This window comes from Dysidea avara, chromosome 3, assembly GCF_963678975.1.
Source record: "Dysidea avara chromosome 3, odDysAvar1.4, whole genome shotgun sequence".
Taxonomy (NCBI): Eukaryota; Metazoa; Porifera; class Demospongiae; order Dictyoceratida; family Dysideidae; genus Dysidea; species Dysidea avara.
In genome coordinates, this window is record NC_089274.1 from 19,753,422 (window position 1) to 19,820,681 (window position 67,260).

The 67,260-nt window shown below is 36.9% G+C and overlaps 2 protein-coding genes and 2 long non-coding RNA genes across 5 annotated transcripts; all 4 read left to right on the forward strand.

The window, feature by feature from the left end:
- The first annotated feature begins 13,610 nt into the window (after positions 1–13,610).
- On the forward strand, positions 13,611–14,507 carry LOC136248386 (protein phosphatase 1 regulatory inhibitor subunit 16B-like). The gene has a single exon (XM_066040170.1). The coding sequence runs from the start codon at positions 13,611–13,613 to the stop codon at positions 14,505–14,507; it is 897 nt and encodes a 298-aa protein (XP_065896242.1).
- A 10,505-nt stretch (positions 14,508–25,012) lies between these two features.
- Positions 25,013–28,625, forward strand: LOC136250001 (uncharacterized). 2 transcript variants are annotated; one of them, XR_010698410.1, is made up of 3 exons: positions 25,013–25,231; positions 27,103–27,234; positions 27,297–28,625. It is a non-coding gene; the product is annotated as an uncharacterized lncRNA (long non-coding RNA). The 2 variants fall into 2 exon arrangements; XR_010698409.1 differs by having other exon boundaries at positions 27,103–28,625.
- Positions 28,626–36,366: 7,741 nt separating this feature from the next.
- On the forward strand, positions 36,367–49,091 carry LOC136250002 (uncharacterized). The gene is made up of 5 exons (XR_010698411.1): positions 36,367–36,515; positions 37,369–37,465; positions 46,036–46,157; positions 48,482–48,529; positions 48,577–49,091. It is a non-coding gene; the product is annotated as an uncharacterized lncRNA (long non-coding RNA).
- A 1,901-nt stretch (positions 49,092–50,992) lies between these two features.
- LOC136249998 (protein phosphatase 1 regulatory inhibitor subunit 16B-like) lies at positions 50,993–53,617 on the forward strand. The gene is made up of 2 exons (XM_066042153.1): positions 50,993–51,074; positions 51,735–53,617. The coding sequence occupies exon 2, from the start codon at positions 52,562–52,564 to the stop codon at positions 53,456–53,458; it is 897 nt and encodes a 298-aa protein (XP_065898225.1). The 5' UTR covers positions 50,993–51,074; positions 51,735–52,561; the 3' UTR covers positions 53,459–53,617.
- The last annotated feature ends 13,643 nt before the right edge of the window (positions 53,618–67,260 follow it).

Here is a 67,260-nt window from a genome sequence, read left to right on the forward strand (position 1 = left end):
GGCTAGTCTACATGTTAAGTATATCAGTTGGTGGGTTGGTTAATCACCACTAGAGCACCACTCTATAGAAGTGGTCCAGCAGTTTTACCCTGTACACTGAATAACTTTTATCATTTTACAGTAGTTCATAACTAGACTGTCATCATAAACAGCAACTACACAGGCATGTGCAACTGTACATTTCACATGATAGTGTCGTGTCACAGATTCCTCACATCGGGGACACTTCATTGAGCTCATTGACTTAAGTGAGGCATCTCCTCTAATAGTAAATATGACATTAACCAAGTATGCATAACTTGAATTGTCAGCAGACTTTGTGTTTCTAGTGCTTATTTGCTATAAAAATCTTATCAGTTCCAATGCTGTGGGCCAGGTATGTGATGTACAGATCTCTATTTGGTACAAGTTATATTGTAAAAACATCTTCGACTAATTGTTAAAATATTTAGTGGTTTAGATCATGACAGGAAGTGTCATGTGTTGAAAGTGTCATCCATCTTGTGGTTATATAATATTAACAGGACCCGTGGGATTGGCCTTACAATAACCATTAGTGACTGTAGTTTGTATAGTCAGTAACCAGGAGCTTATGAACACTTCCCAAGTCTCAGTAGATTTGTTCTTTGAGTGTTGTGATTCTGGGAAGTGATGGACTAATGTCTACCAGCAAAGAAAGCTAATGAAATTTCTGTTCTTTCTCCTGTATTACGTAGATATGTATGAAATGCCAATGGTGCTATGTATAAGATGGTGTAAACTAAAGCACAAGTTGGTATGTACAAGTTTCCGTCATATACTTATTTGCACTTACATGCTAATTAGATTGATATTATAGGTTTTAAAAATAATATTTTGTTTTCAATGAAATTATGTGCATAAAGCTTTCCAATTTGTTATCATTGTCAGTGTTTTCAGTTGTGCAGGAGTACTATTCCTGTTGTGTCCCATAGCTAGATCAGCATACATCATGGGTCTCTCAAGGCATGTAATGAGACATGACTAGTAGAGTGTAGAGACCATCACCTTATTGAGCTAGCCAGACCCTTGTGGAGCAAGGTTCTGGTCTGTATCAATACTAGCCACTTGTGTGAACTGCAAGAATAGATGCAGTACCAATCAGATTGCAGCATTTTCAGAATTAATAAGATTTCTCCACAGCTTCTTACCATTCTTGGCAACAGCTTCTAGTTTTAATCATATTCATGAGTGAGGTCATGACCTGTAGTAGTCACAAATCTATTATATTCATACAAGCACAAGCAGGGGCGGTGGAGCAGGCCAAAGAGTGAGGGGGCCAGGCAGCTACAAGTTGAAGACCAAAAAAAAAAAAAAAAGAAGGTCACAGCCTGCTGACAATAGCTGCTCTCCACAATTATATCTCCTTATTTATAACTACACATACGTAGCTAAGTAACTTGCTACACTGCTTCTCTGAATACTATGACTGCTTTATTAGAGTATCCAGATCCTGACTGTTCTATTAGAGTATCTCGATTTTTTGCAAACAGACTGTTCCCATAAAAGTGGGGGGGGGGGCATGGCCCCCCTGGCCCCCCCGTCTCCACCGCCTATGAGCACAAGGGCTGTGCACAGCTACACATTCCAGCTGCACAAGTGCTAGTATGATACAGACTAGACCCTCAATCTGCAAGGATCTGGCTATGCCAGACTATTACTGAGCTATGAGAGTTATAAGCATGCAAGATTGACTGTAGATGTAATTGTCTAATCATTTCTATGAAGTATATTATTGATGTCATTAGGCAGTTCCAATACCTCCCGATAACTGATAATCTGTAATGATAATGGATGACTAATTGGTGTCTACATAAGTACTTATTTTATCTTCTCAAACCAGGAGTGTGTACTGTGCCTGTGTAAAGGAGTGTGTACTGTGCCTGTTTCCAGTCCACATGTGTATACACTGTCTACCCCAATGTGAGCAGCTACTTGTACTTCAGCTGCTAGTTATTTATTCAGGAGGCTAATGTTATGATCTGTAGGCTGTGTGCCCACTCAGTGAGTCATAAAGTAGACTGTTGGCATTTCCACTTATGATTAGACATACCGTATAGTGGGTTATTTTCGAGTGTAAAAATTTTTGTGGATCAACGTGCCAAATTTTGGTCCTGCCACTTTTGTTGTTGTAGTTACTGTATTTATGCTCTATTTTGTTTCAATGTATGGTAGTGTGTAGAATATATTCTCAATACTGTTATCATTCCATATGTTTGTCGCAATCAAATTATATATAGGTAGGATCAGAGTATGTACATTAGTTATGGTGAGTGCATACCATATACCTTACACTTTGTTAACACTACACTAATGTACTTCATGAAATCTCTTATTCACCACTCCTCCCTTTATTTATTCCTATTTCTTTGTGTCCATGATTTTTTTTACTTATTGCTATATGACATGATTTATTTTAAAGAGCCAAAGAGCATCATAGGATAATAATAGTACAAAGGAAATAACACATCATCACTGGTTGTGCCACAGGAAGGAACTTGGGTCACCACACAACAGGAAGTTAAGAAATATTATTTTTACTCATGACCTACTGTATCATAGTATAATAAGATCACATCCACTGGACTTTAACATGGAACACTGTACGTATGACCCCCAAATATAGAGGTTGTCATACAGCTAGTGTTGTGTACTGGAAAACTATATGTATTGCTTTAGTGTGTGACCACAACCGCTAAGCGCAAAATTTTGTCGCATCTTTACTTTTTCAAACACCCAACAAGTGTCAAACCACTCATTGCATGTGAGGAAAGGATGATTGTAGTTCTGACTTATGTAAGTGTGGAGATTACTGTATTGCCTCGAATTACAGTTGGTCCTGTATAAATTCCTGTTCCCGCTTAGTCTCCAGGTTTATAGAACATTATAACAGAAATAAATGCTGGGTCTCCAATGAATGTCTAGTGCTGTCATATTCAGTTCAATGTAATAAACGATCAATTTTATGAGTTGCTATTGAATATGTGAGGTATGAATCATGAATGTTGGTCACATATATAAACGCTGGTCTCTTGTAGTCACTGCTCTTGTTAGTAGCTGAGATAAAGAGATGCTTGAATGAAATAAATGCCATAATTCAAGACAATATGGTAAATGGATACAATTTAACCCACTAACTGTCATAGCTCCTTGGCACAATGAAATACCACATGTTAATTTATATGTGTGAAGACTTGAGTTTTGCTGAAACTTGAGTCTTAAAAGAAGATATCACCACAGGGAAATATTGTAGAATAGTTATAGACTGTTTAAACCTGTGTACATTGTAGTACTTCTATTTGTATTTATTCTTGTCATCAACCATACAATTGCAGCATTATCGTACTGTAGAGCATGCCATATAAATTTAAAAAATTCCAGAAGACATGTGAGACTGTCCTCTTCTGTGCACTAAGCTATATGCCTGTGGCTAAACATTACATAAAAGGTGCATGGTGCATAGTTAAATGTACCTTTTATGTAATGACATCACTTTGTAATAATACACTATGCTCATGCCCTCTCCATGATGCTGATCACGTTCACAACACATTCATCATACTGTTAGCACATTTCCTGCCAAATATACTTCATCCAATAGGCATTATCCCAAATGACTTTACAAATTGCGAATGGAACCTCTATTTGTGGGACTTTAACATATCCGAACTTGAGTTCTAATGGGACTTAATAAGAATTTAGGAAAAATACATTGGATACTGTAAACGACGAAAGTTTGGAGTAACTAAAGTTTGGCGAATCGAGGAAATTCACCAAACTTTATTCGCCAATAAGCTATTCAGTATATAGTTCCATATTAGCTACATGGTAAATTTGCCAAACTTTTGTCCACCAACCTGCTTCACATGCTGATTCGCTAGACTTAAGTCTCACCAAACTTTCATCATTTACGGTATCAAAAAATCAGTAAATTTATCTGCAAAGACCTAACACCATCGTTCAGATTACTGTGAAATGAAATCAAAGTTGTTAACAAATGTTAATGGGTGTTAATGAGGTTCAATGTAATAGCAGTAGCATGGCCACACACAAGACCATTTTTCACCTAATGTGTTTATATGATTATGTAAGGTAGAACTACAGACTGTATCTTATATAAAAATGTATCCATTGCAACTTCACTTGGCATCAACCTTGTTAATAAGATCACCTCATTATTGTGACAATGTAGCTGAAGGCTCCAAACGTAGCTAAGGTGTATTTCATGGCCTCATCAATGTTAAAAGTGACCCAATTATTGTGTGCAGTCCTCTAATTGTTGGGAACTAGTTAATGTGTGTAACATGTTGGTACTATGTGACAACAAGAGCAAATGAAGTGTATAGGTTAATATTGTTGTTATTATTATTATTTGGCTAACTCCATAGCACACGCCTCATGCATGTTGCCTGTATCATGAGTGTTTGAGTAACATAATATTCTAGTATGCCACATGGTGAATATTTACTTGATACTTACAACCTGTCTCTCTCATGATTTTTATGTTTTGCAACAATTTGTTTGTGAACTAACTGTGTTGACAATTTTACTAGAACACTTCATTGGGTGAAAAGTAATTAAAGTAGATATTTTAGGCCATGCCATCTAATGTGCTTAGATTGTAGCCATCTTGGTACTCCAAATACCTCAATGGTGTGACCCAGATTGGATCACATGTGAAAATGAATATTAGTTTGACGATGTGAATTAGCGTGTCATAAGTCTAGTCCCAGTTTTTTTCATGAGCCACACCCACTTGTCAGGATTGTATGTTACTTTCCATAGACATATGTGGAGCTCAACATGGAGCCATGCCCATTTATCAGTAGATGTGTTGCAGTCTGTAGGTATGTATGAATTCATGTCCATTGCTGTCTGCCAACTTACATGGAGCTATACCCACTGATCAATTGTAGTCATAGTCTTACCTTGCAGCAGGCAGACCAGCTTCTTTCATGACCCATGCCCATTTATCAGGAATGTGTGATACTGTATGTGAAGCCATGCTAATTTATCAGTGAGGTGCACTGAATTTTGAAGGCACACATGAAACTACACTTACTTGTAGGAAATGTGTTTTGCTGTCTGTAGACGTACATGGAACCACGCACACAAACTGATCGTGTTTCGTTATCATGTATATAGCTACCCGTTTATGTCCAAAATGTAACTATTGGCACACACCTATGTGTTAATCACATCAAGGTTTGACCTGGATTGCTGCGTCAACCAGGTAAGCAGTAGTGATCCATACTGTTTGGCTTACAAGTTGAAATGATCCGGCATTGGATGTGCTTACAGACTCTTTGATAGATGTGAAAGCTGAGCAAACAGTTAGCTAAATAGTACTGTTGAGTACTAGTAATGGACTACTGGTACTGTTTAGTATAGTGATGTTATTGATTATGGTAGTGGTGTGGACTGTGTTTGATCAGTGAAGTGGACTGTGTTTGATCAGTGAAGTGTCAGATGTTGAGCTTGTAGTGAGGTTAGTAGTGTAGAGTGCCTTAATACTCTTCTGAGAAACTGAGCCGGGAATGTTGTAACAACATCTTCTCTACTTTTGTTTTTTGTGGCCAGTATTATATAGTATTGTATTACAAGGTATCTCCTAGATTTAATGCAGCCAAAAGTATAGTAAGTAGACTGACAACTCTAAGGTTTTTTAATGGAGGAAATCATTGCTTACTTGTAAGGTTGTGTATGTGCCAACATCTATAATCTCAGTTTGTAGGACTTGTGATTGGGTCACTGGTGATGTGTATTCAATTAATAGGTGTGCATTAAGTAGCAGTAGATCAGGTATCATCAGTTGTCTATATCAACATTATCTCACCGTAGACTCCATAGTGACTAAGTGTTTTTCTCAAAATAACATTCCAATGGTAAACTCAATCAGTGATCAATGACCTTAAACTATCAGAATACTGGCTGATCAACACTCCTGTAAGTGATGGCATTTTGATAGCGACCCTCAGGTACAGTATGTGCTCCACTGCTTCATAGTATATATTGGTAATGTCTGCCATCATGGGCTGGTTGTTTAGCTAACTGACTGAACAGTAGTCTGTTGCAGTGTGGAAGTATATTATAATTCCAGTTTAACATTCAAGCATCAGTAGTCACACATGTTAGAAGTCAATGTTGTATATAACAGCATACATGAGATAGCTATGAGTTATACACTATGTATTAAAGTATATGTTGTACATATGTTACGATATGCAACACAAGGAGCTTGACCTGCCCGATACTCTGCAGATACTAGCTAGTACTGTATATAAGAGATGCCAGTTATAAATTATGTAGCACCTGTGTTGGTAATGTGTTTAGTGAAATGTGATCACTATCTCATCAATATTATAATACAGTACTCTAGTACATATTACCATGCAGTACCATGAATTATGTACTGTGAAATATTAGTTGCAGTGTTGATATATATTGTACCGAATGTAACCCACCAACTGTAACACATGTAGTTGGTCATGTGTAATCATCTAATGTTGAACCACATGTTGAACTAATTCAACATTGATACCTCCTAATATCCTAAAGGATGGATTATATATCCATACTTGTGCATCACAAGTCTTCTTAATATAACACACTGCTTTCCTAGCTGTTAAAAACCCTAACACTTGGAACAGTGCTTGTTTGCATGATCGAGTTATGATGCATGACAAACCTCTGTTGATAGAAGGCTGATAGATGTATCCAAACTTCTACTGGAAGAGGATACATCACCAAATACCAAGTCCAAGTCTCTTTGCATAACTATGTACTGTAGGATTTACTACTGAAGTGTTTGATATATACACAGGTGACCAATAGGGATTGATTATACCATGGGTATATAGGTGTGATAACTGACGAATGATGCTGTATGTGTTATAAATCTTCATGGATTTGATAGTATCACAATAATCATTACTGACTAATTGCATCATTATTGGTCTTACCCATCTGTAATATTCTCATGCATGTGTGTAATATTTTGTTGTGTACAGAATACACAAAGAATTTGTGTGTTAATATTTTTCTTCATGTTCATGTGTATTGTTCACAGGTCACCAACAGTGTTTATCACAAAGTGTGTACTGGTGTATATTGAACCAAAATTATCATCACAACTGATTGAGTGGGCAGGGAAACATTTCTTAACATCAATGGTCTTAAACTATGAGCCTGTAAGTCATGTTGTGATCGCATGCTACTCTTGGTCTTGCAAGAACCTCGTAGTTGTAGATAATATTGTTAAGTAGGAATTCGCAATGGTGACATCACCGCAGACAATCCTCATTGCAGGTATGACCTGTCTTGATTACAAGTCCAGTAGTTGATTTCAGCCTAAATTCACCAAATGTAGCCATCTTACAAATCTTCAATTATTGTGGACTTAGTTAGTGTCAAAAACAAATCTCATACATTGTCATGATCTTTAGTAACAGCGCCACAAAAATTATTGGTGCCACATCTGAGCAACCATATAGTGATGAAGTTCAAGACAAACTGGCTGTGATTTGATAAAATTCACCCAATGTAATAGTGAATAGGAACTGTCAAGGTAAATTCATGAAGAAACAATAGAGATACGGCCACTCAAAGTCTGGACCTGTAACATCGATTCCCTATACATAAAACTATTAGGAATGACATCATCATTGCAAATCCCTCCTATGTCATAATAACAGTACAAGTTTGACATTTGTAGCCTTCAATCATCATTTTTGTGTGTAACAGAATTTTTGATAGGACACTATTAAGCAGGTGACAGATGAAATAGACCGGGTGTAGTTGTGAATAAATGTACATACATGAGCTTAGGACAGATCATTTTAGATACTGTATAACAAATGTTCAAGGCGAAAGTGTGATCTGTGATTAAACTGCAGAAATTTGCTTTAATCTATTTGGGCAAAATCGTCCTTTGAAAGCTTGTACGTTCCTCACCAGATGGCTGGCATGTACTTTTCTCTATGTTTCGTGATACAGAAGGCCTTGGTAAGCCATAATTTGGCTTGGTGATACTAAGGCTTGTTTTTTTTGTTAGTGTACTACCATTTGCCTATTCATTCTACCACCCCTATATATGTGACTGAATTTGACAAAACCTGGCTTCGACGCACAAAGCTTCGTTAGGAGATATGGCGATTTTAAGTAATCATTGTGTAATAACTTCCCAGTGCCTACAGCTGTGCAAACACAATTTGCACCAAGTATGCATCTATTTACTAGCTATCACTGAGTGCATGGGTGTATACATTTCTGATACCCAAAATTAGCCCTGTTTTGGGCAGCTTTTCTCGAGCGGGTAATAATACCACAGGTGGTAGTAATAGGGTGGGAGGGTGGGGGGTGTTGGGTGGGCTTAATATAGGGGTATAAAATGAAGCAAAAAGACGATTGGAATCCAGAGGCCAAGTTTGGGCTCTTCATGGCCCTCCATGGCCCTCAAATCACTCCAAATTGACTGAGAACACTATTGGCGAGCTCTCTGTGAAGTCCCAGCTCACTACACACCATTATCACAAAGCCATGGCCATTCAATGGCACCAATCTCCCACTCGTGGCTTTGACAGGGTCGGAAGAAAGCTGTCACAGAAACCAGACTTGCCAGTCCTGAAGGAAGTACAGTGTGGAATATGATAGCGTATTAGGCCAGCAATCCATTTCTGGTAAAAACGTAAGTTTGATTTTGTGTGTGTGGAAGCCTTGTTATGTGAAATCCGGTCACATATGTGCTTGAGCATGTCTGATTGTGTGATTCTTTCAACCTTATGAAAAGAACTATCTACTTCTCATTAACAATTTGTCATGGTTTATAACATATCTTAATCTTATTCTATGAAACTATCACGTTTGCTCTAGTGTTTCTCATTCTAACACACAATAACAGTGTTCAGGTGACATTGTTTAGTTCAGTTACTATGACAACATTATGTCACTGATAGTGTGTCCAGGTGTGGTTGTATTTTGATGTGCCCATATTCTAAAGCCATACCAATTAACAGTTTACTAAACCTTATGTACTTATAAACCATATCCGCACTTTTACATTTATAGGTTGTGTTTATTTGTTCTATAAGATATTTTATATATGTAACAAGGAGTAGCACAACTTGAACCCTAACCTGTGCACTAAGCAAAGGATAGCGTTGTTGCTTAGGGTGTTACTTAATGAATTATACTGATCTAGATATCTTGTGGAAAATAGAACCTTATAGAAGCATCAGTAAATTGCTTGTAGTAACTTATGCAATGTCAGCAATATTCTTTGTTTGCCGTACCAACCATGTAATGAAACTTACTGATGTGTGAGTACCACTAAGAGGACCAATAACACATATGAACACCTTATACTCCTATAAACATCAGCGTCCATACCATTGCAGTGTCACACTGTCCTCACTATCTCAGTGACTTTGTCACATGGATAATGTTGGCTGCCAGGGGGTGGATTTCTCCAATATAGTGCCCATCTCCTGTTAATCTCCTGTTATCTGTTTTACAGTTCAATGCTAATGACACTTTTGGTCAAGTGGTGAAGAAGAATATCAAAGTAAACATATAACATGTCACCGTTTCTGTTTGCCATGTACCTGTTAGGCTAGAGGATGTTCACTGTTGGGGATTGGTGCTTGTCCAGATCTGGAGTCACAGGTATGATGGTAGTGATCACACTACACTGACTCCTACTAATCATCCCATCATCATCCACATTTGATCATACGTGTGGGCCATAGTGTGTGTGAGCACCACTGGAATTTGTTGATTTATGTTGTATTTCAAGAATTCCACTCCAGTTGTGTAAATACCATATATCCCATAGCTAACTTTAAATATCAATCTTCCTTTTTAGTGGACCCATTTAATATGCACACAACAGTAGACCAGTATCACCATGTTTGTCACTGTGATTACTCCACACCTGATGTTCTAGAACTGGGGGATATTGTAATGTTTTGTTTATATGTAACAACGGGAGATCATTAGAAACCTGTATAGTTAATGAGGTACTACCGGTTGTACCAGTGAGATAGTAGTGGCCCCAGGATGCATCGTCTTTCTCTCACCCACACATTGTAAAGATAATCTGCTCTAATAATCCACAATGTGTGGTTGTGGAGTAGAATGAATGATTGATCAGGGGAGGACTTGGGCAACTTTTGAAAGCATTATTTTAAAGAAATGCATTGCTTGTGCAGTTCTTAGTGATATATCAAGTATAGATGACTATTTAATAATTGCTGTGAATGTTCATGAGAGATTCGTGATCAACATTCAAGTCTTGTTTCTGCTTAGTTTGATTCACACCATTGTAAAGATTGAATTATGTAGAACTCAATTATTTCCTCATCCCTGGTGATCCCCTTTATCATTTCTACAATAATATCAACTCAAGTCAATATTTTGTGCTGAACTTATGTCAAATATTCTTTGATAGCTATACATGTATGTGTCCTACCCCTGCTGATACTGACAACAATGAGGGGCTCCCAGTATGTTATGTCATACTCAATACATTGCTGTGTGGCCTGTAGTGAGGAACATGTACACTGATGATAAGTTGTACACTATTAGGAATTGTGTGTATGCCCACAAGGTAGTGAATGCCTTAGATTCCAAAGTGAACAGCCTAAATGTAAAGAGAACAGTATATTTGGTGTGTACAAGTAGACGTTAATGTGTGGTGTGGGCCATCTGACCTTGTATGGCCTCTGACATATTTACTGGTTTACTGCCATAATGGACAGCTCCACCATATGAGTGTATATACAGTGGTCCCTCGATTATCCGAACTCGTTGGGCCCTGAGTGTGTTCGGATAATCGAAAAGTTCGGATAATCAAAGCCCATTCATTTATATGCAGAGCCTTGCTCAATTACTCTAATAGAACGCACACCATATATATAAAATACTCTAATAGAGCAGTCATCGCTACAGTTCGGATAACCGAAAATTCGGTTAATCAATGGCCGGATAATCGAGGGACCACTGTAGTGAGCCTTATTAACTTGTCTAGTTTCCTGGGAAACATTTCTACTGCACACATCTCTTATGCGATTGCATTATACTAACCACTGATTTGTAACTACAATTTTACTATATATAGCTATTATTTAACATTTAATTCAGGGCTGATTAAATACTCGCTGTTAGAAAGTTTGCTTTGTACATTAATGTTGATTATCCAAAATGTAACTCAGAGTATAAATCAATATGAGGCCATACAATTATATTAGTATCCTGGACTTGTGTGTTGAATGATATACCATCTTATCTGAGACAGTCTATATGTGATGGTGTACATACTTCCTGTGCAGTTGATAGCCAACAAATTCCTTAATCCAGTCTTATGATCACAGTAAAGTGTTGTATATGATATGATAACAATAATATGAGCTAGTATATTGTTATCCTCCACATCACAGTATACTTTTATAATTTTTTTATACATACACCCAAAGAGTGTGATTTTGTGCTATTTTTAGGTAATACCTTTACTGAATCAAAACTTAATAATGACAGACAAGAAACTGTTATAAAGTAATGGAAACACACAATGCCTTGCAAACACTCTCCATCCATTCACCACTAGTAATAGCATACTAACTATTGTGTTATGTACCAATGGTATACATCTCTAGTATATAGATTAAACTATACAGTATATACCTAACACCACTACAATACTTAATTTTGCTACAAGAAACTAGAGACATCTACAATATACATGCATGATCCTCTATAAGTTTACACGCAAAAATCCTACCCGATAATCTTGTCTTACCAGCTAATCTCATCTGCCGGTAACAGTTGTTGGTACACTGTGTCCATATCAACTGCCCAAGAGGCTGACCAACCATTGTTTTGTTGCTAAACCACAGTATATGAGCTGAAATGCAATACTGTTGTAATTGTTATTGATAACAAAACATCCACACTTACTAACTAGACCTTTAATTAATATTACATGTCAAGTTTTTGTGATACCTTTTGTGATATAGAGTTGAAAGGTTGGAGTTTCTCAATGAGGGAGACCTGTTAACTCAACTGTTAAGACACTATTGTATCAGTGTTGGTTATAATGACAAGAATGATGTAGGTCAGTAATGTGTGGTGTACATTGTGACTACCCATTACCATATGATGGGACTATTAATAACACTAAATGGTTTATGATATTTCTCCCTGTGTGTCTCCAATGTGTTTCTTGCATGGGAGGTACTTCATAGCCACACACACATGCAGCTGCAAATGCATGCACACATCACACATCTTTGCTGTTACACTGCCAATTGTCATGATACAGAGTCAGAATTCAAATGTTCTGGTAATACACAGTCTACCAAGCTGTTACCATCCTTTGTACAAACTAGCAATTGATTTATGAGAGGCTTGCAAAACCTCAGCATGAAGAGGCATAAGGTTAGTGTGTACCAAGTGATACCAACAGGATGCATCCTGCACTTGGTACACCCTATGCATGGTCAGTGTTAGCAGCTTACAGTACCATTAGGAGTTGCTGAGTGCCAGCAAGAACCAACCTTCCAGACATGCACACAAACATCATTCTATTTTTAACAATGATGTAATACACTTATTGTAGTCAGAACTTCAGGATCATGTGTGGGATATGAGAATATTACTTGTTTTCATTTAGTGCAGATCATATCATTTTGATGCCAAGCTTATATAATCTTTGTACCTATACAGACTACACACTTTGTCCTTCTATAGTGTTATATTTCTACTGACAGGTTTGGCTGGTGTCAACTTACATGGGATGGCTCACAGATAAAATATAATTTTGTGGTTTCTGCAGATGATGTCATTTCCAGAAATTCAGTACTTTTTGAGTGAACGTGTATCATCACATCAATGTGTATAGTGATGCTAATTTAATTTCACAAATGCTTTTTTAAAAATACTTATACAGTAAGTTATAGATATGGCAACTGGAATATTTCTCCAATTGGGAATCTTTTTTTTCTGATTTGACTGTGCTCATCACCTACAAAGCAGTCTAGCTACTAGTCAAGCAGTGTCAGTGGACTAAATTGCCACTAATGCATAGTCAACTTCATGTCCTACCACTTATTTAGAGTTTGACGTGTACTTTGATGTTGATTAGAGTGTTCGGAAACCACACATGTGAAAGCCATATAGAGAAATTGATGTACACTGTGTGTAGTAGTTGTAATCAAATAAACGTCCTCCGCATGATTGTAAATCTTAACAAGTAGCTAATGGACTGGGAAGAGTGCATACATGGTTTAAAATGCCTCTTACTCATTGACAGTGTTACCTTTTCGTATAGCTAGTTCAGTAGTTGTTGTTTTTTTTTGTTTTGTTGTTTGCTCGTTTGTCTTGTTTTTGTTTGACCAGACCCTGATCTCCCAGTATCATAATCATGAAGTCCGATATTTTGACCATAAACGCGTTCGTTATGTCATATTGAAGTCTTAGAACGTAAACAACTCGCTTGACGCCATTGAATGGCTTCCGCTATACTTGCTGTATAAAAAAATCGAGTGCTTGTCACCATCGATCATATTAAACTCTTAACGTGAAAAACTAGCTAAAAGATGGAAACTGTACTTAAACGCAAGAATTACTCCAGCGGACTGCTGAGTGGGAAACTTAAAGTTTTAACCTCCATGAAGAGCGCCAAGGCTAAACGAAGGGTTACCTTTCCAGTCAACGTCATGTTGCAACAAGCCATCACTGATGGAGACAAAGAAGAGATCAAGAAAATAATCACAAAACACGGCAAGAGTGTCTTGGATCTTAAAGACCCGACTGGAATGCCGCTGTTGCACCGTGCCATCTTTGAAGATCAAATTGAGTGTTTTGAGCTGATGGTAAACGAGGGTGCAAATTTACTTGCAACCGACGAGGAAGGATGGAACGCGTTGCACGTGGCCGTCTCGTTTGAAGACATGGACGCAGTTGAGCTGCTACTCCAACACAAGCCAGAACTGATCAACACTCGCACCATGGACAGTTTGAGACCGATCAATGTTTGCGAGTCAAACTGTGAACTTTGTGCTTACCTTCTCCAAGCAGAGGTGACATATCTGAAAACCAGATCAGTCACACACTGGGATAGTGCCAACTGCAAACGAGAAGAACTAGAACTATTGAACATTGTAATGATAGTGAATGAAGAGGACGAGAGGAGCACTAGACAAGTACGACAAAGTGCCCTACACCTGTCAGCAGCTAAGAACTACCTTGGACTAGCTTACTACATGTTGGAGAACCAGTTAGTAACTGTAGACTGTGAGGATTATGAACATTGGACGGCACTTCACTTAGCTGCTCTACATTCCAGCATGGACGTGTTAGTACTACTCATCCAATATGGTGCTAATGTGGAGAAGTTGACCAGTTGTTACAAGAGTCCAGTTGATCTGGCTGATGATGAACTGACCTTAGAGTTCTTGAGACGAGGCTCTGAATATATTGAACAAGCTATCTAATTTATGTAATAACTAATATATAATATCTAGCTATACGGGTTTGTTTACTGTAAGATTTTTAATCATTTTTTCGCTTTCGTTTTTAACTCTATTTTGTATTAAATTTGTGTTTGTTTTCTGCACTGAAAATGTTCATCAAACAAATAACAATTATATCAAGTCAACAACAAATTAACTTCTCCCTTATTTAGAAGTGGGTTACAGGTATGATGCAGTACTTACAATCCTTAATCAATAAGCATACTAGATTAAACCCATGATGTACATGTGATGCTTTCATTATGCACGTATGTGTACATACCTCACCTATTGTAGATATAGGCTGTGCACGATGTTACTGTAATGTACAACACCTTGCCCACTGCATCTATACGGTACAACAAATACTGTACTGATCTGTTGTTAACTTTTCCCTATTTGCTCTACATCCTATGTACGTTGTGGTTGGAATTGTTTGAAGAATAAATGAAAAATGTATAAAGGGGCAAGAAAGGTTACATGCAGTTTAGAATGCATTCACACAATATATATATATATATATATATATATATATATACTATATACATATATTGTTAATTCAGTAAATACACTAGCTATATATGCTTTTAATGTAGATTTAGTGGCTGTTTTCCAGTTGTCATCATAATACACTTCCAATACAGCACGTAGTGACACAACACTGTGACATGAATGTTCTGTTGGAGTATTTGTAATTAACAGGAGCAACAATAACTAGCTGATGCATTTGTGCATGGTACTGGATAATTTTACAGCTATAGTTTCACCTTCGGTTTAGTATACTTTGCATTTATCATAGATTTTTTTTTTCTCTTTTTGCATACTTACAAAATCCATAAACATGATATCTGGTTGCCTTGAAATATGGCACACTTAAAATGATGACAAAAGTTGAAATCTTGGTGTCAAGTTTGTTAAAAAGTTAGAAATGATTATTCACATAATTTGAATTGATGGACATTAACATCATTGCAGCTATTTCTTGGCGGGCATCTGGATTCAGTGGAATGGAATGGTGGAATGGAACGGTACATTGGTAATTTCAATTGGTGGTCACCTCTTTATAAAGACCACCTTCTAACAAATTCCACCTCTTTATAAAGACCGTTTTACTTTAATGTTTAAATTGTTGCTATCTTGTTGTTTTAGAGTGTGTCCCCATAAATGGTCTTATTGATTAGTTGTGCGCCACATGCCTAGAAAAGTCAGAGTGATATCTGATTTGTAATACAGCAATATACCCCATGCAAAAATAGTTTGGCTGTACAAAAGTGACATCCCCATCAAACTAAAAATAACTGACAACTATAAAGGAGCTAATATTTGGGTGAGGTCAAGAAATACTGGCAAATAATTATAACTCGCTATAATTTATAAAATTTTGGTCCTTTATCATTGACTCGCACAGTCTTGCTACATTCCTAATTAATTCCCTGTAACTCTAATTGGCTAGTAATTTAGCCGCCTTTTTTCTCCTCTACAACACCAGACTATTGAGAAAGGTACCAATTTACTAGCCTATTAGATTTACAGGGAATTAATTAGGAATACAGTCAGACTGCACAAGTCAATGATAAGGGACCAAGATTTGTTTAGTTGCCAGTATGTATTAACATTCATTTCTTGGCCTCATCAAATAATAGCTCCATTAGTTGCCAGTTGCTTTTAGTTTCGTGGGTACATCTTTTTTTGTATAGCCAAGCTGTTTTTGTATGGGGTATATAGCTATTACTGTATTGTATCATAAATCAGATATCACTGGCTTTTCTAGTCATAACATGTGACACACAATTCATCATTATTTTAATTTTATTATTAGCGCTTTACAGTGACCAGCACTGAAGGTCTGACAGCAACATGTGCAGCAGCCTTAGGATTACCTAACCTAATTTCAAGGACTTAGACCTAGTGACTTGACTTACTGACTCATAAAGGTGTAACAGAAAAGGGGCCAAAGTAAGGAAAAAATCCCAGGATTCGAACTGCAAGTCACCCAATGTCTAGTCGGGGACACACTCAGTCTTCCTCCAGGAGAGATGGATTTTCTTCCTTAAACCTAAAGTATTTATTATTAGCACTTTACAGTGACCAGCACTGTTAAGACTGTCTTATAGGGCTCTAAAACAACAATTCAGATATTAAAGTAAAACGGTATTTGTAAAGAGGTGGTCTTTGTTAGAAGGTGGTCTTTTTAAAGAGGTGACCACTAATTGAAATTACCTAAGAACTGTTCCATTCCACCATTTGATTCCACTATTCCATTCCACCATTCCAGTCCACCATTCCATTCCACCATTCCATTCCACTGAATCCAGACGCCCTTTCTTGGCTGCTATCTTTACTTTCACAACATGTTTTTACCTTATTTGGCTTGTTAAAGACCACAATCTTTTTCTGGCACTGCCCATGCACAGCTATTATTGTATCATAAATAATACTATTAGTATTATCAGCTTCACAGCAAGAAAACTGTGAACTTGCCAATACACTATGACTGTTTAATTTGATTCAATTTACAATGCCACTATGTGGTTTGTGTGATACACTAGCTGTATAATACTACAATCAATACACTTTTACAAAGTTATGTGACTGCTTAGCTACCGGTATAATGCCGATCAGTTTGCACGGCATGCACAGTTTATAATTTAATGAACTAGTAGTAGAATTTCAACTCACTACTTATCATGCAAATAAGTATTCCAGTATAAACATATAACATTAGTTCATATATGAATTATGGTGGTAGAGACAACATCACCAGTCATGTGTTGTACACAGAAATCTTGTAGGATATTATGTTATCCACAATTACCTGAAATAAGTGGTTTCATGAAAAACATCATTCCAAGAATAGATAGAAAATGTATCAAATTTTGTTGGCTATTTTTTATGGTCAACAACAAAAATAATGAGAGGGACTCCATACTTTCTACATGGATAAATTGTTGATATACAGAGTTACCTTAGCAATTGGGTCACCTTTAAAAAATGGCCTTAATAATAATAATTATTGATGATGTTATGAAAAACACCTTAGCTAAAGGTTCTGAGCTTTCTTAATGTCAGAATACTAGTGGTCTTGTTAACAAGGTTGATGCTACATAAAATTTTACTATGTTAAATGCTTTACAAGGGATACTTTTAATTGGAATTTGCATTGAAACTTAGTGAATAAGCTCTGATAATAGAGTATTGATTCTGTGTCGGGATATGTGCAGTACAAATACCAATCAAAACATGAAACTACGCAGCATAGATCAGCACTGTGGAGAGAACCTGAGTGTGATAAAGAATCAACTATGGAAAAGTGCTTTTGGTACTTCACAGGTAAACATAACTAACCTCTGCTAGTCATGTATCATTACATGACTGGAACACTGTAGAGACCATGATGTATATTGATATAACTGACATTTGGAACATTTAAGTGATAAATCTTTATGCACATACGTACCATATATAACCTAAATATTTTGATGGGGAAATTTTTTGCCAATTTCGGGGTTTTAAGGGTTACCAGTGAAAATTTTATCCTTAGACCTCCATATAATCTAATACATTTTGGGAGTGTTTGTAAATCTGCAAAAAAATTATTTTTAGCAACATTGCTCAACCTCGAAAAAGAAATATTTAGGCTATATGGTAATTGAAACCAATAACCTATTTTAGTATTCACTGATTTGTATTGTAAGCAAACATACTTGTAGTGTTAGGATATATACATACATATATGACTTATGTTTTAGTTTCAGTCATTTCATACACATCTCATGGTGATCAAAAAGACTGAGAAAGTACAGACTACAGAAATTTCATCAGCTCTTGCCTCTTTGACCACACAGAGACATCCATTCAAAAGTCAGGAAGTATGATAAGCTGTTGGATACTGACAGTACAAAACTATATATCACTACTATACCATTCCTTTATACCAAATTGTCTCCAAGAAAATCTGGTTTATATGACCACAAGAGACCGCACTTCTTGCAACCATTAAATAATTACTTGAAAATGTTTACAATACAATGCCTGTACCAATATAACATCATCACTCTATATATGGCAATGCACAATGACAGATTAGCACTCTAGTTGACTTAGTGGTAAACTTTCATGTGTAGGACAAATATTTCAGTCTTTCAAGAAGTCTGACTTGACATGTTTTCACTTCTCAAGCACAAAAAAAATAAAATAAAATAACGGGACAGACATACAAAACATAGACTGCATTGTTATATTCTAACTATGGTGACATTTCAAGGCAGGGGTGCACTATTACAATGCACCATTAAGGACAACAAGACATCATATGTGAGCTCATGCAACTGGATCAATACAACTAAATGACTGAGACAATGACTACATAGTATACATTAATCCTGCTAGCCAGATGTTTTGAGAGTATGTGGGTGTATGATTTGGGGACAGTGCAGACACAGAATATATTTTTAAAGACTGTGGGGGTGCAGTCAATGCAGTACACAACAAACAGAATTGATAACAGTGGTAGCTAAAAAGATGAGGATATTATTACATGAGAACACTATAATATTACAACATACAATTAGAGAAGCTATACCTCACACCATACAGGTAATTACCATAACAATCTCCTCTGCTGTAGGCATAATCTGACCATTCTCAATGTTTATGAAATTACCCATGAACAGGTGTCCATGTTTGAGAGGTGGTCTGACTCTTTCAGAATACAGTATATGTGTACAATTGAGCAACACAGTAGACGCTGGTATTATGGGTCAAGGGGTGTTAAGGGTTTTAAAATGTGTTCAGAGGGGTAAATCCTGCATATTTAAGAAGAAATGGATGATACTATTTCAGATCAACATTATAAGCTAACCATAAATCCAATTTAGAGATAACATACCTCATTAAACTGTAGGAATACTGTCCCAGATTAGCTACCTGTACCCATTACCATAATAGTAAGAAGTATAAAGATATAGAGTGGTGTTTTGAATGTCATTAGGAGTGCCTGCAAATATTTCCATAATATTTATCATACTTGGATGAAAAATAATAACCTTATGAACATAGTGACTCATGATACCCACATGTGGTTCATAATAGCAACACTTGCAGTGCTTTAGGGAAAAGATTGTACAACCCACCACATGCATGGCAGAGTTATTTTTTGATAGTGTAGTTTATGGTTACACTTTTGCCTACAAGTATAGTACAAAAAATTGGGGTTGCATTATTAGGTGATAGGAATGCTTTTAAATTGTGACTCTTGATATTCCCATGGACAAGGGAATATCAAACTTATCACACATAATACAGTATACTATAGCATACCTTATGTTCTGTAGCAAAATCCACCTCAAAATAACTTGTTGGATGCACATAGACCATAGGTGGTGTCAAACCCTGCCCCCAGTGGTATCACCTGACTCTTAATGATAAGTCACAAGATTGTGTATAGTGCTGTCACTTGACACAATAGCCTGCAAATTATAACAGTAATGATGACATTAATTTAGTATGTGAATATGTTAGCAATCACACAAGGCTTATTAGTTAGCCTAGATTGTAAGTTCTGCTGCTTTTGCTGGTAGTACAGAATTACCAATGTACCAATAAATAGTTGGAGTCTACTAAAGTTACCTTTCAGAATATTCTAGAGCATTGTGAACAACAGCCATGCACCCAACAAAATATTTAATAAGTTATTCTTGTTAACTCGAAATGAAATGACAGCTCCTGAAAGGCATCCTAGCATTGGTCAACTCAAAGCACCTGTTGTTACAGTGCCAGGCTGGGCCCACCTGAACAGTTCAAACTATCACAACACAAGACTATGTCAAAGCGGATGTTACTAGGAGCCCTTTGGACACTGATGAACTCCTGATGTCACCTTGTGAGGAGTTTATTTGGACAGATCACAAACTGTATTGTCATGTGGCTGTAGACAGTCATGCAGACTACATGCACACACATGATGTTCTGAAAAATAACTTTAGAAAACTACTATATACACAATATGGAAAGAAAACAGTACAAGGGAAGTATTGAAAAATGATCTAGTCTGTAAGTTTATTATTTTATGAATATACACTGTGTAGCTACAACTACCATGTAGCTATGGCCACAATTAACAGGTAAATGATGTCACATATAAAGAGTACCACACAGGACAGTTTGTAAACACACACATATGAAAGGACTAAAACAGATGCAACAATTGAATAGCAGTCAGTCAGTAGCCATATTAATTAAGTTGGTACACCAACTGCTTCAGCTATCTGGTTGGGTCACCATTAGTAGGTCAACTGTGGGCAAGCCAACGAATGCAGATGAAAATTGGCTGTTGCTCATCTTATTGGCTGTAATTATATTAGTGTGATGGTTGGTGGTGCATTGTGTGGTATGGTGTAATGGTCACCCATCATCATACCTGCTACATTGATTACTGAATTCATGTCAGAATTTATTTTTGTGTCTACAAGAGTGTAACATAATATCGTGGATAGACCACTCTATATCTAGGGATGTTAATTTAGTACGTACATGGTATGGAGTAGCTAGTAAGACTATTTGTAATCATGATAATAAGCACGTAGGAGAGCCTTTCCTCTTCAACGCAGTCTGGCTAGTGAGACTTCACTCTGTGAGGAGGAAAAGATTTCATCTACCATTAGTGGTTTCTGTTACTTCCTATAATTCTACACTTTTGGACTTAAGACATGAAATGTGGCATGAGTATACTCACTGAGCTAACACATCAATAGTATCACACGACATAAATGTCTGATGTGTCTCTTATATGTAACTGGGAAGGTGCATTAGTGAGTTTTCCCTAATGTGGTCAAATGTTGTATTTTCCCATACACACGATATTATCTATCATGTGTGTGTGCTGGGAATGGAGTCTGATTCTAACGGGATTCACAATAGTCTGAGAATCCAGGAATTCACTGGAAATTCTTTGTGAAGCCGGTTATATGAAAATAATCCTATTACATGATGTGCTCAAAGCTTAAATTGTGTCTTTATTAAGGTTGCATTAGATATTCTATTCCTTCCTTGTGAATTGTCTGAATGGTTTTTGTCTACTTCAAAATCACTAACAAATTCATTCATTTAATCCTGTATACTCAAGTAGCACTGTCACAGTAACACTTCCTGTCTACTTACATATAACGTGTAACTATAGACTTTTCACTTGATAAAGCTTAGTTGAATGCATGGTTTAAAACCTTTAAACTGAGTGATACTCTTCAAACTCTAGCTCTCTGGTTTGCACTGACTGTGGATAATTTACTCAGCAAATGAATCATGCCACTTATATTTGTCATATTTTACACCTTTTAATGCAACCCACACATAGAAGTCAACTTATCCCTGGTCTAAAAGCTTTCAGTTGTCAATGAGCATCTCCTGCTGTACTGGGGAGTGGCAATGATTGAGGTAGTGGCTTTCATCACTTCTGAATTTCAACCTGGAATATAAACACTGCCTTATCTACACTTTCTAAACTAACTATTTCTCTAACTTAAAGGAATGTATGAACAAAACATTAACAGGAATAGCTAGAGATATGGTAGTATACTGCTGACTAATGATGGACTACTGGTACTGCTATTGTACTGATGTTATTGATGATGTGTAGTGGTGTGTATGGGTCTAATATGTTTGGTCAGTGAAGTGGGAGATCTTGAGCTTGTAGTGTGGTTAGTAGTGTATATAGAGTACCTTAATACTCTTCTGAGAAACTGAGAAACGTTGTAACAACATCTTTTCTACTTGTTTGTTTGTGGCCAGTGTTGTATTACAAGGTAACCTATCCTCTATATGCAGCCAAAGATAGTACCCCACTCAATGATGTTTATTAGCTAAACACATTAGTTTTATTGCATTAGTACAATAGAAAGTTACTTGAAAGATTATTAGTACATATGTACCAGCTTCCACTAAAGGTGTAATGTCTTGTACAACTGGTGAATGAATCACTGGTGATGTGTGTTGAATAAATACATAGGTGTGCATTAATAGGTGGTATATAGATCAGGTATCATTGACTATATCAACACAACTAGACTTCATAGTGACTAAGTCTTTACACCTTAGGAATTTTAAATTCAAAATAATTCAATGATGATTTAGAAAACATTGAAAGCAAGAGGTCACCTACACAGCTATATAACAGTGGACATGTATAATCCCTACTTCAATCATAGCTACACTATTAACAAGCTATAGGAATTAAAAAGTGCACTACTAGCATAGCTGCAGGTGCAGGCAACTTCTTTTGTTTTACTTCTGTGCGGATCCCTACTTGTTTTTCCTTGTACATTATAATAATAATAACCTCTCTCGATCTGCAACATAAGAGCCTTGACCTATGGGCAGGTAGTGGCTATTGTAGAGGAGGTACCAGCTATGAAGTGTGTAGAGAGGACAACTTTGTTATATGATGTTTAATCATGCTCAGTATTACGTATATATATATGTACCACTCTGTGTGGGCAGTTCAAAGGCACCGCCAGTGCCATAATTTGTATATTGCACTGCTGCAGACCGCAGCGAGTGCATTATATTTATAACGCACTGGTTGTGGTTTTGTAGACCACAACGAGTGTATTATAAGTTATAATGCACCGACTGCAGTGCAATATACAGATATTGCACTGGCTGCGGTTTTGTGCAGCATAGCACAAGTGCTGGTGGCCAAGACCACTACGACACCTCATGCACCTAATAGGTGGAAAGACACTTCACAGATCACTTGAATTCTTTTATAGCCTGACATGTAAAGGTCGATTGTGGGCCATAACGTCACCAATACGTATAATGTTTACAAGCAGCCAATGGCGATCGAAAAAGCCAACGCGGGTGGCCACAACTCTAGTCTACATTATATAGTTAGTTATACAATGGCCATGAGTGCTCTGCCTGATATAAACGCACAAGCCTGAGGGCCGTCAGGCCCGAAGGCAAGTGCGTTTATACAGGCAGAGCACGAGTGCACGTTGTATAACTGTTATGTACCACTCACCTAATAGGTGGGGAGAGTCTCACAAGACAGCTGTAACGCTTATAAAGGCCAGGTTTCTAACATTGATTGTGGGTAACCAAGCCAGACGTTGCGATGACGTTCTCCCTGCAGTACTGCAGCCACCTGAGATATTGAAAGCTAGTACGCTATGGGTTATATCACTAACCTGCATTCGCTGTTCGACTCTCATCATGTAGTGCTCAGCATGCCAGCGTGCCATATACCAGACTAATCGCCATAGTGATTCTCTCGAGTGAAAAAAGCAGCTAAATAGACGGTTTAAGTAAACAAAACCTAACTACTAAACGATACTAGTCTAATTCTTACTATTCACACTGGCTAAACTCGAATGTGGTGGCATGACAAAACTGGTTACCACAATCGAACGTAAAGGTTAGTATTATTTAGAATATATTTGTTTTATTGAGTCATTGTCGAAGTGGACTACAGTTTAACCTGGGCTAAGATAGCACCAGACTAGTAAGGTGTATCCTGTAACAGCCCAGCTGTAAAAAAAGGCGAGGCCAAGAATGCAAAAGTACATGTTCATGGAGTAACTACAACCAAAAGACATGATATCAAAATCTGGCCAAGAAAGCATTTACAGTATAGGCACTTTTGTGCATTCGTTTTCTATATGCTTCACATTATCACATCCAGCTAGCTGTACATGTGTGCTTGCAATATAAACAATACTACTGAGATGATAAAAGATATTACATTGCATTGTTACCAAAATTAATTTAACTAAAAATTTACAATTGGTATCTACTTGGCCATCTTTTATTTTAATATGCAGTGCAAAAAGATGGCCAAGTAGAAACCATTTGTAAATTTTTAGTTAAATTAATTTTGGTAACAATGCAGTGTAATATCTTTTATCATCTCAGTAGTATTGTTTATATTGCAAGCACACATGTACAGCTAGCTGGATGTGATAATGTGAAGCATATAGAAAACGAATGCACAAAAGTGTTTTGTTATTGTTATTATCTACTTTACCAGTTAGGCACTGGAGGGTGTGCACAGAAGGCAGAGCCTGTTCGAGGTGTTTACCCATAGCCTAGGAGCCTAAGCGAAAATCTTTGAGCTAAAGTGCCTATACTGTAAATGCTTTCTTGGCCAGATTTTGATATCATGTCTTTTGGTTGTAGTTACTCCATGAACATGTACTTGTGCATTCTTGGCCTCGCCTTTTTTTACAGCTGGGCTGTTTTTGGCACAGGATATCACTACTTTTTGTTGAATGGAGAGCATACAGTTCAGTACTGAAGATTGGCTATTATATTACATAGTCATAGGAGACACTGCATGCATGCATGCATAATAACAGCTTCAGTATCAGATTAGCTAGCTAAATCAGTAGCAAAAGCTTCAAGTTCAGTGTTTAGAAGCGTTACTAAAAGTGACTTGCTAAGAGAAAACTTCTTTCAAACCGTTCAATTTTCCCTCAAGGACTCACGTGATATTTGAGTGATGTTTCACGTGAAAATAAGAACCGGGGATAGTGACAAAGTCGAGGCTACCATCTTAATGGTTCTTCCTGAAGCGGTGGGTTGGTGATATGACTAGTCTCTGTGCGTAACAAGTGGAGGCGAATCGGCTGCGAGTTGTTGCTGAATGTATGCCTAGGAATGGACATGATGGTGCTGAATACATCACACTATTCTCAGTAGCGAATTGCCCAGTAAGTTTGTGTATAAGTCATTGTAAACGGATATATAACTACCGTCGTAATTTTAGACAGGAATCCCCCACGCCATAGTAACTTCCTGGGATTATATATCTAAGCTTTTGTAGGCCAGATCCTTGCAGCTGGCTTGTTCTAGCAGCTGTGTGGGTCAGACCGCACTAGTGAGAATACAGCAAAACATTTCAACCAATCAGATGGTTGGTGATGACAATGAAGTTGTCAAGAGCAGACAAATGCTTCCATCAAAGACTATAAGGCTATATACTTTTATGGCTTCCTCTAGTGTATGGTGAAATCTTTGGCTATAAATAATGTGTCAGGCATTTGAATGATTAGCAAGTAAGTCAATACTACAAAACTAAAAAGTTAATATTTTTGAGGGCTCAGCTCAATGCGTACGTACAGTATACAATAATTACTATGCATCAATCGATTGATGTGACGATAATATGTGCAGATCTGAGACAACCATGGACCCTACTATATAGTAACTGGGTAGGTATATAGAGTTATGTATACTCTGATATAATTGTTGAGTGTTGTAGTTTGCCAATGGTCGAAGCTAAATTAACCATTTTAGATAGCTTTTTGTGTTTTTGAAGGTGTCAGGCAAACTCCAGTTGGGGCCAGGCAATAAAAGATTATTTTTCAAAACAGGAGAGGAACATGCTTAGGCCCGCAAGGTACAGGCTTAATCTATTTACCCCTGTAATGCATCTATCAATGTATTGCCCCACTACCCCTCCCTTCAGGCATATGTTATGGGGCTGTAGTGGGCACAACTGAATGTTAAATGCCCCATGGTAGGGCAAACCTATTGTGTCAAATCCCCACCCATTGGCTCCAGTTGCAACGTGGGGATTTACTTGGGATTTGACATAGCGTAGAAAAAATACTTGGGTGCTTAATGAATGATTGTCCCCCATAGTGGGGCAGCAGTTTCATGTCAATTCCCCTTGTAAAGCCCCACTTACATCCAAGGGGGGTGCTGGGGCAACACATTGGTAGGTGCATAATGAGTTTGCATCAAAAACCTTGTGTTAAAATTTAGGCTGTCTTGCTTTTGTTGTGCTTATAGCAGCTAATGTGCTTATTCTTAAACAAGGACTGGAGAAACTACAAATTGTCTTCTACCTTTATCTATCAACTAGATCACTGCTGGTTATAAAATTTTCTTTGCTGTTGTAATTTGTTTACCATTATGCTATAACCATTAGTCCCTCCTAGTTTATATGTCTCCTAGCAACAAAAATTGTTATGTCAAAAATGTAACATAGGTGTGAACCACAAAACAAGTCAAGTAATATATTACAATATTGGTCATCAACTGCTACCAGCTAGTGGTGTGCGATATCAGGATTTTTATTTCGATATGTTATCGATACGATATTGGGGTAAATATCGAAATTTCGATACGATTTTCGATAATTTTTAATTGTGTGGGTGGTATAATTGCGTGGGCGGCTGATATTTATAAATATGCTTGAAATACACTTTACACACAAACTATTGCATAAAACTAATAATAAGCATAGGAAACTGGTAGACAAGTTTTTAAAGTGGCTAACCAACCTTCATTTCTAGCGTGATTGTGCAATCACACACTAAATGCTGTAGATTTATCGAAATATTCTTTGATTTATCGCAAAATATTACCTTTTTGATAAATATTGAAATCTGCTAAAGCAGTATCGAAAATCGATACGATAACAATATCGACAAAATTATTGCGAAATCGATATTTTTTCGATATATCGCACATCACTACTACCAGCTTCAGTATGCTGAATAATACATCTTGGGAATGGCTATGTGGGATGCCCACTTTAATGTATATAAAATGATGTGATGCTCATGTTGTATAGGTGTTTTTTATCTGCTGTCTCCTCCCATACAAGACCTGCCTCAATCTGATCAACCCAAGGAACCTATGTAGGACCTCCTGACCAAAAAGACTTTTGTAGAGTACACTTGTTGAAGTCCAACTACAACATGTGGTGAGTATAATTGGAATGTTGGTGTATGTGTGTAGTGCATATTAGTTGTGGGACAATGGCAGGGTCCTGGATTTGAAGAACTGGCCCAGACACATACTCAGCTTGAATACTAGTATGTACACACATAATGCTACACACACACTACTGTATTTTTCCAAAATCTTGCAGTGTACAAAGTGCCATGTGCTAATGCGCACGCATGCGAACTATGAAATTTGGAGTTAAACCGCTGGTCTTACAGTACAGATACAAATACTGTACCGTCAATAACTTGTGGTAGTCTTCTACTGTTCATTAATCATGCTAAACAGCATTACAAAGATGTGTGAAACCGAATCAGCAATGACTCACTTTGCCAGATGCACGCGCATTGTTAGCGCTTGGCACTTCGTATACCGCAAGATCTTGGAAAAGTACAGTATACATATTTGACATGTTAGTCTGACTATTTGATTACATGTTTTTAGTTAGCTGTGCCTTACCATATGTGACTGAATTTGACAAAACAAGGCTTCGACGCACAAAGCTTTGTTAGGAGATATGGCGATTTTAAGGAATCATTGTGTAATAACTTCCCAGTGCCTACAGCTGTGCAAGCAAAATTTGCACCAATTGTTCATCTGTTCACTAGCTATCACTGAGTGGGTGTATACATTTCTGATACCCAAAATTAGCCCTGTTTTGAGCAGCTTTTTCGAGTGGGTAATAATATCACAGGTGGTAGTAATAGGGTAGGAGGGTGGGGGTGGACGGTGGTCTTAATATACGGGTATAAAATGAAGTAAGAAGACGATTGGAATCCAGAGTCCAAGTTTGGGCTCTCCATGGCCCTCAAATTACTCCAAATTGACTGAGAACACTATTGGCGAGCTCTCTGTGAAGTCCTAGCTCACTACACACCATTATCACAAAGCCATGGCCATTTAATGGTGCCAATCTCACACTCGTGGCTTTGACAGGGTCGGAAGAAAGCTGCTACAGAAACCAGACTTGTCAGTGCTGAAGGAAGTACAGTGTGAAATATGATAGTGTATTAGACCAGCAATCCATTTCTGGTAAAATCGTAAGTTTGATTTTGTGTGTGTGGAAGCCTTGTTATGTGAAATCCAGTCACATATACTGTATCCCTTTCTGTATGTGCAGGGTGGATACTGATATTGTGACTGTTGGCGGGTGAATTTATGGTGAATGGACAAATCATTAATACATGGTACCAAGACCCCACTACTATATTATGAACTCTTGGTGGTACTTCATAGCCAAACACTAGTGTATCTGGCTTCTTGTGCTATTGTAGTCATTTTTTTTAATTTAATGGGATCATCATAATGTAAATGTACATCATAATGTAAATGTGTACTATTACAGTATATTCATGCTATCATTAAAGAGTTTTTATAATTGTGGGTGGTTGCATGAGGGTCTAACAAGGGCTGCGACTGAAAGGTGATGCGCTTTTCAGTAGTGAACACTCAAGTTTCACCGTCACTGAATGGCTGGGGCAGGATTAGAGCCATGCATGGGTAATATAGCAGTAAATTACTTCAACTGTATCCCAACACTACAGTGGGTATGAAACAGCTATATGCCGGTACGGCCCTGCATGGGCAGGGGGGAGTACAGGAGTAACACTATAACGAGTCAGTGGAGGCATACCGTGGCGAATTTAAAACAAATCAGTGACTCGACTCACAATTAAACCCGGAGTTGACAGCACAGTGTCCATCAAATCAGCCAGCTTGCTATGGCTAATGTAATGACCTTGCCCACTTCCTGGCTGTTTTGGGAATTAAGGCGGGCGCCTCACACCTCGACGTCATGGCGGCAAGTTTGAATCTTCAAAGAGCACAAAAGCGATCTCAGAAACTAAAAAACAACTTTTAGCGAAATTAAATGTACACATACATTGTGTAAAAAGCCCCTGATAGCCGCAGCCTTTTTACAATACGACTTCATAGTTGAAAGAAAATCGCCCCAATGGGATGCGATGACGAAGAAAATGAAAAAAAGAACGATGCACATTTGAATAAATAATTTAATTAATGCATTGTAAATGGGTGGGCGATGGAACAAACTACTGCAACAATTCGCCTGACTTTTCGCGTGGTAGTTACTCATTATACAAAGGTTACATTCCCACTGGTTTCGAGGTGGAATCTTTTAGTAAGGCTGAGGTTTCGCCATGCGGATTTTAAAAGATTGCGTAATCGATCTAAATGACTCACAGTGGTGGTCGCGTGTGTATTTTGTGGGTGCGCGCTTTGTTGTGCTTGGCCTCGCGACTAACTACCGTGAGTCTTGATAAGTACGTTTATATATATGTAGACTAGAGTTGTGGCCACCCGCGTTGGCTTTTTCGATCGCCATTGGCTGCTTGTAAACATTATACGTATTGGTGACGTTATGGCCCACAATCGACCTTTACATGTCAGGCTATAAAAGAATTCGAGTGATCTGTGAAGTGTCTTTCCACCTATTAGGTGCATGAGGTGTCGTAGTGGTCTTCGCCACCGGCACTTGTGCTATGCTGCACAAAATCGCAGCCAGTGCAATATCTGTATATTGCACTGCGGTCGGTGCATTATACCTTATAATGCACTCGTTGTGGTCTACAAAACCGCAACCAGTGCGTTATAAGTTATAATGCACCTATTAGGTAGGGTTTCCACTCAAAACAGGAAGGTGCTTCATATTGTTGTTTTTGGAGATTTTCACACAGAATTACCTTTAAGATAAAGCAAACAAGTGCTAATTTGTTACTGGAATGTTTGCAGCAGTTGTTATCTGCACAATTTTAACATATGTAAATATCCAAAAAGTGGTCATGTGACCAAAATCCCTTCATATAGAATTTCCACTTCAAACTAAGACGATACTTCAGTCTTTTTCATTTTTTCTGACAATTTTCATGCAGGCTGACCTTAATATAAGTAAACTAAACAAGTGCTAATATATTATTAAAATTACTTTCAATATCAGTGCAGTTTTAACTGTAAATAGCTACCTAAAAAGTGGTCACGTGGCCAAAAATCCCATTACAGTCATAGACGTGTGCTATAGCACTACAAGGTGTAGAAGTCTTCATTATAAGGCAAGGAAATACACTAATTGTGGCTTTGGTCATCCCAAAATGCAATGATTTTCTAATAAGCTGCCTAATTTAATTGTGTACTATGAAATTTTAGTGACTACGTTGATGTACTGTACAGAAAGTAACCCATACAAACTAGTCATAAACTCTTGTCATGGTTGTTAAGGTACTGGCTACTGCTTAAGGCTTAAAACATTAACTAACAAAGCACAACAAGAGCAAACAATACCAGCCTAGCTTATTTCATGCAAGTTATATGCATAGCACATTTAGCATGTACCAAATGATTCCAGTTTTATATACTAATAAGTTTACAAATACTATACTGTAAGGGATATTCCATGCATTGTTACTGGAATGTTGTGATAGTAAGGATCATTAATTTGTCTACTGTGTGTGCATCAGAACATCATCCTCAGTCTCCATATTGGAGTATAGCATGTTTGATAACAATGAAGCTTTCCCTAGTATGGAATGCTGGTGTAATCTTCTACTGAAGAGAGTTCAACTTTATCACAATCTACTGAGTTGTTTTTTTTTGATAGTGCCAAAGCTATTACATTCTAATATGGCCATCAAATTTATTCAGTGTTCATCACAGAGTGTGTACTGGTCCAAAATGGTCATCACAACTGATTGAATGGGCAGGGAAACATTTCTCAACATCAATGTTCTTAAACTATGAGCCTGCAAGTCGTGTTGTGATCTCGTCATTTTCAATACCAATAAAATTTTGACGTCAGTACCCTTCAATTATCATTGTGTCTAATTAAATTTTTGATATTACTCTATTAAGACATGAAATGGACTAGGTGTCTAGTCTACATTGTGATAGTTATGAATGACTTTGCTATTTCCTGTGTGCATAGCATACTGATTGGCCTTTACATGTACACAAAATCAACTTATTTGTTAGCACAGACTTTTCCCTTCACTAATAAATTAGGCACGGTTGTTGCATACTCTTTTAGTCCTTTCTTACTATCTGTCCTCATAATATGTGACATCATTTACCTGTGAATTGTGGTCATACATGGTAGACAGTGTATCCATAATGATAATCTTACAAATTAGATCGTTTTACAATACTTCCCTTGTAATGTTTTCTTTCCAATATAGGTACATATTGTGCAGTGGTTTTCTAAAATTATTTTTCAGAACATCATGTGTGTCAGCAGGTACCATCTTATCTTTCCGCATGACTGTCTACACCCACATGACAATACAGCTTGTGATCTGTACATATAAACTCCTTGCAAGATGACATCAGGAGCTCATCAATACCCAAAGGGTTCCTAGCAACATCTTACTTTGACATATATAGTTTTGATAGTTTGATCTGGCTCAGCCCTGCACTTTAACAAGTGTTTTGATGGGACCCATGCCACCTTTCAGGGACTGTCATCTCATCTTAAGTTAACAAGAATAACTTATGAAATATTTTGTTTGGTGCATGGCCATTATTCTTGATACTCTAGAATGGTAACTATTTACTTTAGTAGACTCCAACTGTTTACTGGTACATTGGCAATTCTACACTAAGAAGCACCCACCAGCAAAAGCAGCAGAGCTCAGATTTGTGAATCTATAGGCTAACTAATAAGCCCTGTGTGATTGCTAACATATTCACATACTAAATTAATGTCATCATTACTGTTATAATTTGCAGGCTATTATGCCAGAGTGACAGCAGTACACAATCTTGTGACTTACCATTAAGAGTCAGATGATATCACTGGGTCAGGGTTTGATACTATCTATTGGAGACTATGGGCTATGTGCATCCAAACAATCATTTTGAGGTGGATCTTGCTACTGTCACCTCCAGAACATAAGGTATGCTGGAGTATAATTGGTATATGTGCAATAAGTTTGATATTCCCTTGTCCATGGTCCTAGTTACTCAATTGTACACATAAACTGTATCCTGAAACACCTCTCAAGCATGAACACCTGTTCATGGTTAACTTTATGGACATTGCCAAAGTTGAGAATGGTCAGATCATGCCTACAGTAGAGGGGATTGTTATGATAGTTGTCAAGTGTTTGTATGTGGTGTGAGGTAGCTTCTCTAATTGTATATAATAAGATTCAGTATAGTTTTCTCATGTAATAATACCCTCAGCTCTTTAGCCACCACTGTCATCAATTCTGTTTGTTGTGTGTACTACATTGATTGTACCCCATATCTTTGAAAACGTATTCTGTGTTTGCACTGTACCCATATCATATTAGTGAAACCTTAACCCTTCGAAATGAAGGTAAATGCCACCAAACATTTTTCTCCACATGCTCACATAGTACTCTTAAAACATCTGGTTCATGAGACTAATGTATATGCAGTCATTGTCTCATTCATTCAGTTGTATTGATCCAGTAATTATGTCAGTTGCAAGAGCCCACACATGACTGATGTCTTGTTGTTCTTAATGGTGCATTTTAATAGTGACCCCTACCTTGAAATATCACCATAGTTAGAATAATATTTTAGTTATAATGTCATTGACAGTCTATGTTTTGTATGTCTGTCCTGTCATTCTTTTATGTGCTTCAGAAGTAAAAATGCGTTGAGTCAGACCCCAGAGAGACTGAAATATTTGTTCTATGAAAGTTACCACTAAGTCAACTAGAGTACTATTGTGCATTGTCATATATAGAGTGGTGATGTTATAATTGGTACAGGCATTGTGTTGTAAATAATTATCAAAATCTTTAGTGGTTTAGATTATTACAAGAAGTAGATGTCTCCTGTGGTCATATTTACTTGGAGACAATTTGGTATAAATAAAGGAATGGCATAGTGGTGACGTGTAGGTTGTACTGTCAGTATCCAACAGCTTATCATACTTCCTGACCTTTGAATAGATATCTTTTTGTGCAGTCAAAGTGGCAAGAGCTGATGAAATTCCTGTAGTCTGTACTTTCTCAGTCTTTTTGATTGCCATGAGATGTACATGAAATGACTGAAACTATACACAAGTCTTATATGTATGTATATATACCCCAAGAAGTTTGCTTACACTACAAATCAGTGAATAATAAAATAGGTTATTGGTTTCAAATTATGTATATGAAGGTTCATTTCTTAAATATTCCAATGTCAGTGTTTCCAATTATGTAAGATCAATATACATTATGGTCTCTACAGTGTTCTAGTCATCTATCTATATATATATATATATTATATAAAGCTGAAAAGCCGTCTGACTGTCTGACCATCTACAATTCCAATGGCGTCCAACAATTGTCTCGCCAGCTGATGCACGTAGCAAAGTGGTTTTTGCAACAAACGAAGTACTCATCATCTACATTTTTGAAACCATCAATATTGATGTAGTGATAAAAACAAAACAATTACAACACCTCAGTCATAAGGCTTAAGCTAAAGCAGGTATGGCAAGAAAAATACAAAAAGGAATACAATAAAATAATTAATTTGTCCAATTTACATTATTACGGGAAAAAATATTCTCTGAGATGAGCTGATGGCAATGGCTGCTGCTTTATCAAGTACTCTTCTGCAGTGTGAATATGGTTTGTTCATAATAGCTTTCATAGCACTGATACTTTTCTTAAGAAAGTGGCTAAGACAGCCAATTTCCATCATGTGGTACTCATGCGAAAAACCTAAATGATCCAGTTCAGCAACAATATTTATATTGTTTTTAAATGAAGCTTCTAACTGCTGTCATTTGTCCTCTACAGAGTGTTGAAAGCATTGGTGTAGAGGAAAAGTTGAGCTACGTACATTCCTCTTAAAACCACAGACAAACAGCCATAGCGTTAGGGCATAGAAGTGCTAACCCAAAGGTCCAGGGTTTGATTCCTGTCCATAAAAACTTTTTTTCTTCTCAGTGCCACTTTTTTGTAACATGTTTTTTTCATGTGTCAGATATTGACAATGTTTACTCAGCAATTTATTCAGCAATTTATTCAGCAATTTATTTATTTATTCATATTGACAATTTGCTCGCTTATTCACGCGCAAAATGAATGAATTGCTCATCATCTGGCTACTTCACAAAGTTTATTGCAAGCTTCTACGTGATTTCCTTCATCTGCTACAGCACATTGAAGGCCATGATGTAGAGAACACTATCTCTGCATTCCATTGCAAACACAGAACAAACAGTTCAGCTGGTATAGCACCTCCCTGAAGTTGTTGTGGTTCGTGTATGGAGTCAAACAGTGGTGTATTTTTTTCTTCGTTTTATGTACCTTTTTGTCCACACTTTTTCTGACTCAACTTGTGAGTTCATAACATCCTGGTATTACTTCACAGCATATGGACTGTTGGAAAATATACAGTAGTACATTTGATAGGTATAGGGTAGGCATGGGCCGGCCTTTGGGTGCATGTTTGTTAGTCCCATGTGTTCAATTTGAAAACATTTTCTTGGTGTTTTTTGTACTTACAATAGGTGTACCAGTATCATAGAGACTTTACTGACAAATATAACAAATTGAACCTGTATTCTGCACATGAGATTAATTGTATAAAGTCATGGATGTCAAATATAATACAGTCAGTACTCCATCACTGAATTTCATGCTTGCTTAAGCAGAACTTTTTGTCTTTGAAATCTGTGTGAAAACTTCTGCACATTTCTTGAAAACATGTACAAATTTTCCAGTAAGTTAACTGTCATTATCCATAATACTACTGTTGTCTTATGTACTATAGTTCTGCTATTCAGCATATTTGCAAGATGGCATGAGGCTCATGTACATATCATATGAATAGTAATGCTAGCATGGTTCCCCATTACATTAATTGAATTTTAGTTAATGTGGAAATGGTCCTGCACGTAGGGCAGGTACCCATACTAGTGTAATGATACATGATTTGTACAGACCATCACTGTACTGAGTTCTGAGAAGTAATAAGCAAGGCTGACTGGCTCATGTGTGGATGTAATTGTCTAGAGCTACATAAAAAAATCTTGATGATTTCTATCAAGTGACCAAACTTGTATTATTGATGTTATTAGGTGGTGTGGAGAGCTCGAATGGCAGTTTCTGACCTTGTGAAGGGTCTGGCTTGGCAAGAACCAGTGGTGTACTGGTGGATGACCTGGTAATGTTGGCCATACGTTGTTTTCTGTTGATTTTGTTACATATCAGCCACTAAGAAGCCAGCACAGCCCTGTAACCTCATGTCTGGACTCCAATCATGGTCTGCCTCCATTTTGAAGTCTATCTCTTGACCACCCCGCCACCCTCCACCCCTTTGTGAGCACTCGTGATACTACTTTGCTCGTCCAACTGCTCAACTAGTTCAGGAAATTGCATTCTAGCTGGTCACTGCAGCATGGTTTATAATTTATTGTTCTCTGACATACTCTTTAGTCCTTCCATGTACCAACTGTTTTGTGTGGTACTTGTATGTGACATCATTTACTTGTTAATTGTGGCACTTGTAACTACATAGTGTATCCATGAAAATAATAATAATCATCTCACAGACTATATCATTTTACAATGCTTCCCTTGTAAATGTTCTACTGTTTTCTTTCTGATCTAGGTACGTGCCCTGGTTTGCCAAAATTATTTTTTCATGTGTGTGCATGCGTGTTTGTCCGTCCACGTGACTGTCTGCACTCACACAATCTGTCTGTATAAACCCCTTGCAAGGTGACACTAACCTTACTTGAAAAATGTGACACACTCTGGACAATGTTTAATGATTTGCATGTTTTGTGTGCTACTTGGATCTATAATGTGTATTGTTTTTGTGAACTGATCGAGTCATTTCCACTGAGCCTGACAATGTAACACAGTAACAGGTGTTTTGGGTTGGCCCATACTCATAGCTATTATTAATATTATTATTGATGCTCTGGAATATTCAACATGTGTATGTACTTTAGTAGACTCAACTGTGTATGATTTATTGACATTTCTCTACTGAGCAGTACCCACCCTCAAAAACTTCTTTGTGAATCAACAAGTCCATTGTAAATTGCTCTCATATTCTCATACTGAATGCCATCATTACTACTGGTACTATTTGTATGCTATTATGCCAGAGTACACAATCTTGTGACTCAGTTTGTTTGACTCGCCAAGACAGCTGGCTTGAAGTGATCTCACTGGGGACGGGGTTTGACACCACCTATTGGAGACTATGTTCTGTTGGGCTACAGCTAACAAATTATTTTGAAGTGGATCTTGCCACTGTCACCTCCAGGTGAGGCAGCTTCTCTAAATAGATTTGCAATGTGATAGTGTTTTCTCTAGCATAATAATACCCTCATCTGTTCAGCTATCACTGTCATCACTTCTGTTTGTTGTGTACTATATATACATTGATTGCACCCCCACAGTCTTTGAAAAAATGTGTTCTGTGTCTGCACTGTTCCCATTAGCACAGCCTGTCTGTTAGTGAAACCTTAACCCTTGCTATCACTTTACCCTTTCATAGTGCTCAAGCCTTTGAAGCTAGACAAATGAAACCACAACTATTTTGTAGTTTGTGTATTGAGCAATATATGGTGGTAATGACGAAAGTGACCATAACTGCTTCATTCTTTGTGCTATGAGGACAACTAGTTAACTCAGTACATGATAGTGTACCGAATGTCAGAGCAGGGTGGAAGCATTTCTAGGTACTACTTGAAAGTATTACTTTAATTGAGTAGTTTTGTTTGGAATATTCACATGAACCACAATGGTTACTAAATGATGGGGATCATTAGCTCTTTCAAATGCAAGAATTAAGATGATGTAGTTTGTTTTATAAAAGTGCTTAGTTTTCTAGGCGAATCCAATGAAACTCTATATTTGGTGTATAAGCAATTCCAGCACTAGTCAAATATGTTTGTTCTAACAAAATAATAATGTCTCTTACAGAACTAAGCAACCGCTGCTGGCTGCACTCCAAGGCTCACATGATCCCGTGTTCAGTAAAATATTTATAGTAACTAGGCAACTTGAATATGACACTTCATAAAATATAATTGGTAGCTATTCCAAGCATGTATAAGTTCATACATCAATGTGGTCTATATGAGTGAAAGTATTACACAGTAATTATGTTATAGGAGTTGATGAAGTTGACTCTACTCATTATCATTTGGTGGCTGGTGACATTATAGGGACACAGAACAGCTTGATCGGAACAGCTGGAGTAGACAAAGAGTAAGTAGATGTGTATGTGTTTACATTGCATGTAGTGGGTGATAATACTACTTCTGGTGTAGATCTATCTCTGTTTGCATGGCTTTCACTAACCTTCTTAGACTTTTGTAAAGTCTACCTAGCTCTCCTCGTTGTTTCTTTTTTTATTAAGCCCTTATGTGTGCATCTCATAGGAGTCAGTTTTCTCTATATATACTATCTGAACTTTTTCTTAGACATCACATAACATAGTATACCATGAAGCAGTAAACAAAAATGTTCGACTGGACTTCATGAACAACAGGAGGCTGACTGAAAGAATCCAAGCTTAGAAGAAGTATACGTATACGAATCAAGAACTGTTCGAAATGCAATCAAAGTAGCCACTATGAACAATAAGGACGATTTGTTATAAAAGAAAGCCATCACGCGCTACCACCAAATCGACACCTTTCACTGTCAGCCAAGATGAATGGAACACAAAGGAGGACACTGGGGTAAGTCCATGAAGAATGCATTGCATGTACTGCGGTATGCCAAAAGGCACATGTCTGGCTGAAGTGACATTGAACAGTGACAAAAGCAAGCTTGTAGCCTTAGCTGTTATCAATGGAATTTTTTAACAGAATTTTCTACTGGCTGACTGACTGACTGATGCCTTCAGACAAGCATAACTCAAAGCATTTTGAGTCGATCTGAAGGCTTGTTTGGGCTTAGTGTTACCTAACCAATACTGCTTCATCGTCATCAAGGAAAAGTGAGGCTGTTTTTTGGGTAATGTTTTTTTCATGTGCCATGCCCACACCTTTGTGGTCTCTATTATACAGTACTATCTGTATGAATAGCACTGTAGTAAGCTGTGATCAGATGGCTGAAGTCAACCTAGAAGCTTCAGATTGTGAACAAAGTGGCATATTCACACTGAAAAAATCCATTTTCATTGCAACACTAACATATAGTTTACACGTTGCTGTGTAATGGGTTGAACATATGTAGCTGACAACGAAGCGTAATAGATACTTCCACTTTTTCAGACGATAATTGATAGCTGGGGCACGCGGCACCATTTCTTTCTTTTGATGTAGTATGTGTGGGCTCACCAGTCATAATAATTCTATTTTACAAAAAAAGTTAACAAACAAGTACACAAGAATTTTTGGAATTTTCACAACTAGAGTCACAGCACATCGATAAAAAGTACTGAAATAAGCTGGAATAGTGCACCACAGTAAGAAGTGTTATACGTATCCTTACTGTGCATTTCCATTATGGTATCTTAGGATATAACACTTCTTACTGTTTTACTGTGATTTAATATCATGCACTACTCCAGCTTGTTGATCAATGTGTTATGGTCCCTACTCTAGTTGAAAATTCCAAATTTTTCTTGTGTGCTTGTGAATATTCAAATAGTGTATTGACAAATTGAATAATGTCATGCTGACCAAATAGTCATCATTTCAGCACTACTTTGTATGGCTAGTCTACATGTTAAGTATATCAGTTGGTGGGTTGGTTAGTCACCACTAGAGCACCACTCTATAGAAGTGGTCCAGCAGTTTTACCCTGTACACTGAATAACTTTTATCATTTTACAGTAGTTCATAACTAGACTGTCATCGTAAACAGCAACTACACAGGCATGTGCAACTGTACATTTCACATGATAGTGTCGTGTCACAGATTCCTCACATCGGGGACACTTCATTGAGCTCATTGACTTAAGTGAGGCATCTCCTCTAATAGTAAATATGACATTAACCAAGTATGCATAACTTGAATTGTCAGCAGACTTTGTGCTTCTAGTGCTTATTTGCTATAAAAATCTTATCAGTTCCAATGCTGTGGGCCAGGTATGTGATGTACAGATCTCTATTTGGTACAAGTTATATTGTAAAAACATCTTCGACTAATTGTTAAAATATTTAGTGGTTTAGATCATGACAGGAAGTGTCATGTGTTGAAAGTGTCATCCATCTTGTGGTTATATAATATTAACAGGACCCGTGGGATTGGCCTTACAATAACCATTAGTGACGTGTAGTCTGTATATTCAGTAACCAGGAGCTTATCAACACTTCCCAAGTCTCAGTAGATTTGTTCTTTGAGTGTTGTGATTCTGGGAAGTGATGGACTAATGTCTACCAGCAAAGAAAGCTAATGAAATTTCTGTTCTTCCTCCTGTATTACGTAGATATGTATGAAAATGCCAATGGTGCTATGTATAAGATGGTGTAAACTAAAGCACAAGTTGGTATGTACAAGTTTCCGTCATATGCTTATTTGCACTTAAATGCTAATTAGATTGATATTGTAGGTTTTAAAAATAATATTTTATTTTCAATGAAATTATCTGCCTAAAGCTTTCCAATTTGTTATCATTGTCAGTGTTTTCAGTTGTGCAGGAGTACTATTCCTGTTGTGTCCAATAGCTAGATCAGCATACATCATGGGTCTCTCAAGACATGTAATGAGACATGACTAGTAGAGTGTAGAGACCATCACCTTATTGAGCTAGCCAGACCCTTGTGGAGCAAGGTTCTGGTCTGTATCAATACTAGCCACTTGTGTGAACTGCAAGAATAGATGCAGTACCAATCAGATTGCAGCATTTTCAGAATTAATAAGATTTCTCCACAGCTTCTTACCATTCTTGGCAACAGCTTCTAGTTTTAATCATATTCATGAGTGAGGTCATGACCTGTAGTAGTCACAAATCTATTATATTCATACAAGCACAAGCAGGGGCGGTGGAGCAGGCCAAAGAGTGAGGGGGCCAGGCAGCTACAAGTTGAAGACCAAAAAAAAAAAAAAAGGTCACAGCCTGCTGACAATAGCTGCTCTCCACAATTATATCTCCTTATTTATAACTACACATACGTAGCTAAGTAACTTGCTACACTGCTTCTCTGAATACTATGACTGCTCTATTAGAGTATCCAGATCCTGACTGTTCTATTAGAGTATCTCGATTTTTTTTGCAAACAGACTGTTCCCATAAAAGTGGGGGGGCCATGGCCCCCCTGGCCCCCCCGTCTCCACCGCCTATGAGCACAAGGGCTGTGCACAGCTACATTCCAGCTGCACAAGTGCTAGTATGATACAGACTAGACCCTCAGTCTGCAAGGATCTGGCTATGCCAGACTATTACTGAGCTATGAGAGTTATAAGCATGCAAGATTGACTGTAGATGTAATTGTCTAATCATTTCTATGAAGTATATTATTGATGTCATTAGGCAGTTCCAATACCTCCCGATAACTGATAATCTGTAATGATAATGGATGACTAATTGGTGTCTACATAAGTACTTATTTTATCTTCTCAAACCAGGAGTGTGTACTGTGCCTGTGTAAAGGAGTGTGTACTGTGCCTGTTTCCAGTCCACATGTGTATACACTGTCTACCCCAATGTGAGCAGCTACTTGTACTTCAGCTGCTAGTTATTTATTCAGGAGGCTAATGTTATGATCTGTAGGCTGTGTGCCCACTCAGTAAGTCATAAAGTAGACTGTTGGCATTTCCACTTATGATTAGACATACCGTATAGTGGGTTATTTTCGAGTGTAAAAATTTTTGTGGATCAACGTGCCAAATTTGTTGTAGTTACTGTATTTATGCTCTATTTTGTTTCAATGTATGGTAGTGTGTAGAATATATTCTCAATACTGTTATCATTCCATATGTTTGTCACAATCAAATTATATATAGGTAGGATCAGAGTATGTACATTAGTTATGGTGAGTGCATACCATATACCTTACACTTTGTTAACACTACACTAATGTACTTCATGAAATCTCTTATTCACCACTTCTCCCTTTATTTATTCCCATTTCTTTGTGTCCATGATTTTTTTTACTTATTGCTATATGACATGATTTATTTTAAAGAGCCAAAGAGCATCATAGGATAATAATAGTACAAAGGAAATAATACATCATCACTGGTTGTGCCACAGGAAGGAACTTGGGTCACCACACAACAGGAAGTTAAGAAATATTATTTTTATTCATGACCCATTGTATCATATATAGTATAATAAGATCACATCCACTGGACTTTAACATGGAACACTGTACGTATGACCCCCAAATATAGAGGTTGTCATACAGCTAGTGTTGTGTACTGGAAAACTATATGTATTGCTTTAGTGTGTGATCACAACCGCTAAGCACAGAATTTTGTCGCATCTTTACTTTTTCAAACACCCAACAAGTGTCAAACCACTCATTGCATGTGAGGGAAGGATGATTGTAGTTCTGACTTATGTAAGTGTGGAGATTACTGTATTGCCTCGAATTACAGTTGGTCCTGTATAAATTCCTGTTCCTGCTTAGTCTCCAGGTTTATAGAACATTATAACAGAAATAAATGCTGGGTCTCCAATGAATGTCTAGTGCAGTCATATTCAGTTCAATGTAATAAACGATCAATTTTATGAGTTGCTATTGAATATGTGAGGTATGAATCATGAATGTTGGTCACATATATAAACGCTGGTCTCTTGTAGTCACTGCTCTTGTTAGTAGCTGAGGTAAAGAGTTGCTTGAATGAAATAAATGCCATAATTCAAGACAATATGGTAAATGGATACAATTTAACCCACTAACTGTCATAGCTCCTTGGCACAATGAAATACCACATGTTAATTAATATGTGTGAAGACTGGAGTTTTGCTGAAACTTGAGTCTTGAAAGAAGATATCACCACAGGGAAATATTGTAGAATAGTTATAGACTGTTTAAACCTGTGTATGTTGTAGTACTTCTATTTGTATTTATTCTTGTCATCAACTATACGATTGCAGCATTATCGTACTGTAGAGCATGCCATATAAATTTAAAAAAATCCCAGAAGACATGTGAGGCTGTCCTCTTCTGTGTACTAAGCTATATGCCTGTGGCTAAACATTACATAAAAGGTGCATGGTGCATAGTTAAATGTACCTTTTATCTAATGACATCACTTTGTAATAATACACTATGCTCATGCCCTCTCCATGATGCTGATCACGTTCACAACACATTCATCATACTGTTAGCACATTTCCTGCCAAATATACTTCATCCAATAGGCATTATCCCAAATGACTTTACAAATTGTGAATGGAAGCTCTATTTGTGGGACTTTAACATATCCCAGCTTGAGTTCTAATGGGACTTAATAAGAATTTAGGAAAAATACATTGGATACCGTAAACGACGAAAGTTTGGAGTGACTAAAGTTTGGGTGAATTTGGCGAATAGAGGAAATTCACCAAACTTTATTCGCCAATAAGCTATTCAGTATATAGTTCCATATTAGCTACATGGTAAATTTGCCAAACTTTTGTCCACCAACCTGCTTCACATGCCGATTCGCCAGACTTAAGTCTCACCAAACTTTCATCATTTACGGTATCAGAAAATCAGTAAATTTATCTGCAAAGACCTAACACCATCGTTCAGATTACTGTGAAATGAAATCAAAGTTGTTAACAAATGTTAATGGGTGTTAATGAGGTTCAATGTAATAGCAGTAGCATGGCCACACACAAGACCATTTTTCACCTAATGTGTTTATATGATTATGTAAGGTAGAACTACAGACTGTATCTTATTCACTAACATTTGCTAAAGTTTTGTAACTTATAAAAATGTATCCATTGCAACTTCACTTGGCATCAACCTTGTTAATAAGATCACCTCATTATTGTGACAATGTAGCTGAAGGCTCCAAACGTAGCTAAGGTGTATTTCATGGCCTCATCAATGTTAAAAGTGACCCAATTATTGTGTGCAGTCCTCTAATTGTTGGGAACTAGTTAATGTGTGTAACATGTTGGTACTATGTGACAACAAGAGCAAATGAAGTGTATAGGTTAATATTGTTGTTATTATTATTATTTGGCTAACTCCATAGCACATGCCTCATGCATGTTGCCTGTATCATGAGTGTTTGAGTAACATAATATTCTAGTATGCCACATGGTGAATATTTACTTGATACTTACAACCTGTCTCTCTCATGATTTTTATGTTTTGCAACAATTTGTTTGTGAACTAACTGTGTTGACAATTTTACTGGAACACTTCATTGGGTGAAAAGTAATTAAAGTAGATATTTTAGGCCATGCCATCTAATGTGCTTAGATTGTACCCATCTTGGTACTCCAAATACCTCATTGGTGTGACCCAGATTGGATCACATGTGAAAATGAATAATAGTTTGATGATGTGAATTAGCGTGTCATAAGTCTAGTCCCAGTTTTTTTCATGAGCCACACCCACTTGTCAGGATTGTATGTTACTTTCCATAGACATATGTGGAGCTCAACATGGAGCCATACCCATTTATCAGTAGATGTGTTGCAGTCTGTAGGTATGTATGAATTCATGTCCATTGCTGTCTGCCAACTTACATGGAGCTATACCCACTGATCAATTGTAGTCATAGTCTTACCTTGCAGCAGGCAGACCAGCTTCTTTCATGACCCATGCCCATTTATCAGGAATGTGTGATACTGTATGTGAAGCCATGCTAATTTATCAGTAAGGTGCACTGAATTTTGAAGGCACACATGAAACTACACTTACTTGTAGGAAATGTGTTTTGCTGTCTGTAGACGTACATAGAACCACGCACAAATACTGATCGTGTTTTGTTATCATGTATATAGCTACCCGTTTATGTCCAAAATGTAACTATTGGCACACACCTATGTGTTAATCACATCAAGGTTCGACCTGGATTGCTGCATCAACCAGGTAAGCAGTAGTGATCCATACTGTTTGGCTTACAAGTTGAAATGATCCAGCATTGGATGTGCTTACAGACTCTTTGATAGATTTTGTGAAAGCTGAGCAAACAGTTAGCTAAATAGTACTGTTGAGTACTAGTAATGGACTACTGGTACTGTTTAGTATAGTGATGTTATTGATTATGGTAGTGGTGTGGACTGTGTTTGATCAGTGAAGTGTCAGATGTTGAGCTTGTAGTGAGGTTAGTAGTGTAGAGTGCCTTAATACTCTTCTGAGAAACTGAGGAATGTTGTAACAACATCTTCTCTACTTTTGTTTTTTGTGGCCAGTATTATATGGTATTGTATTACAAGGTATCTCCTAGATATAATGCAGCCAAAAGTATAGTAAGTAGACTGACAACTCTAAGGTTTTTTAATGGAGGAAATCATTGCTTACTTGTAAGGTTGTGTATGTGCCAACATCTATAATCTCAGTTTGTAGGACTTGTGATTGGGTCACTGGTGATGTGTGTTCAATTAATAGGTGTGCATTAATTAGCAGTAGATTAGGTATCATCAGTTGTCTATATCAACATTATCTCACCATAGACTCCATAGTGACTAAGTGTTTTTCCCAAAATAACATTCCAATGGTAAACTCAATCAGTGATCAATGACCTTAAACTATCAGAATAATGGCTGATCAACACTCCTGTAAGTGATGGCATTTTGATAGCGACCCTCAGGTACAGTATGTGCTCCACTGCTTCATAGTATATATTGGTAATGTCTACCTTCATGGGGTGGTTGTTTAGCTAACTGACTGAACAGATGAATATGTAGTCTGTTGCAGTGTGGAAGTATATTATAATTCCAGTTTAACATTCAAGCATCAGTAGTCACACATGTTAGAAGTCAATGTTGTATATGTTTTGAACATAACAGCATACATGAGATAGCTATGAGTTATACACTACGTATTAAAGTATATGTTGTACATATGTTACAATATGCAACACAAGGAGCTTGACCTGCCCGATACTCTGCAGATACTAGCTAGTACTGTATATAAGAGATGCCAGTTATAAATTATGTAGCACCTGTGTTGATAATGTGTTTAGTGAAATGTGCATGCATATGATCACTATCTCATCAATATTATAATACAATACTCTAGTACATATTACCATGCAGTACCATGAATTATGTACTGTGAAATATTAGTTGCAGTGTTGATATATATTGTACCGAATGTAACCCACCAACTGTAACACATGTAGTTGGTCATGTGTAATCATCTAATGTTGAACCACATGTTGAACTAATTCAACATTGATACCTCCTAATATCCTAAAGGATGGATTATATATCCATACTTGTGCATCACAAGTCTTCTTAATATAACACACTGCTTTCCTAGCTGTTAAAAACCCTAACACTTGGAACAGTGCTTGTTTGCATGATCGAGTTATGATGCATGACAAACCTCTGTTGATAGAAGGCTGATAGATGTATCCAAACTTCTACTGGAAGAGGATACATCACCAAATACCAAGTCCAAGTCTCTTTGCATAACTATGTACTGTAGGATTTACTGCTGAAGTGTTTGATATATACACAGGTGACCAATAGGGATTGATTATACCATGGGTATATAGGTGTGATAACTGACGAATGATGCTGTATGTGTTATAAATCTTCATGGATTTGATAGTATCACAATAATCATTACTGACTAATTGCATCATTATTGGTCTTACCCATCTGTAATATTCTCATGCATGTGTGTAATATTTTGTTGTGTACAGAATACACAAAGAATTTGTGTGTTAATATTTTTCTTCATGTTCATGTGTATTGTTCACAGGTCACCAAACAGTGTTCATCACAAAGTGTGTACTGGTGTATATTGAGCCAAAATTATCATCACAACTGATTGAGTGGGCAGGGAAACATTTCTTAACATCAGTGTTCTTAAACTATGAACCTGTAAGCCATGTTGTGATCACATGCTACTCTTGGTCTGAAAAGAACCTTATAGTTGTAGATAATATTGTTAAGTAGGAATTCGCAATGGTGACATCACCGCAGACAATCCTCATTGCAGGTATAACCTGTCTTGATTACAAGTCCAGTAGTTGATTTCAGCCTAAATTCACCAAATGTAGCCATCTTACAAATCTTCAATTATTGTGGACTTAGTTAGTGTCAAAAACAAATCTCATACATTGTCATGACCTTTAGTAACAGTGCCACAAAAATTATTGGTGCCACATCTGAGCAACCATATAGTGAAGAAGTTCAAGACAAGCTGGCTGTGATTTGATAAAATTTACCCAATGTAATAGTGAATAGGAACTGTCAAGGTAAATTCATGAAGAAACAATAGAGATACGGCCACTCAAAGTCTGGACCTGTAACATCGATGCCCTATACATAAAACTATTAGGAATGACATCATCATTGCAAATCCCTCCTATGTCATAATAACAGTACAAGTTTGACATCTGTAGCCTTCAATCATCATTTTTGTGTGTAACAGAATTTTTGATACGACACTATTAAGCAGGTGACAGATGAAATAGACCGGGTGTAGTTGTGAATAAATGTACATACATGAGCTTAGGACAGACCATTTTAGATACTGTATAACAAATGTTCAAGGCGAAAGTGTGATCTGTGATTAAACTGCAGAAATTTGCTTTAATCTATTTGGGCAAAATCGTCCTTTGAAAGCTTGTACGTTCCTCACCAGATGGCTGGCATGTACTTTTCTCTATGTTTCGTGATACAGAAGGCCTTGGTAAGCCATAATTTGGCTTGGTGATACTAAGGCTTGTTTTTTTTGTTAGTGTACTACCATTTGCCTATTCATTCTACCACCCCTATATATGTGACTGAATTTGACAAAACCTGGCTTCGACGCACAAAGCTTCGTTAGGAGATATGGCGATTTTAAGTAATCATTGTGTAATAACTTCCCAGTGCCTACAGCTGTGCAAACACAATTTGCACCAAGTATGCATCTATTTACTAGCTATCACTGAGTGCATGGGTGTATACATTTCTGATACCCAAAATTAGCCCTGTTTTGGGCAGCTTTTCTCGAGCGGGTAATAATACCACAGGTGGTAGTAATAGGGTGGGAGGGTGGGGGGTGGTGGGTGGGCTTAATATAGGGGTATAAAATGAAGCAAGAAGACGATTGGAATCCAGAGGCCAAGTTTGGGCTCTTCATGGCCCTCCATGGCCCTCAAATCACTCCAAATTGACTGAGAACACTATTGGCGAGCTCTCTGTGAAGTCCCAGCTCACTACACACCATTATCACAAAGCCATGGCCATTCAATGGCACCAATCTCCCACTCGTGGCTTTGACAGGGTCGGAAGAAAGCTGCCACAGAAACCAGACTTGCCAGTCCTGAAGGAAGTACAGTGTGGAATATGATAGTGTATTAGGCCAGCAATCCATTTCTGGTAAAAACGTAAGTTTGATTTTGTGTGTGTGGAAGCCTTGTTATGTGAAATCCGGTCACATATGTGCTTGAGCATGTCTGATTGTGTGATTCTTTCAACCTTATGAAAAGAACTATCTACTTCTCATTAACAATTTGTCATGGTTTATAACATATCTTAATCTTATTCTATGAAACTATCACATTTGCTCTAGTGTTTCTCATTCTAACACACAATAACAGTGTTCAGGTGACATTGTTTAGTTCAGTTACTATGACAACATTATGTCACTGATAGTGTGTCCAGGTGTGGTTGTATTTTGATGTGCCCATATTCTAAAGCCATACCAATTAACAGTTTACTAAACCTTATGTACTTATAAACCATATCCGCACTTTTACATTTATACGTTGTGTTTATTTGTTCTATAAGATATTTTATATATGTAACAAGGAGTAGCACAACTTGAACCCTAACCTGTGCACTAAGCAAAGGATAGCGTTGTTGCTTAGGGTGTTACTTAATGAATTATACTGATCTAGATATCTTGTGGAAAATAGAACCTTATAGAAGCATCAGTAAATTGCTTGTAGTAACTTATGCAATGTCAGCAATATTCTTTGTTTGCCGTACCAACCATGTAATGAAACTTACTGATGTGTGAGTACCACTAAGAGGACCAATAACACATATGAACACCTTATACTCCTATAAACATCAGCGTCCATACCATTGCAGTGTCACACTGTCCTCACTATCTCAGTGACTTTGTCACATGGATAATGTTGGCTGCCAGGGGATGGATTTCTCCAATATAGTGCCCATCTCCTGTTAATCTCCTGTTATTTGTTTTACAGTTCAATGCTAATGACACTTTTGGTCAAGTGGTGAAGAAGAATATCAAAGTAAACATATAACATGTCACCGTTTCTGTTTGCCATGTACCTGTTAGGCTAGAGGATGTTCACTGTTGGGGATTGGTGCTTGTCCAGATCTGAAGTCACAGGTATGATGGTAGTGATCACACTACACTGACTCCTACTAATCATCTCATCATCATCCACATTTGATCATACGTGTGGGCCATAGTGTGTGTGAGCACCACTGGAATTTGTTGATTTATGTTGTATTTCAAGAATTCCACTCCAGTTGTGTAAATACCATATATCCCATAGCTAACTTTAAATATCAATCTTCCTTTTTAGTGGACCCATTTAATATGCACACAACAGTAGACCAATATCACCATGTTTGTCACTGTGATTACTCCACACCTGATGTTCTAGAACTGGGGGATATTGTAATGTTTTGTTTATATGTAACAATGGGAGATCATTAGAAACCTGTATAGTTAATGAGGTACTACCGGTTGTACCAGTGAGATAGTAGTGGCCCCAGGATGCATCGTCTTTCTCTCACCCACACATTGTAACGATAATCTGCTCTAATAATCCACAATGTGTGGTTGTGGAGTAGAATGAATGATTGATCAGGGGAGGACTTGGGCAACTTTTGAAAGCATTATTTTAAAGAAATGCATTGCTTGTGCAGTTCTTAGTGATATATCAAGTATAGATGACTATTTAATAATTTCTGTGAATATTCATGAGAGATTCGTGATCAACATTCAAGTCTTGTTTCTGCTTAGTTTGATTCACACCATTGTAAAGATTGAATTATGTAGAACTCAATTATTTCCTCATCCCTGGTGATCCCCTTTATCATTTCTACAATAATATCAACTCAAGTCAATATTTTGTGCTGAACTTATGTCAAATATTCTTTGATAGCTATACATGTATGTGTCCTACCCCTGCTGATACTGACAACAATGAGGGGCTCCTAGTATGTTATGTCATACTCAATACATTGCTGTGTGGCCTGTAGTGAGGAACATGTACACTGATGATAAGTTGTACACTATTAGGAATTGTGTGTATGCCCACAAGGTAGTGAATGCCTTAGATTCCAAAGTGAACAGCCTAAATGTAAAGAGAACAGTATATTTGGTGTGTACAAGTAGACGTTAATGTGTGGTGTGGGCCATCTGACCTTGTATGGCCTCTGACATATTGACTGGTCTACTGCCATAATGGACAGCTCCACCATATGAGTGTATATACAGTGGTCCCTCGATTATCCGAACTCGTTGGGCCCTGAGTGTGTTCGGATAATTGAAAAGTTCGGATAATCAAAGCCCATTCATTTATATGCAGAGCCTTGCTCAATTACTCTAATAGAACGCACACCATATATATAAAATACTCTAATAGAGCAGTCATCGCTACAGTTCGGATAACCGAAAATTCGGTTAATCAATGGCCGGATAATCGAGGGACCACTGTAGTGAGCCTTATTAACTTGTCTAGTTTCCTGGGAAACATTTCTACTGCACACATCTCTTATGCGATTGCATTATACTAACCACTGATTTGTAACTACAATTTTACTATATATAGCTATTATTTAACATTTAATTCAGGGCTGATTAAATACTCGCTGTTAGAAAGTTTGCTTTGTACATTAATGTTAATTATCCAAAATGTAACTCAGAGTATAAATCAATATGAGGCCATATAATTATATTAGTATCCTGGACTTGTGTGTTGAATGATATACCATCTTATCTGAGACAGTCTATATGTGATGGTGTACATACTTCCTGTGCAGTTGATAGCCAACAAATTCCTTAATCCAGTCTTATGATCACAGTAAAGTGTTGTATATGATATGATAACAATAATATGAGCTAGTATATTGTTATCCTCCACATCACAGTACTTTTATAATTTTTTTATACATACACCCAAAGAGTGTGATTTTGTGCTATTTTTAGGTAATACCTTTACTGAATCAAAACTTAATAATGACAGACAAGAAACTGTTATAAAGTAATGGAAACACACAATGCCTTGCAAACACTCTCCATCCATTCACCACTAGTAATAGCATACTAACTATTGTGTTATGTACCAATGGTATACATCTCTAGTATATAGATTAAACTATACAGTATATACCTAACACCACTACAATACTTAATTTTGCTACAAGAAACTAGAGACATCTACAATATACATGCATGATCCTCTACAAGTTTACACGCAAAAATCCTACCCGATAATCTTGTCTTACCAGCTAATCTCATCTGCCGGTAACAGTTGTTGGTACACTGTGTCCATATCAACTGCCCAAGAGGCTGACCAACCATTGTTTTGTTGCTAAACCACAGTATATGAGCTGAAATGCAATACTGTTGTAATTGTTATTGATAACAAAACATCCACACTTACTAATTAGACCTTTAATTAATATTACATGTCAAGCTTTTGTGATACCTTTTGTGATATAGAGTTGAAAGGTTGGAGTTTCTCAATGAGGGAGACCTGTTAACTCAACTGTTAAGACACTATTGTATCAGTGTTGGTTATAATGACAAGAATGATGTAGGTCAGTAATGTGTGGTGTACATTGTGACTACCCATTACCATACACCATGATGGGACTATTAATAATACTAAATGGTTTATGATATTTCTCCCTGTGTGTCTCCAATGTGTTTCTTGCATGGGAGGTACTTCATAGCCACACACACATGCAGCTGCAAATGCATGCACACATCACACATCTTTGCTGTTACACTGCCAATTGTCATGATACAGAGTCAGAATTCAAATGTTCTGGTAATACACAGTCTACCAAGCTGTTACCATCCTTTGTACAAACTAGCAATTGATTTATGAGAGGCTTGCAAAACCTCAGCATGAAGAGGCATAAGGTTACTGTGTACCAAGTGATACCAACAGGATGCATCCTGCACTTGGTACACCCTATGCATGGTCAGTGTTAGCAGCTTACAGTACCATTAGGAGTTGCTGAGTGCCAGCAAGAACCAACCTTCCAGACATGCACACAAACATCATTCTATTTTTAACAATGATGTAATACACTTATTGTAGTCAGAACTTCAGGATCATGTGTGGGATATGAGAATATTACTTGTTTTCATTTAGTGCAGATCATATCATTTTGATGCCAAGCTTATATAATCTTTGTACCTATACAGACTACACACTTTGTCCTTCTATAGTGTTATATTTCTACTGACAGGTTTGGCTGGTGTCAACTTACATGGGATGGCTCACAGATAAAATATAATTTTGTGGTTTCTGCAGATGATGTCATTTCCAGAAATTCAGTACTTTTTGAGTGAACGTGTATCATCACATCAATGTGTATAGTGATGCTAATTTAATTTCACAAATGCTTTTTTAATAATACTTATACAGTAAGTTATAGATATGGCAACTGGAATATTTCTCCAATTGGGAATCTTTTTTTTCTGATTTGACTGTGCTCATCACCTACAAAGCAGTCTAGCTACTAGTCAAGCAGTGTCAGTGGACTAAATTGCCGCTAATGCATAGTCAACTTCATGTCCTACCACTTATTTAGAGTTTGACGTGTACTTTGATGTTGATTAGAGTGTTCGGAAACCACACATGTGAAAGCCATATAGAGAAATTGATGTACACTGTGTGTAGTAGTTGTAATCAAATAAACGTCCTCCGCATGATTGTAAATCTTAACAAGTAGCTAATGGACTGGGAGGAGTGCATACATGGTTTAAAATGCCTCTTACTCATTGACAGTGTTACCTTTTCGTATAGCTAGTTCAGTAGTTGTTGTTTTTTTTTGTTTTGTTGTTTGCTCGTTTGTCTTGTTTTTGTTTGACCAGACCCTGATCTCCCAGTATCATAATCATGAAGTCCGATATTTTGACCATAAACGCGTTCGTTATGTCATATTGAAGTCTTAGAACGTAAACAACTCGCTTGACGCCATTGAATGGCTTCCGCTATACTTGCTGTATAAAAAATCGAGTGCTTGTCACCATCGATCATATTAAACTCTTAACGTGAAAAACTAGCTAAAAGATGGAAACTGTACTTAAACGCAAGAATTACTCCAGCGGACTGCTGAGTGGGAAACTTAAAGTTTTAACCTCCATGAAGAGCGCCAAGGCTAAACGAAGGGTTACCTTTCCAGTCAACGTCATGTTGCAACAAGCCATCACTGATGGAGACAAAGAAGAGATCAAGAAAATAATCACAAAACACGGCAAGAGTGTCTTGGATCTTAAAGACCCGACTGGAATGCCGCTGTTGCACCGTGCCATCTTTGAAGATCAAATTGAGTGTTTTGAGCTGATGGTAAACGAGGGTGCAAATTTACTTGCAACCGACGAGGAAGGATGGAACGCGTTGCACGTGGCCGTCTCGTTTGAAGACATGGACGCAGTTGAGCTGCTACTCCAACACAAGCCAGAACTGATCAACACTCGCACCATGGACAGTTTGAGACCGATCAATGTTTGCGAGTCAAACTGTGAACTTTGTGCTTACCTTCTCCAAGCAGAGGTGACATATCTGAAAACCAGATCAGTCACACACTGGGATAGTGCCAACTGCAAACGAGAAGAACTAGAACTATTGAACATTGTAATGATAGTGAATGAAGAGGACGAGAGGAGCACTAGACAAGTACGACAAAGTGCCCTACACCTGTCAGCAGCTAAGAACTACCTTGGACTAGCTTACTACATGTTGGAGAACCAGTTAGTAACTGTAGACTGTGAGGATTATGAACATTGGACGGCACTTCACTTAGCTGCTCTACATTCCAGCATGGACGTGTTAGTACTACTCATCCAATATGGTGCTAATGTGGAGAAGTTGACCAGTTGTTACAAGAGTCCAGTTGATCTGGCTGATGATGAACTGACCTTAGAGTTCTTGAGACGAGGCTCTGAATATATTGAACAAGCTATCTAATTTATGTAATAACTAATATATAATATCTAGCTATACGGGTTTGTTTACTGTAAGATTTTTAATCATTTTTTCGCTTTCGTTTTTAACTCTATTTTGTATTAAATTTGTGTTTGTTTTCTGCACTGAAAATGTTCATCAAACAAATAACAATTATATCAAGTCAACAACAAATTAACTTCTCCCTTATTTAGAAGTGGGTTACAGGTATGATGCAGTACTTACAATCCTTAATCAATAAGCGTACTAGATTAAACCCATGATGTACATGTGATGCTTTCATTATGCACGTATGTGTACATACCTCACCTATTGTAGATATAGGCTGTGCACGATGTTACTGTAATGTACAACACCTTGCCCACTGCATCTATACGGTACAACAAATACTGTACTGATCTGTTGTTAACTTTTCCCTATTTGCTCTACATCCTATGTACGTTGTGGTTGGAATTGTTTGAAGAATAAATGAAAAATGTATAAAGGGGCAAGAAAGGTTACATGCAGTTTAGAATGCATTCACACAATATATATATATATATACTATATACATATATTGTTAATTCAGCAAATACACTAGCTATATATGCTTTTAATGTAGATTTAGTGGCTGTTTTCCAGTTGTCATCATAATACACTTCCAATACAGCACGTAGTGACACAACACTGTGACATGAATGTTCTGTTGGAGTATTTGTAATTAACAGGAGCAACAATAACTAGCTGATGTATTTGTGCATGGTACTGGATAATTTTACAGCTATAGTTTCACCTTCGGTTTAGTATACTTTGCATTTATCATAGATTTTTTTTCTCTTTTTGCACACTTACAAAATCCATAAACATGATATCTGGTTGCCTTGAAATATGGCACACTTAAAATGATGACAAAAGTTGAAATCTTTGGTGTCAAGTTTGTTAAAAAGTTAGAAATGATTATTCACATAATTTGAATTGATGGACATTAACATCATTGCAGCTATTTCTTGGCGGGCATCTGGATTCAGTGGAATGGAATGGTGGAATGGAACGGTACATTGGTAATTTCAATTGGTGGTCACCTCTTTATAAAGACCACCTTCTAACAAATACCACCTCTTTATAAAGACCGTTTTACTTTAATGTTTAAATTGTTGCTATCTTATTGTTTTAGAGTGTGTCCCCATAGATGGTCTTATTGATTAGTTGTGCGCCACATGCCTAGAAAAGTCAGAGTGATATCTGATTTGTAATACAGCAATATACCCCATGCAAAAATAGTTTGGCTGTACAAAAGTGACATCCCCATCAAACTAAAAATAACTGACAACTATAAAGGAGCTAATATTTGGGTGAGGTCAAGAAATACTGGCAAATAATTATAACTCGCTATAATTTATAAAATTTTGGTCCTTTATCATTGACTCGCACAGTCTTGCTACATTCCTAATTAATTCCCTGTAACTCTAATTGGCTAGTAATTTAGCCGCCTTTTTTCTCCTCTACAACACCAGACTATTGAGAAAGGTACCAATTTACTAGCCTATTAGATTTACAGGGAATTAATTAGGAATACAGTCAGACTGCACAAGTCAATGATAAGGGACCAAGATTTGTTTAGTTGCCAGTATGTATTAACATTCATTTCTTGGCCTCATCAAATAATAGCTCCATTAGTTGCCAGTTGCTTTTAGTTTCGTGGGTACATCTTTTTTTGTATAGCCAAGCTGTTTTTGTATGGGGTATATAGCTATTACTGTATTGTATCATAAATCAGATATCACTGGCTTTTCTAGTCATAACATGTGACACACAATTCATCATTATTTTAATTTTATTATTAGCGCTTTACAGTGACCAGCACTGAAGGTCTGACAGCAACATGTGCAGCAGCCTTAGGATTACCTAACCTAATTTCAAGGACTTAGACCTAGTGACTTGACTTACTGACTCATAAAGGTGTAACAGAAAAGGGGCCAAAGTAAGGAAAAAATCCCAGGATTCGAACTGCAAGTCACCCAATGTCTAGTCGGGGACACACTCAGTCTTCCTCCAGGAGAGATGGATTTTCTTCCTTAAACCTAAAGTATTTATTATTAGCACTTTACAGTGACCAGCACTGTTAAGACTGTCTTATAGGGCTCTAAAACAACAATTCAGATATTAAAGTAAAACGGTATTTGTAAAGATGTGGTCTTTGTTAGAAGGTGGTCTTTTAAAGAGGTGACCACTAATTGAAATTACCTAAGAACTGTTCCATTCCACCATTTGATTCCACCATTCCACTATTACATTCCACCATTCCAGTCCACCATTCCATTCCACCATTCCATTCCACTGAATCCAGACACCCTTTCTTGGCTGCTATCTTTACTTTCACAACATGTTTTTACCTTATTTGGCTTGTTAAAGACCACAATCTTTTTCTGGCACTGCCCATGCACAGCTATTATTGTATCATAAATAATACTATTAGTATTATCAGCTTCACAGCAAGAAAACTGTGAACTTGCCAATACACTATGACTGTTTAATTTGATTCAATTTACAATGCCACTATGTGGTTTGTGTGATACACTAGCTGTATAATACTACAATCAATACACTTTTACAAAGTTATGTGACTGCTTAGCTACCGGTATAATGCCGATCAGTTTGCACGGCATGCACAGTTTATAATTTGTTGCATCTGTTTTAGTCCTTTCATATGTGTGTGTTTACAAACTGTCCTGTGTGGTACTCTTTATATGTGACATCATTTACCTGTTAATTGTGGCCATAGCTACATGGTAGTTGTAGCTACACAGTGTATATTCATAAAATAATAAACTTACAGACTAGATCATTTTTCAATGCTTCCCTTGTACTGTTTTCTTTCCATATTGTGTATATAGTAGTTTTCTAAAGTTATTTTTCAGAACATCATGTGTGTGCATGTAGTCTGCATGACTGTCTACAGCCACATGACAATACAGTTTGTGATCTGTCCAAATAAACTCCTCACAAGGTGACATCAGGAGTTCATCAGTGTCCAAAGGGCTCCTAGTAACATCCGCTTTGACATAGTCTTGTGTTGTGATAGTTTGAACTGTTCAGGTGGGCCCAGCCTGGCACTGTAACAACAGGTGCTTTGAGTTGACCAATGCTAGGATGCCTTTCAGGAGCTGTCATTTCATTTCGAGTTAACAAGAATAACTTATTAAATATTTTGTTGGGTGCATGTCTGTTATTCACAATGCTCTAGAATATTCTGAAAGGTAAATTTAGTAGACTCCAACTATTTATTGGTACATTGGTAATTCTGTACTACCAGCAAAAGCAGCAGAACTTACAATCTAGGCTAACTAATAAGCCTTGTGTGATTGCTAACATATTCACATACTAAATTAATGTCATCATTACTGTTATAATTTGCAGGCTATTGTGTCAAGTGACAGCACTATACACAATCTTGTGACTTATCATTAAGAGTCAGGTGATACCACTGGGGGCAGGGTTTGACGCCACCTATGGTCTATGTGCATCCAACAAGTTATTTTGAGGTGGATTTTGCTACAGAACATAAGGTATGCTGTAGTATACTGTATTATGTGTGATAAGTTTGATATTCCCTTGTCCATGGGAATATCAAGAGTCACAATTTAAAAGCATTCCTATCACCTAATAATGCGACCCCAATTTTTTGTACTATACTTGTAGGCAAAAGTGTAACCATAAACTACACTATCAAAAAATAACTCTACCATGCATGTGGTGGGTTGTACAATCTTTTCCCTAAAGCACTGCAAGTGTTGCTATTATGAACCACATGTGGGTATCATGAGTCACTATGTTCATAAGGTTATTATTTTTCATCCAAGTAAGATAAATATTATGGAAATATTTGCAGGCACTCCTAATAACATTCAAAACACCACTCTATATCTTTTTACTTCTTACTATTATGGTAATGGGTACAGGTAGCTAATCTGGGACAGTATTCCTACAGTTTAATGAGGTATGTTATCTCTAAATTGGATTTGTGGTTAGCTTATAATGTTGATCTGAAATAGTATCATCCATTTCTTCTTAAATATGCAGGATTTACCCCTATGAACACATTTTAAAACCCTTAACACCCCTTGACCCATAATACCAGCATCTACTGTGTTACTCAATTGTACACATATACGTACTGTATTCTGAAAGAGTCAGACCACCTCTCAAACATGGACACCTGTTCATGGGTAATTTCATAGACATTGAGAATGGTCAGATTATGCCTACAGCAGAGGAGATTGTTATGGTAATTGCCTGTATGGTGTGAGGTATAGCTTCTCTAATTGTATGTTGTAATATTATAGTGTTCTCATGTAATAATATCCTCATCTCTTTAGCTACCACTGTTATCAATTCTGTTTGTTGTGTACTGCATTGACTGCACTCCCACAGTCTTTAAAAATGTATTCTGTGTCTGCACTGTCCCCAAATCATACACCCACATACTCTCAAAACATCTGGCTAGCAGGATTAATGTATACTATGTAGTCATTGTCTCAGTCATTTAGTTGTATTGATCCAGTTGCATGAGCTCACATATGATGTCTTGTTGTCCTTAATGGTACATTGTAATAGTGCACCCCTGCCTTGAAATGTCACCATAGTTAGAATATAACAGTCTATGTTTTGTATGTCTGTCCCGTTATTTTATTTTATTTTTTTTTGTGCTTGAGAAGTGAAAACATGTCAAGTCAGACTTCTTGAAAGACTGAAATATTTGTCCTATACATGAAAGTTTACCACTAAGTCAACTAGAGTGCTAATCTGTCATTGTGCATTGCCATATATAGAGTGATGATGTTATATTGGTACAGGCATTGTATTGTGAACATTTTCAAGTAATTATTTTATGGTTGCAAGAAGTGCGGTCTCTTGTGGTCATATAAACCAGATTTGCTTGGAGACAATTTGGTATAAAGGAATGGTATAGTAGTGATATATAGTTTTGTACTGTCAGTATCCAACAGCTTATCATACTTCCTGACTTTTGAATGGATGTCTCTGTGTAGTCAAAGAGGCAAGAGCTGATGAAATTTCTGTAGTCTGTACTTTCTCAGTCTTTTTGATCACCATGAGATGTGTATGAAATGACTGAAACTAAAACATAAGTCATATATGTATGTATATATCCTAACACTACAAGTATGTTTGCTTACAATACAAATCAGTGAATACTAAAATAGGTTATTGGTTTCAATTACCATATAGCCTAAATATTTCTTTTTCGAGGTTGAGCAATGTTGCTAAAAATAATTTTTTTGCGGATTTACAAACACTCCCAAAATGTATTAGATTATATGGAGGTCTAAGGATAAAATTTTCACTGGTAACCCTTAAAACCCCGAAATCGGCAAAAAATTTGCCCATCAAAATATTTAGGTTATATATGGTACGTATGTGCATAAAGATTTATCACTTAAATGTTCCAAATGTCAGTTATATCAATATACATCATGGTCTCTACAGTGTTCCAGTCATGTAATGATACATGACTAGCAGAGGTTAGTTATGTTTACCTGTGAAGTACCAAAAGCACTTTTCCATAGTTGACTCTTTATCACACTCAGGTTCTCTCCACAGTGCTGATCTATGCTGCGTAGTTTCATGTTTTGATTGGTATTTGTACTGCACATATCCCGACACAGAATCAATACTCTATTATCAGAGCTTATTCACTAAGTTTCAATGCAAATTCCAATTAAAAGTATCCCTTGTAAAGCATTTAACATAGTAAAATTTTATGTAGCATCGACCTTGTTAACAAGACCACTAGTATTCTGACATTAAGAAAGCTCAGAACCTTTAGCTAAGGTGTTTTTCATAACATCATCAATAATTATTATTATTAAGGCCATTTTTTAAAGGTGACCCAATTGCTAAGGTAACTCTGTATATCAACAATTTATCCATGTAGAAAGTATGGAGTCCCTCTCATTATTTTTGTTGTTGACCATAAAAAATAGCCAACAAAATTTGATACATTTTCTATCTATTCTTGGAATGATGTTTTTAATGAAACCACTTATTTCAGGTAATTGTGGATAAATAATATCCTACAAGATTTCTGTGTACAACACATGACTGGTGATGTTGTCTCTACCACCATAATTCATATATGAACTAATGTTATATGTTTATACTGGAATACTTATTTGCATGATAAGTAGTGAGTTGAAATTCTACTACTAGTTCATGAATAGCAGTCAGTCAGTAGCCATATTAATTAAGTTGGTACACCAACTGCTTCAGCTATCTGGTTGGGTCACCATTAGTAGGTCAACTGTGGGCAAGCCAACGAATGCAGATGAAAATTGGCTGTTGCTCATCTTATTGGCTGTAATTATATTAGTGTGATGGTTGGTGGTGCATTGTGTGGTATGGTATAATGGTCACCCATCATCATACCTACTACACTGATTACTGGACTCATGTCAGAATTTATTTTTTGTGTCAACAAGAGTGTAACATTACTAACATAATATCGTGGATAGACCACTATATCTAGGGATGTTAATTTAGTACGTACATGGTATGGAGTAGCTAGTAAGACTATTTGTAATCATGATAATAAGCACGTAGGAGAGCCTTTCCTCTTCAACGCAGTCTGGCTAGTGAGACTTCACTCTGTGAGGAGGAAAAGATTTCATCTACCATTAGTGGTTTCTGTTACTTCCTATAATTCTACACTTTTGGACTTGAGACATGAAATGTTGCATGAGTATACTCACTGAGCTAACACATCAATAGTATCACACGACAGGAATGTCTGATGTGTCTCTTATATGTAACTGGGAAGGTGCATTAGTGAGTTTTCCCTAATGTGGTCAAATGTTGTATTTGCCCATACACACGATATGATCTATCATGTGTGTGTGCTGGGAATGGAGTTTGATTCTAATGGGATTCACAATAGTCTGAGAATCCAGGAATTCACTGGAAATTCTTTGTGAAGTTGTATGAAAATAATCCTATCACATGATGTGCTCAAAGCTTAAATTGTGTCTTTATTAAGGTTGCATTAGATATTCTATTCCTTCCTTGTGAATTGTCCAAATGGTTTTTGTCTACTTCAATATCACTAACAAATTCATTCACTTAATCCTGTATACTCAAATAGCACTGTCACAGTAACACTCCCTGTCTACTTACATATAACGTGTAACTATAGACTTTTCACTTGATAAAGCTTAGTTGAATACATGGTTTAAAACCTTCAAACTGAGTGATACTCTTCAAACTCTAGCTCTCTGGTTTGCACTGATTGTGGATAATTTACTCAGCAAATGAATCATGCCACTTATATTTGTCATATTTTACACCTTTTAATGCAACCCACACATAGAAGTCAACTTATCCCTGGTCTAAAAGCTTTCAGTTGTCAATGACCATCTCCTGCTATACCGGGGGATGGCAATGATTGAGGTAGTGGTTTTCATCACTTCTGAATTTCAACCTGGAATATAAACACTGCCTTATCTACACTTTCTAAACTAACTATTTCTCTAACTTAAAGGAATGTATGAACAAAACATTAACAGGAATAGCTAGAGATATCGTAGTATGCTGCTACTAATGATGGACTACTGGTACTGCTAGTACTGATGTTATTGATGATGTGTAGTGGTGTGTATGGGTCTAACATGTTTGGTCAGTGAAGTGTGAGATCTTGAGCTTGTAGTGTGGTTAGTAGTGTATATAGAGTACCTTAATACTCTTCTGAGAAACTGAGAAACATTGTAACAACATCTTCTCTACTTGTTTGTTTGTGGCCAGTGTTGTATTACAAGGTAACCTATCCTCTATATGCAGCCAAAGATAGTACCCCACTCAATGATGTTTATTAGCTAAACACATTAGTTTTATTGCATTAGTACAATAGAAAGTTACTTGAAAGATTATTAGTACATATGTACCAGCTTCCACTAAAGGTGTAATGTCTTGTACAACTGGTGAATGAATCACTGGTGATGTGTGTTGAATAAATACATAGGTGTGCATTAATAGGTGGTATATAGATCAGGTATCATTGGCTATATCAACACAACTAGACTTCATAGTGACTAAGTCTTTACACCTTAGGAATTTTAAATTCAAAATAATTTAATAATGATTTAGAAAACATTGAAAGCAAGAGGTCACCTACACAGCTATATACTAGTGGACATGTATAATCCCTACTTCAATCATGGCTACACTATTAACAAGCTATAGGAATTAAAAGTGCACTACTAGCATAGCTGTAGGTGCAGGCAACTTAACTTCTTTTGTTTTACTTCTGTGCGAATCCCTACTTGTTTTTCCTTGTACATTATAATAATAACCTCTCTCGATCTGCAACATAAGAGCCTTGACCTATGGGCAGGTAGTGACTATTGTAGAGGAGGTACCAGCTATGAAGTATGTAGAGAGGACAATTTTGTTGTATAATGTTTAGTGTAATGTGATCATGCTCAGTATTATGTATATATATATATATATATATATATATATATGTACAATGGCGTAATATATATACCATTTAATTGTGTACTATGAAATTTTAGCGACTACGTTGATGTACTGTACAGAAAGTAACCCATACAAACTTGTCATAAACTCTTGTCATGATTGTTAACGTACTGGCTACTGCTTAAGGCCTAAAACATTAACTAACAAAGCACAACAAAAGCAAACAATACCAGCTTAGCTTATTTCATGCAAGTTATATGCATAGCACATTTAGCATGTACCAAATGATTCCAGTTTTATATAGTAATAAGTTTACAAATACTATACTGTAAGGGATATTCCATGCATTGTTACTGGAATGTTGTGATAGTAAGGATCATTAATTTGTCTACTGTGTGTGCATCAGAGCATCATCCTCAGTCTCCATATTGGAGTATAGTGTTTGATAACAATGAAGCTTTCCCTAGTATGGAATGCTGGTGTAATCTTCTACTGAAGAGAGTTCAACTTTATCACAATCTACTGTTTGTTTTTTTTTGATAGTGCCAAAGCTATTACATTCTAATATGGCCAGCAAATTTATACAGTGTTCATCACAGAGTGTATACTGGTCCAAAATGGTCATCACAACTGATTGAATGGGCAGGGAAACATTTCTCAACATCCATGTTCTTAAACTATGAGCCTGCAAGTCGTGTTGTGATCTCGTCATTTTCAATACCAATAAAAGTTTGATGTCAGTACCCTTCAATTATCATTGTGTCTAATTAAATTTTTGATATTACACTATTAAGACATCAGGTGTCTAGTCTACATTGTGATAGTTATGAATGACTTTGCTATTTCCTGTGTACATAGCATACTGTAAACTTTTGGCAAATATGACGGTGATATTTGCCAAATTTTTCCTCAACCAAAGTTTCTCTCTGTATGTTATATGAGCTTGGGTTATATCATTGTTTATGTTCAAGCGCAAAAATTTGTGGGAAAAAAGTGATTCTTAAATCAATTTTTCGCTTCTTTCTATCCATTTGGGCAATGTTCGTGTATAAGTTTTGTTGTATATGGTTTGCTGTTTTCACTCAACACAGTACAAGCTTGTACGTAGCTATTATAACCAGTTGGTCTAATGGCATGGCAAAACTTAAGCTGTGCTGTTAATAACTGTTATCATAGAGGTTCATATAAGAAGAATTGTGTTAGTATGTGATAGGATTGGCCTGTACATGTACACAAAATCAACTTATTTGTTAGCACAGACTTTTCCCTTCACTAATAAATTGGATTCCATAATTAATAAGTCTGCTTTTAGGGGTTGCTATCTCCAGACAATGCTACGATGCCTGAAGATGGGCACCATTTTGAGGGGATGACGTCTTATCAGGTTGTCTTCGGCTCACCAGACAAATAACTTGTACTTTTCTTTATGTTCTAGTAGGTCTTGAAATACCATAATTCAGCCTGGTGATACTCCATGTGGCTTACTCTTTCATTTTGGCATACTAGTATTCACTCAATCCCCTCCCTTTGTGAGCATCCAAGCTCATGAAAAATCTATCCAAAATGGCAGGAAAACCTGGGTGACTGTTTTTGTAGACAATCTTGGAGGTATGAATTGCTTTATATAACATGTGCATATGTTGTTGGATCACATGCTGAGCTGTAGCAGATTAAAAACTTACAAATCCTGACATCTCAGTACTTTTCCATGTGTGTGTTTTTGCAGAAACAAATGTATTATGTCATGATGACCATGAAGACTGTAGAGTTTGATTGGTGTAATTTAATGCACATTGTTAGTCAGGGACACTAATATTAGTACTTGTGTGTATCGTCATGTTGCTGTTGCTTGAAAACATTATAAACCGCTTAAGGTCTGGTATAAGACATTCCACATGAGTATATGACTACAAGTAGCTAACCTATTTGTGAGTACTCTATTATCACTTAATTCAAATACTAAAATCCATAATTGTTTCAGCTCTATACAAACCCAGTCACATATATTTGGTAGATTAGCTAGACTGGCATCTGGTTACCATTAACAGTGTATCCATATTTCAATAGTCTATACCATTTCTTAATCTTATTCTATGAAACTATCACATTTGTTCTAGTACGTACAATAACAGTGTTCAGGTGACATTGTTTACTGATGCATAACTAGTATGTCCAGTTGTCCGAGGTGTAGTTATCTGTATAGATAATATTTTGATGTGCTCATATTTTAAAGCCATACCGATTAACAGTTTACTAAACCTCGTGTACTTATAAACCATATCCGCACTTTTACATTAATAGGTTTTGTTTATTTGTTCTATAAGATATTTTACGTATGTAACAGGAATAGCACAACTTTAACCCTAACCTGTGCACCTAGCAGAGGATGTACATATAGTATTGTGTGGAATGTTAATAACACCTTATGTTGATCTATAGTGATGATATCTTGTGGAGAATACAACCTCGTAGAATAATCTTGTAGTGACTTATGCAGTAGTGCTGAAATGAATAGCAATTTTTACTATTCGAATAGTTGTGAACAAAACGACCGAATATTCGATTATTCTTTAAGCTTATACTTCTATTGAATAAGTACTGAAACCTTTTGTTAGGAGCAAGGTAGCGAAAGCCTAAGCACTATTTCTAACAGTGTCTTTTCTAAAATAGAATATTTACAACATAGATACATCACTTCATTCACAATCTTAAGTTTCAAGGCCTTTCCATCTGAATACAGTGTACAAAGCGCTAACGATTATTCAAATAGTGTGTTAACGAATCAAATAGTGTTATACCGACCGAATAGTCAAATAACTGAATAATCGTTTCAGCACTAGTATGCAGTGTCAGCAATATTCTTTGTTTGCCATGCAATGAAGCATATATATACTGACATGTAGAGAACGACTAACATATATTAGTTAAGATGACCAATACTCATATGGAAGCCTCATGTACTCCTATAAAAACTAGTGTCCATACCATTACAGTAGCACACTGTCCAACCATATCAGTGACATTAGCACATGATATGTTGTAGACAGCGGTCATGGGGGTGGATGTGTACAATATAGTATCCATCTCCTGTTATTTATTTGTTTTACAGTTCAATAGCTGCTAATGACACTTTTGGTCAAGCGATGAAGAAGAATATCAAAGTAAACTTATAACATGTCACCGTTTCTGTTTGCCATGTTCCTGTTAGGCTAGAAGATGTCCACTGTTGGGGATTAATGCTTGTCCAAATCTGGAGTCACAGACATGATGGTAGTGATCACACTACACTGACTCCTACTAATCATCCCATCATCATCCACTTTTGACCATACGTGTGGGCCATTGTATGATTAATGGTGTGTGTGAGCACCACTGGAATTCGTTGATTTATGTTGTATTTCAAGACGTCCAACTGCAACACATCCCATTGGGATTTTAATTAAAATATCAAAATTTCCTAGTAGTAGAACCGTTATATATGGCACTACAGGAGACCAGTATTACAAACTTTGTCGCCATTTGTGATTATGTTGAAGAACATGTATGGCACTGATATCACTAATGAGGAGTTGTACGCTATGAGGAGTTGTGCTTTCCACAGCAAATATGATAATAATTTCTCCTCCACATCTGTTGAAGTCTCTTGCTTGAACAGTTCAACCTGGTGTATGCATGAAGGCCTTAAACTTCGATGAGTTAATAAACATGCATGCATAGGATCTAAATGTGTACAGTCAGCAGTATATTTGGTAATGAAAGCAGAGGATGTGTAGTGTGGGCCATCTGACCTTGTGTGGCCTCATTATATACTTTGACATGTTGAATGGTGTACTGTCACAACGGACAGAATGTAGTGAGGTAATATACATTACTAACTTATCTAGTGTCCTGAATACTACACACATCTCTTATGTGATGTTTATGCACATTGCACTACTAACTGCTGTGACTACAATTTTATTTTTACTAACATTTGATTCAAGATTTAATTCAGCACTGACCGTGAAGTATTCACTGTTACAAACATTCCTTTTTTACATTGACGTTAATAACGTTTGACTTATAGGATGAAAAGTGCATGGTGAAATAAAAGTGTAATCATTTTCATTATTAATATGAGGCCATACAATATAGTATCAAATCTCATCTGAGGCAGTCTAGTAAGTATGTGATGAAGTACTTCCTGTGCAGTTGATTTAAAAATTACACAACAAATTTCCTAATGCTGTCTTGTGATCACAGTATACTGAGGTATAGCTAGCATGTGGTAATATGAGTTAGTAACAATGCTCCACACATTATCACAATAATACATTTATAATTTTAGACGTACTTTGTGTGTATATACACTATTTGTATAGTGTACTGTGGTTTGCTAGCAACAGAGACATCTTAACAATGGTTGGTTAGCTGCTTGCGCAGTTGATATACCAAGTGATCCCCATTAGGTTTCATCCGGCACATACATAGCATGTTAGAGTCCAACGTCATTAACCATGGTCACGCATGGCAGTGTTAGTCAGCTTAAGACATTACGTAGTACCATTAGGAGATGCTGACCGCCAACAACCATCAACCTCCCAGACATGCACACAAACACCATTCTATTTTTATCGACGATGTAATACTTTATTGTAGTCAGAAATTCTGGATGTGTGGGAATTGAGGATATTAGTTGTTTACATTTAGTGCATGTGCATAGTATCATTTTGATGACAAACATGTGTATTATTATCCATACCCATACACACTTGGTCCTTCTATATAGTGTTGTATTTCTATTGACACAATTAGCTGGTGTCAACTTAGCCAAGGGATGGCTCACAGATAGGATATAACTTGGAAGTTTCTTCATATTAATTTTGCAGATGATGTGATTTCCATAAGAAGTTCAATACTTTTGAATGTACTTATATCATGTAGTGATGCTAATTTTCTTTAGTTACATAAATTACCTTTTATACATACAATCTCATAGAAATGGTGTCAGTTTATTTCTCCAATAGGGAACGTTTCTGAAACAACCATATTCTGGTTGGTGTCATAATCGTTGTTTTAATTGGTGGGGCACAGTAACAGTAAACAAGAAACAATCTGATGTCCACAATTGATTACACCAGCATATATATCTGTGATCAATTGTTGATAGCTTATCACTCACTTAATTGATGTTTATCGGAGGCAGTGTAACATACAGTTAAAGTTGAGTACTTATCACAGCTGATGTTTTATATGATAGACTAAATTCTACAACTGTCAAGTCTCTATATGTCTATACACATCCTACATTACATGACCTTACTTAGAGTTGTATATGTTTTCTGTGTGTATATGATGTA

What these genes read in the sequence shown, in the direction of transcription:
- LOC136248386 (XM_066040170.1), top strand. Translation starts at nt 13,611, where the DNA reads ATGGAAACTGTACTTAAACGCAAGAATTACTCCAGCGGACTGCTGAGT.
- LOC136249998 (XM_066042153.1), top strand. Translation starts at nt 52,562, where the DNA reads ATGGAAACTGTACTTAAACGCAAGAATTACTCCAGCGGACTGCTGAGT.